Source organism: Bos taurus, chromosome 26, assembly GCF_002263795.3.
Source record: "Bos taurus isolate L1 Dominette 01449 registration number 42190680 breed Hereford chromosome 26, ARS-UCD2.0, whole genome shotgun sequence".
Taxonomy (NCBI): domain Eukaryota; kingdom Metazoa; phylum Chordata; class Mammalia; order Artiodactyla; family Bovidae; genus Bos; species Bos taurus.
The window spans coordinates 49,377,833-49,449,564 of record NC_037353.1 but is presented as its reverse complement, the minus strand read 5'-3'; the positions used below and the strand labels follow the sequence as shown (position 1 = coordinate 49,449,564).

Below are 71,732 nucleotides of genomic sequence, written 5' to 3'. Positions count from 1 at the left end.
TGTGCATTTTGAGTCTAAGTCAGCCTCCTGTAAGTTGGATCCATTAGCCTTAGCTCCATCCTCTGGAACCACAGAGGAAAGGTTTCCTTCTGTCCTTCCAGTAGGTGATCCCTGATTGGTGGTCCTGATGGCGGTCCCCATGCTTTTCAGGCTGAACATCCCTGCTGGTGAAAATACAGTTTCGAAATCTTTCACCAGCCTGGAAATCCTCCCCTGGATGCACTCCCATTTGTCAATTAATATTTAATTCTCTTAATATAATTCTCACCATTTTGTTGTACCATTGACAAGTCTATTTAGATGCCTAATTTCACTGCCAAAATTCTCCCAAGAGCAAAGAGCTTTGGACCCACAGCCCAGCAGTCCCCTCTAGGACCTCACCAACAGAGGGCCAGCCTGCCCCCTGGACCATCTCAGAGATGGAGCACCGCTCAGGGCGGATTCCTGGGCCACTGGGCAGACACTGAATGTGCTGGTATTTCTTTCACTGAATGCAGATCTTCCTCCAATTGAAAGATGGACATACAGGGACAACTGACGCAAAGTTCTTTCTAAATGAAATATGGGGGTAGGGAGAGTGCAGGCCAGACACCTCAATGTCCATCAGGTAAGAAAGTGATTTAAAAATTGAGGCAGACTTCCCTGGCGGTCCAGTGGTTAAGAATTCACCTGCCAACGTAAGAGACACACGTTCAATCCCTGGTCTGGGAAGATTCCACACGCTGCAGGACAACAAAGCCCAAGCACCAAACGACTGAGCCCAGCACCTCAGAGACTCTGCTCTGCAACAAGAGGAGCCACGGCAACGGGAAGCCCGCACGCTGCAAGTTCAGAGTAGCCCCTGCTCACCACAGCTAGAGAAAGCCCGTGCCCAGCAACAAAGACCCACTGCAGCCAAAGGTAAATTTTAAAAAATTGAGGTAACTTAAGCCACGGAAAAGGTAACATTTGTAAATGTCCACACTGCATGTCAAATGACACAAGCCAGTCCAGGATATGCTGCGATACATGCAGAATAATGAGTGCTGAGGGGTTCCAACGATGTAAATGCGCATGGTGGATCCACATTTGTAAACACCTAGAAAAAAGGTCTAGGAAGCTATCTGCCAACAGCTGACAATGGTCTTCCCCTCTGGAAGGGGCAGACCTTTATAATAAAATACATCTATAGTTGAAATCCCATGGACAGAGGAGCCTGGTGGGCTACAGTTCACGGCACGACTTAGCGACTAAATAAATGGTGTTGGAACTTATGAGCATGTGTTACTTTTGTAATTTAGAAAGGAAAGGGAAACAGTCTCCAAAACCATGTGCAGACGAAGAAGAGCTCCAGGTGCCCACGTGTGTGTGTGCCGCCTCCCGGCCTGTGCTAAGAGGCCAGGTGCCCACACTTACTGAGACTCAAAGTAGCCACTGTCACCACGTCCTGTAACGGGCGGGAAGGCAGAACCACAGACAGGCCAAGAACTTGTGCAGGCCACACGGCAAGAGCCGCGCTGGCCAGGGCATGCATCCAGGCCCAGCCCAGAGCCCACTCGCCCACCCCCTGCCCTGCAGAGGGCGTCTGCAGCCTGTTTGTGCCAATGACTTTGGGGTACACGGGGCTGTCCAGTGTCCAGAGTAGCTGCCCTCCCTCCCTCACGGGCTGTCCCCAACACCCCAGCGGACACACATCCACCCTGGTCCTATGGGGGCCTGAGGGCCAGGCGGCCAGGCCTCATTCACCTTTGCTCCTGAAAATCCCACAATAGTTGACATTAGAAAACACTCAATAAACACATTCTTGTATGTTCTCAAATGCATTCCACATATTCACTGATGTACATTATATGTTAAGCCCATTACTTAGAATATCTGTGGGTCCCGGATTTTTGGCTTATTAGTTACATGGCTTGGATCAAGATTCTTACATTCTTGGAGTGTCAGCTTTCTCATCTTATAGAACAATACCTCACAGGGACTTCCCTGGCTCCCAGTGGTTAAGAATCCACCTGCCAATGCAGGGGACAAGGGCTCCATCCCTGGCCCGAGAAGACCCCACAAGCCTCGGGGCAACTAGGAGCCACAGCTACTGAAGCCCGCACACCGAGAGCCGCGCTCTGCAACGAGACACGCCGCTGCAGCGAGGAGCCACGTACTGCAATGGAGAGAAGCCCCACTCGCCACAACCAGAGAAAACCCCGTGCAAGGCAGCAAAGGCCCAGCGCAGCCAGAAACAAGTACATATTTCTAAACAAAAAAGAAAATCTGGAAAAGGGAAAAAGAACAATACCTCACAGAATTTTTTGAGGATTAACTGTGGACAGTGGCTGCAGCCATGAAATTTAAAGACACTTGCTCCTTGGAAGAAAAGCTATGGCCAACCTAGACAGCATATTAAAAAGCAGAGACATCACCTCGTCTAGTCAAAGCTATGGGTTTTCCAACAGTCATGTACTAATGTGAGAGTTGGACCATAAAGAAGCCTGAACACTGAAGAACTGATGCTTTTGAATTGTAGTGCTAGAGAAGACTCTTGAGAGTCCCTTGAAGAGCAAGGATATAAAACCAGTCCATCCCAAAGGAAATCAGTCCTGAATACTCATTGGAAGGACTGATGCTGAAGATGAAGCTCCAATACTTTGGCCACCTGATGCGAAGAGCTGACTCATTGGAAAAGGCCCTGATGCTGAGAAAGATTGAAGGCAGGAGGAGAAGGGAGCAACAGAGGATGAGATGGTTGGATGGCATCACCGACTCAATGGACATGAGTTTGAGCAAGCTCCAGGAGATAGTGGAGCACAGGGAAGCCTGGGGTGCTGCAGTCCATGGGGTCGCAAAGAGTCATGTGACATGACTGAGCGACTGAACAGCAAGCACAGAACGCGTGAGGACACTGCACACGGTGCTGGCCACGCAGAAGCGTCTGAACATGCAGCCTAAGTACACGTGTGTTTGCTACAGTGGCCCCCTCTACTGCCTGAACCAGGTGGCAGGTGTCCGTCATTTGGTAACACATCAGGACTCAACCCACCCACCCAGTTCCCAAGCGGTCCAGCTGCACAAGGGCAGGCCGAGCACACGCCATCTATGCTGACCATTAAGTTCCTCCAGAACTTCCCAGGCCCAAGGATGCTCCTTCCAGAAGCCTGCTCTTGCTGGAAAACACATCACATCTGCACTGCCCACCCTGACGCAAGAGGAGGGGGCCCCTGCCTGGACACCCAGCTTCCGCCCACCAGGCTCAGGACCCCTGCCCTGTGGGGGCAAGCGCATGGCCCCTTCATGACACCTCTCCATGAAAATGCCACCCCCTGCTTACAGCAAAACGCCTTCACAGGTAGGCATGTCTTCTGCACAGAACATTCCCGATGCTTTTTATAAATGTCACATCTGGCTGGCTGAGTTAATTAACAGAATGAAAATAATGAGAAAGACAGAATGAGCTAAGCCATGAGCTAAGCCGCTCACCATGGCAGAGGCGGGAGGAAAATATAGCCCCTCAAAATTCCAAGTCAGACTTGAGCCTGTTTATCAGCCTCTGATTAAATAACTGCTCCTTAGGAAAATAAATTCCCATCATTCTTTCCCCGACTAGACCCATAAACTGTTACTTAAGTGTTTTTCCCTTAAAACTTCTCCTAATTCCTCACTCCCAGACCCTGAAACCAAATGTCTACATTTAGCAGCAAGTAGGTCTTCAGTTCAGAGGAAGGCGATGGCACCCCACTCCAGTACTCTTGCCTGGAAAATCCCATGGATGGAGGAGCCTGATGGGCTGTAGTCCATGGCGTCGCGAAGAGTCGGACACGACTGAGAGACTTCACTTTCACTTTTCACTTTCATGCATTGGAGAAGGAAATGGGCTGCCGTCTATGGGGTCGCACAGAGTCGGACGCAACTGAAGCGACTTAGCAGCAGCAGGTCTTCAGTTCTTGGTCCTGGTCTTTTTCCACACCCACTCAGGGGGCCGCCTCACCCTGCCTCTGTCCATGGTGCTGGACAGACCTGCCGGAAGAGGGCCTGGCGTGGAGCCAGCTCCTCCACTGACCAGCTGGGGGACCAGAGGCAGCCGTGGACCGTGAGTCCCCAGCAGGGAAAGCAGAACTAAGACACGACTCACAGACCCCCTGCTTCCTGACTGTTCTGGGGCACGTACCCGCCGGGCTCAGGGAGGCCTGTGGTTTGGGCTCAGATCCACACCTGCACTCTGCATCTTTCCTTACCTCTCTGAACCTGCTCCCCTGTCTGCAGAACAGTCAGGGTGAGCACTTAGTCATGCTGGGAGGCTATGTGCACATGAGTGCCCGGCTCCAAGCCCCTGGTCCACGCACCCCGAGAAGCGGATGCTCGTTTTGGCCGAGAGTGCGGAAGAGACTGCGTGCAGACTGGAGCTGTGTCCTGGGTGCAACCCTACCCTTGGCCCCCGACACAGAAAAATGTACTAACCCGTACTGATGAGGACGCTTCCTTAATTGCCAACTTTGATGCATCTTTTCAATATACTAAAACCCCTAATGAAGACGTGTACGAGATTAACAGATACAATTAGAAAGAGAGTCTTTCTGTTTCATTCGCTACAGAATCAGCTTTTTATTGCACAATTTATAACACCTTCACATTTCAAAGTCAGGGAACACAGAAAGGGGAACACAGCACACCCAAGTGTATCATACATAATTATCTTTAGAGGAAAATGAGAACAAAACTGTGAGATAAATCTCATTGCCTGTTGAATAGTGAAAATCCACAAGAAACAGAAAAGTGTCCAGGAAGTTTGTGTTCATCACAAGCACCTTTCCACACTGGCTTCATAAACCCTTATGACCTTCAAGACTCTGGTTAAGTCTCCTGGCCAGCATTCTCAACATAAAATAACAGTATTTAAGGAGTTTGTAACATAAGAGTTTCAATGGGTTTTGGAGCCAAGGTCAGAAAGACAGGCAGCCAGAAGCCCTGTACCACAGCATCTTCATCTGAGGGCAGATTGGGGCAGGACCCTGCGCGGGCCAGGCCAGGGGTCCGCAGGCACACCGGACATGGCTGGGAGCCCAAGGCTGCCAACAGGCTGTGCCCGTAACAGTAAGGATGCCTCTGGCCCTGGTCATCACCCACTGTGGCCGGAGGCCTGGAGGACCTGCTTTCATGAATGAGGCAATGGTCCAGAAAACCACCTGAACTCCAGGCCCCACCAAGGATGCTGGGCTTCTGGCCTCTGTGACTGGACAGACATCCTCTACCAGACGCCAACCCTGAGCCCGCCTGGCAGGCCCGAGCCAGGCACAGCGGCTGAGAGCTGCCACCAAAGCAGAGGTCTGCCCCTGGGCCTTGTAGTGGGCACCCACCAACCAGCGCTTGGACCACAGCCAGCATTTAATAACATCTGCTGCTCAGGGCATCGGGCACAAGACACAGGGCGGCACGTGAAGAGCCGTGTGTATTAGCCTCACATCTGCAATCCCTGACCCAGGGAGGCAAGGGAGAGGGGAGAAGGCGGGAGTGGAAGGGAGGGAGGGGGCGGTGGACAGGCCGGGCTCTCCAGGGCTGACACAGCCCCAGGGCTTGAAGAAGAAAAACTACATCCAACTGCTGACTATTCCTTGTGCGACTCCTATAACAAGAGAGTTAAAAACAACCAGTGGGAATTATTCTGACTTTCTGGGAGCTCTCTAAAAAGCTGAGCATTCCTCGGGGGAGGGTCACGGTAAGATTCTCTCATGTGTTAAAAACCGATTAAGGCCTACGAGCTAATGGTCACTGTGGGTCTCAACTGCAGGAGGTTACTGTGGAGACGTGGAGAAGCCAGGAGGAGGCTGTGGCTTTCTCCCCGACCATCAAGGACCCACAAAGCCGCCAGCAAAATGGGACAGTGAGTTATGAAAACCGAGGCCTTGGGGCTCCTGCAGGACCTTGGGACCTTGGAGATTTGGGGCAAAGAGTGCAAAACAGTATTACATACTTAACATCACTGCACTGTACACTCGAAACGGCAAGAGGATACAGCTCAGGTTGTGTGCATGTTACGACTTAAACGATAAATCAAAAGATTCGGGAGCAGGAAGTGGTCAAGCTGAACCCGTCAGTGCCTCACTGCCCTCCCTCCCCTCCTCAAGTCCCCTCCTACCCACCTCCCTAGGGTCCCCCCATTCACTTCCCTAGGGTCCTCCTCACCTCCTCAGGTTCCCCTCACCTCCCCCGGGTCCCCCTCACCTCCTCGGGTCCCCCTCACCTCCCCCAGGTCCCCCTCACCTCCCCCGGGTCCCCCTCACCTCCCCCGGGTCCCCCTCACCTCCTCAGGTCCCCCTCACCTCCCCCAGGTCCCCCTCACCTTCTCGGGTCCCCCTCACCTCCCCCGGGTCCCCCTCACCTCCTCAGGTCCCCCTCACCTCCCCCAGGTCCCCCTCACCCCCTCGGGTCCCCCTCTCACCTCGTCAGGTCCCCTCACTTCCTCGGGTCTGCCATCTCCCTCACCGGCCAGTGGTATCTCATCCTGGCTGACCCAGTGCCCTCCTGGGTCACAGCCTGAGTGCTTGTGTCCAAGCCCCCAGGGTGGACGCTGGTGGCTCTGGCATCTTCTACCCCTGCCCTGGAATGCAAGTCCCCAGCTCAGATGGGACTAACCCGTCCCCATCATGGGGACTGCCTGCTCCCCGGGACTCCGTGTGCCTTCAGAGGGACACTACCAACTCGCAGGGGGGCATCAGGTCTCTGCTGACTTCCAGGAGGTGGTTTCACAACCTCTCCAGCTCAGCTAGGAGGGTCCCCAGGTCACGTCGCCAGCAGCCCCTGTGACGGAGACCTGGGTCCCCTTGCTGTGACCACAGGCGGGCAGAGTGCGCTTCCGGGAGAGGGCTGAACTGGCTGCAGCCTCCCAGCAGCCAGGGCATAAACCTTCGCACCCCAAGAGGAGCCAGGGCACTCAGGCACCTCCTGTTAGGATGACCCTACGACGTCACCTGCACCAGGAGGACGGCCAGAGGCCCACCCAGCACTCTGCTGGTGTGGACTGGGATGGGCCAGCCAGGCTGGGACATGTGGTCACCCTGGTTACAGGGATGCCACCTGGGAATTTGGGGACTGAGAAGAAAAGGCGCATCTGATGCAGATTCCGAGTCTGCTAAGACACTGACGGGGCCGACCCCGTCCCAGGAGGAGGTCAGAGGCTCATGGGCCAGTGACGTGCCCAGGCTCACGGCCCAGGCAGCCTGGACGTCTGCAGCGGAAGCTCTCCGTGCCCACGCTGCAGCTTGGTCCAAGACCTAAGGCTGGCTTATCACATATGCTAATGCATTTCCAGGTTTAGTTGGGGCTCAAGTGGTCAAGGATGAAGAGAATGCATTATTTCCTATCCTTTAAATCATGGGGAAAAATCCAGAACATAAAATGGATCATTTTTAAGTGCACAGTTCAGTATGAAATATGTTCTCATGGCCGTGTAACTGTCACTAAAACAGGGAAGGGCCTTCATATCCTATTTCAAGTTCATCACTAGAGGGATAGTGCCTACAAGCTTAAATTACTCATAATGGCCCATCTCTGGGAGTCCTACATCCCAGGTAATGAGCATTAAGCTAAAATACCCTTGCTTAGCTCGTAGGAAACATTCTGACCAGACCCACCTGTGAAGGCTTCAGGAAGGAAGAAATTAATATTCCCTCCAGAGTCCAGCTAAAGCAGACCTTCATTCCCTCCCCTCTGACTATAAAAGAAGCCTGAATTCTGACTTGGGGAAGATGGTTCTTGGGACGCTAGTCCGCCACCTTCTCGGTCTGCCGGCCTCTGAATAAAGCCACTCTCTGCTGTCCCGACACCTCATCTTCCATCAACTGGCCTATCATACAGCGAGGACTACAAGCTTGGACTCGATGACATCACCACTGCCCATCTCCAGAACTTTCAGGGGAGGAAAGATCCCACATGCCTTGCAGCCAAAACATAAAAAACACACAAAACAGAAACGATATTGTAACAAATTCAATAAAGACTTTAGAAATGGTCCACACCCAAAAAAGAAAAAAAAAATCTTACCAAAAAAACCCACACTAACTTACCATTCCCCTCCCCCAGGCCCCAGCACCCACCATCTACTTCCTGTCTCTACGAATGTGATTATTTCCAATACTTCACAGAAACGGAATCACCTGCTGCTTATCCTTTTGTGTCCGGCTTACTTCACTCAGCCGGATGTCCTCAAGGTTCATCCACGTGGTAGCAGGTGTCAGAACTGCTTTCCGTTTAATGCTAAATAATATTCCATTGCACATAGGCAGGCAGGTTTTACAAAACAGAACGCGATCCTCAGCCTCCAAGGTGGCCTCAAGGTCAGAGGCATCCGACGGGCCGGGGCACAGGTCATGGCAGCCGTGACCTTGACACTGGGCTGGACTCTCCTTCTGTGCTGGGAGCCTCCCTGTCCCCCGGGCTATTCCGCAAGTTGGCCCTGAGAGCAGCTTTCAAACTAACAAAAGCAAATGGAGTTTTCCGATCGCTCCTAATGAAGTTATGGGACTTCTGACACTCACTGGGAGGAGAAGTTAATTCTGAAAGATGGCGCTCATCTCTGGGTGGCCTTTCAGGGGGAACAGCGCAGCTCTGGGGCCCCGACTGGCACAGTGGATGGGCGACGGGTACTGGCGCTGGGCTCTCGCCAGCTGGCCCTTCTGCCCATTGCCAGGGCCAGTGACCTCCTCTGCAGCTGAGTGGCCTGGCTGCGGAAGGCTGTAAGACCACCCACTCAGACAGAAGCGCATCTCACACAACACAGGCAGACACGCAATGGGCCACGAGGGGACCGGCCTGGAGGAAGCCTGGAGGATGGGGGCAGGACTGTTTGTTCTCGTGGCGTCCACATTTGAAAAAGCCCCATAAACTGGAATCCTGTGAGCCCTGTGGCACGTGAGGGTGAAACCCTTGAGTAAGACTATCCATGCACACAGACGGACCCTGAGCTGTACAGATAACTCAGAGTCCCACCCGGAATCCTGTGCATGTGGCTAGAGAAAGTGGCTGAGGGTTCAGAACGGACGTGGACGACACCTCTGCATCAAAACCCTGATGATCTTAGCTGCCTTTCTGATTCTTCTCCAATGTAGACAAAGCTCTTGCTTCAAGGAGACGGGAACGTTGCAAGGGCAGGCGTGCTCATCCTCACCCCGCCGATCCACGTGGACAGACTGCACCCAACCATCCCCTTCCCCCAACCTCCAGACTGGTTCCCACGCAGGGCGGGGTGGCCAGCCCACCCAGCTCCGCCATCAGCTCCCGGAAGCCCCGGGCCAGCCGCTCTCCCGGGCCTTGGTTTCCCCTTTGCCCCCATCACACCCAAGCCCCTCTCCTCTAAGTGGCTCCACACACACACACACACCCCGAGGCACCCCTTCCTTCTGGCCAGCTCAGGCCGCTCACTGGGCAACCCTGACCAGGAAGGGAGCCCCGTGCCCTGAGGCTGAGTTAAGACTGGCCACTGCCTTCATGGGACCCCTTCCCCAGGGCCAGAGGTGGACTCAGGGGCCACGTCTCCCATCTGGCTGAGGTCCAGGGAGCTGTCTGATGTCCTGCTGGGCACAGGAAAGGGGTCCCCTCATGAAGGGTCCCGGGGCCTTCTCCACCCCCTTCCTGCCCAGGCGATGATGATAACGGTGGCTCAGGGCATGGTCCCGAAGGACAAGAGAGCCCGTCCAGGGCAGAGTGTGTAGCCCTCATACTGGGCTGTGAGACTCACCCCCCTGGGACACTGCCCTCTGTGGTCAAGAGCATCCCGCCCCGTGGGCCACCTGCTCTGACCCCTGAACCACCTGGAGGAGCTCCTCCGCGTGGGCCGCACAAGTCACCCTGCAAGAGCCGGGCGACCACACTAAGAAGACTGCTCTCCCGTCAGGGGTGGTGGAGAAGCTGGGGGCAGGGTTACCCCTTTCCTGTTCTATGCCGAGGGTCTCAGCCACAGGCACTGAAAGAAATCGCTTCCGTTTTTATTTCCTCATAAAAGATCCTCTCTGTTCCCACGACTTCCCTGGGCTGGGAGAAGAAAGTTGCAGCAAACCCGACTGACTCCAGCCGACACAGAAGATGTGGGGCGGGTGGGCGGCGTGGGGGTCAGGGCACCATCCCCGCCCCCAACCCCCCGACTTCAGGGCCCACAGGCCCCGTCCACTGAGAAGAGGCAGCCCAGTCAGCGTTGCCCGGAGCCCAGGGAGGCGGGGCCCAGACGCCCCGAGCAGAGAGTGGGGAGGACAGGGCAACCGGACGCCGACCCAAGCAGAGTCAGACAAGCCAGGGCTCAGAGCACCTGCGGCCGCTGCGCCCACAAACCCTTGGAGGATCGGTCACGGAGCACGGTCACTCCAGCGCGCTCCCAGAAACACCACCGCTAGGGGGCGTGCACGAGCAGCCCCGGCTCCCTGGGCGACCAAGCTGGACCGCGCTCTGGGGGGCCGCTCGCCCAGGCCGGCAGCTCCTGCCCGGCTGGGTCTGGACGCAGATGCCGTCCCCACAAGACGGCCCAGGGCAGCGGCAGGCCCACTAGACGGGTCGGAAACGGGCTGCGTCTTCCCACACAGCTGCATGCGTAAGCGTGTGTGCACACGCCTGTGGGCACAACGCACTCCCACACACGCACACGTGCACCCACGCACGCACCGGCCTGTCTCCCTAGGTAGTGCCTGGGACCCTGGGCTGCCGTCCCCCCGGAAGCTCAGCTGCCCCGGTCAGCACGGTGGACCCTGCCCAGTGGCCCCACTGAAAAGACAGGTCCCCTCTGTCCACCCCCGGGCCGGCTCTGCAGCTGCGGAGGGGATAGGGCACAGCTCCAGCCCGGGTTCCGGAGGCACTAGACGCCTGCCCGCCGTCTCTGCCCTGTGACCACCGCGAGGACAAGCCTAGGCTGGCCAGGGGGGTGAGGAGGGGCCCCGTAGGGCAGCCCCCAGCCGACCCCACGTACTCCATGCATGTGAGACCCATCACCCCCAGCCGAGGCCAAGGCGGGACCAGAGACCCCGAGCGGGTGGCGGAGGGCAGGGTGCGCGCTGGCCCGGCGGTGACACCAACAACCGTGCAACTTACACGAAAGCGAAACCAAAATCCAGCGGCGCGCAGGAGGGAGGAGTCTCGTTAGACGCTGGGCTCCCTGCCCTTGAAACCAGAGTCCTGCCGCGATACCAGGAAAGGGCCGCCCGGCCCAGCGCGGCTTTGCAACAGCGGGGCCAGGAGACCACACTTACGCTGCGGAGAACCACACCGGAAGGGAGCTGCTCTCCTCCCGAGGAGGGAGCGGGCTCCTCCTCTGACCCGCCCGCCCAGCAAGGAGTGGGCCTGCACCATCCGACACTGATGCACAACCCGCCCCCCACCGGGGGCGCTGAGAGGACGGCCCCTGGGGTCTTGTCCAACCTGGGCTCACACCTGAGCATGGTCTTTACCACTTCCATCGCTTTGTCCACAGCCACGTCCAGCTGCCCACACCTGGATTCCCACCACAGCCTCCTTGAGGCCAGCCTCCCTGGCATGGCGCCCCCTGCCTCCCCTCCCAGGCCCATCTAGTTCAGCAGAGGTGAAGTTCCCAAGGCCACTGTCCAGTGGCCTCTGGGGCTCCCCGGCCCTCTGCGTGGTCGAGGTCCAGCCTCACACTTACCCAAGGGACCCACGCGGATGCTGGACACAGACAAGCAGGACGTGCCTCGTGCCTCAGTGGAGCCAGCGCTCGGGAGAAAGGGAGTGGGCACGCGGGCAAAGGCACCAAGGCGTAGGGGGCAGCTGACCCGGACCCGGGCTCATTCCTGTCCCCTCCTGCAGGCAGCAGGGGCGGGGAGGGGGGGCGGGGCAGGAAGGCAGGTAGGCAAGAGCCCAGCCCCCTGGTCAGCGCAGAGGCAAGGGCTGCAACTGTCACATCACCAAGTGCCATGGGCTGAGCTGAGGAGGATCAAGGGTCAGGAGAGGAAGGCGAGAGCTGGGGAGGGCAGTGATCTGCTTAGAAGGGGCCTCACTGGCCAGGTGAGGGGGGCGGGAGAGGTGGCCCTGGGCACGCAGGGGCAGCAGCAGGGAGCCCCGTGGGGAACAGGCTGTTCTGTGTCCTGCCAGTGGGCATGGGTGCATGAGTTCACACGTGTGGTAAAGGGCAGAGAACTAGACACGTGCACGTGCCCACACACACGCATGCATGCACGGGGGCCCCCAAGAGCACACACACACAGGCACACAGCAGGGCACACGGACAGGCGAGATCTGATGGAGGTCAGAGGGCGGAGTCGCGGCCGTCAGCCTGACCCTGCGTGGGCAGCGGGTAGGGACAGCCAGGACTCCTGTTACTTCTTACCCTTGCTCGTGAGCCTACCGTTATCTCCAGTTTTGTCAAAGCCCCGCCGGCCAGCACTCAGAGAAAAGGCTACAGGGAGGATGGATCCCTTAAGGGATGAGCAGGTGGGAGCCTGCTGGGGGCCGGGGGCCACAGGCCGGGAGCAGCAAGGATGGCATGGCTGCCTGGGCTTCGGGCGGAGGAGGCAGGGTCGGGCTCCCCCAGGTGCCCGCATCACCCCCAGGCTCTGTGCTGAGCTCCCCGCAAACAGCAGAGGCTCAGATGGAAATGAACCCAACTTATAACTTTGACGGGTCATTTGAGTTTGTGAATGAGGCTAGTTTGCCAAAATGATTCTTCCCTCTTTAATTAAAATCCTTTATTAACTGCCAAGCTAACACCATCCCGCAAGACAGACAAGATAATGAGTCCACATCCTTCAGCACAGGCGGGCAGCCATCCAAGTGAGGCGGGAGGTTCAGCAGAGGGGCCAGGCCCCTGCAGATGCGCCTCACTCAGGATGCCGTATGGCCCAAACCCCGGCAGAGGTTCCAGCTGGGGCACACAGACCTGACCGAAGATCATATGAGGAACAGGGTCCAGCCCAGGGCTTTGCCAGGCCACACGGCCCCCCACGGGCTCCATGCAGACCAGGCCGGGGCAGGGCGAGTGCCCAGTCAGGGCACCTGGAAGGGAGGCGGCCTGGACCGGCAGGGCCCAGACTCACTCTCAAGCTGTGTCAGCTGAGTGAGGACCCTGAAAACAGAAGGTTCTGGATGCCAAGGGGCAGCAGGCTTGCATCCCAGTCACCCCGGCCGTGACCACAGACAAGGGGCAGGGCCAGGGAGAAGGGGCGGGTACAGTCATCCTTGCCAAGGGGGCACATGGGGAAGTGACTGTCCACCAGCCTGGTTCAGCCCCAGGACATCAGCCCTACACTCATCTCCCATGCACTTCACTTGAAACATTTAAAACAGACAAGAACAGTGGCTCATACAATGAAAGCCATGTATAGGCCACCAGCCTTTCTCAATCTTAAATCACACTGCCCGCTACCCTTTTAAGTGTAAAATAAATACCCGAGTCCACACCGACATAAATATGTTATTGGAAAAATTAATGGAGAAAAGAGACAAATCTCCCAAAATCTCCTTGTAGAACTCCAATATTCTGCCTAACAACACCCCTTACACGTGGGCCGTACAGATGGCTTTCTCCCAGAGGACACTGACCAGGGAAAACCGTGGCTTGACTGTGGAGGCGTGACAGACCTCAGCCAGGCGACCAAAGTCACCATCAGCAGCGTTACATGCAGACCATACTCTAGGTAGGACATGATGAGAAGCACACTTGGCTCTGGTTTTCCTACCACAGCCCCATCTCAGGTCAGTTCAGTCGCTCAGTTGTGTCCAACTATTTGCAACCCCATGAACTACAGCACGCCAGGCCTCCCGGTCCATCACCAACTCCCGGAGTTTACTCAAACTCATGTCCATTGAGTCGGTGATGCCATCCAACCATCTCATCCTCTGTCACCCCCTTCCTTTAGCCTCATCTCAGCACAACAAAAACCTTAGACAAATCCCAACAGAGACATGTCTCACCTGCCTGGCACTCCTGGGCAGCACCTGCCCAGCACTCCTCAAGCTGCTAAGTTTATCAAAAACAGGGAGTGTCTGAGAAACTGCCCAGCCCAGAGGAGCCTCTGGAGACACAACCCTAAGAGTCAATGTGGGATTCTGGATGGGACCCTGGGACAGAGAAAGAACACTAGGTAAAAACTTTGTTGTTTAGTCACTCAGCTCTGTCTGACTCGTGACCCCATGGACCGCAGCACACCAGGCCTCCCTGTCCTTCACCATCTCCCAGAGCTTGCTCAAATTCATGTCAGTGATGCCATCCAACCGTCTCATCTTCTGTCACCCCCTTCTTCTTCTGTCTTCAATCTTTCCCAGCATCAGGTCTATTCCAATGAGTTAGTTCTTCCCATCAGGTGGCCAAAATGCTGGAGTTTCAGCTTCAGCATCAGTCCTTCCAATGAATAGTCAGAGCTGATTTCCTTTAGGAGTGACTGGTTTGCTCTCCTTGCAGTCCAAGGGACTCTCAAGAGTCTTCTCCAGCACCACAGTTCAAAAGTATCAATTCTTTGGTGCTCAGAGTTCTTTATGGTCCAACTCACATCCGTACATGACTATATGGACCTTTGTTGGCAAAGTAATGTCTCTGCTTTTTAATATGCTGTCTAGGTTAGTCATAGCTTTTCTTCCAAGGAGTAAGCCTCTTTTAATTTCATGGCTGCAGTCATCATGTGCAGTGATTTTGGAGCCCAAGAAAAGAAAGTCTGTCACTGTTTCCATTGTTTCCCCATCTATTTGCCATGAAGTGATGGGACGAGATGCCATAATCTTAGTTTTCTGAACGTTGAGTTTTAAGCCAGCTTTTTCACTCTCCTATCTTTATCAAGAGGCTCTTTAGTTCTGCTTCGCTTTCTGCCACAGGATAGTGTCAACTACCATATACGAGGTTATTGATATTTCTTCTGGCAATCTTGATTCCATCTTGTGCTTCATCCAGTCCAGCATTTCGCATGATGTACTCTGCATAGAAGTTAAATAAGCAGGGTGACAATATACAGCCTTAATATACTCCTTTCCCATTTTGGAACCAGTCTATTATTCTGTGTCCAGTTCTAACTGTTGTTTCTTGACCAGCCTACAGTTTTATCAGGAGGTGGGTCAGGTGGTCTGGTATTCCCATCTCCTGAAGACTTTTCCACAGTTTGTTGTGATCCACACAGTCAAAGGCTTCAGTGTAGTCAATGAAGCAAAAGTAGATGTTTTTCTGGAATTCTCTTGCTTTTTCGATGATCCAACAGAATTTGGCAATTTGATCTCTGGTTCCTCTGCCTTTTCTAAATTCAGCTTGAACATCCGGACATTCTTGGTTCACATACTGTTGAAGCCTAGCTTGGAGAATTTTGAGCATTCCTTTGCTAGTGTGTGAGATGAGTGCAATTGTGCGGTAGTTTGAGCATTCTTTGGCATTGCCTTTCTTTGGGATTGGAAGGAAAACTGACCTTTTCCAGTCCTGTGGCCACTGCAGAGTTTTCCAAAATTTGCTGGCATAGTGAGTGCAGCACTTTCACAGCATCACCTTTTAGGACTTGAAGTAGCTTAGCTGGAATTCCATCACCTCCACTAGCTTTGTTTGCAGTGATGGTTACTAAGGCCCACTTGACTTCACACTCCAGGATGTCTGGCTCTAGGTGAGTGATCACACCATCGTGGTTATCTGGGTCATTAGGATCTCTTTTGTACAGTTCTGTGTATTCTTGCCACCTCTTCTTATCTTCTGCTTCTGTTAAGTCCATATTGTTAGAAAATGTGAATGAGGTATGAACTTATATCTGATAATAATGTATCAATATTGGTTCATTAATTATAGCACATCTTCCATACTGGTGTAAAACGCTAATAACACAGAAAACAGGGTGTTGACGGGGATATGGAATCCTCTGGACTTTGTGCCCCAGTTTTCTGTAAACCTAAAACTAGTCTGAAAAAAATCAAGCCTATTAATTTAAAAAAAACAACTAACCCCTGATGGTCCCGACTGTCCCCCCAGGTCCCTCAGCTCCCCCTTTGTAGGACAGGGAAGGTCTTCTGAGGCTAAAACACAAGATTCAGGGCGGGGGAAGCTGACCCAAAACAGCCAGAGGTCTGTGTGCGGTGAGGCCAGCCAGGCCCGTCCTTGCGCGCTGCAGCACACCTGGGAGGGCCCTGCGGGTCACCAGCAGCGAGGCGCCCCACCCTCCAAGAGCCGTCTGGACAAACCAGGTGGGCTGTGAGGGTGCCGGCTGGGGCTCCCCGCGGCCACCCGGGCAAGGAGGGGTCGCAGGGTGCTCCCCCACAGAGGTGCAGACCCCGGGACGCCCAAGGACCCCCTAGGACGGAGGTCTCAGGTGCCCGCCCTGTCGGGGCGCCCTGCTCCCCAGACACTGGCGCCCCGACCAGAGGCCTCCGAGGGACCAGGTCCCTGGGACCCCCGAGGGCCGGGGGGGCAGCGGGGCTGAGTCGTCGTCGTCCCGACTCCCTGGGCACCGCGGCCTCCGTGCGCTCGCCTGGAAATGAGGCCCACGGTCGGGCCCAGGGCGGAAGCCTGAAGAGAGGTAAGGCCGACGAGCGACACCTGCACAAGCAAGTGCGCGAGGCGCCCTCGCGAGAGTCTCCGGCTTCCGGTGCCGCCCCCAACCCCCGCGCGCGCGTGCGCACACGGCCCGGCGCGCGCTCCCGGACCCGCTCCCACGCGCGCCTCGGTCCTCGCGCGCCCCCTGGCGCCCGGCGGCCGGCCCTGCGGGCGGCGCGCACCAACCCCGAGCGCGGAGAGCAGCGCCCCCGCGTGGACTCGCGCCGTCTCCGCCCGCGCGGAGGGCCGCCGCCCACGTGGACGTCACTCCCCCGGCCCAACCGCCCGCAGCTGAGCAGCGCGGAGCCCTGCGATCCAGGAGCGGCTAGAGAGCGAGCGCGCCGGCCTGGGCGATTCTGCAGGCGGCAGAACGGACGCGTGAGAGCCCCTGGAGGACATCCTGGCGCCTGTGACCATCAGTGCCGGCCTGGTCCCCCCGAGGCCGCCCGGGCGTCACGCGGGGCCCTGGGTGTCGCCTGCGGTCACCGGGCCCTGTGGCTGGAGCAGAGGGGCGTCCCTGTAGAGCTACGACCGCGGCACGCGGGGCGGGGGACGGGGATCCGGGGGCAGGGACCCGCCCCAGCCAGGCAGAGCCGGCCACGCTCTCCGACCTCTGGTTACAGGGCCGGTATCTGCGCGCGGCCTCCTGGGCAGTGCGGCCCCCCGGCCAGGCTCAGGGGCTGCGCGTCCCCAGGGGCGAGGAGACCCCTCACCCACCCACCAACCCCGCCAGCACGGACGCGCCCAGGCCGGCCCTTCCAGAAGGCAGGCGCACAGGGACCCACCCCCCAAGAAGAGGGGCTCACCGGGACTTACCTCTCCAGAGGCAGGGAGCGCCTGGGGCTGACCTCTCCAGGACGGGGTGCACTGCGGTCGAGCCCTCCAGAAAGTTGTCTGTGCGGCACCCCTCTACCCCCCCCCCCCGCACGTGCTCAGCGTGCCCCTTCCCCGTGCACCCCCAAGGGCGCACACCCGTCCCGGGTTGGGTGGTCAGGGCCTGCACAAGTCCGGGCACCGGCCCTCTGGGCCGGGGGCAGGGCCTGTACAAGTCCGGGCACCGGCCCTCTGGGATGGCCAGGGAAACAGGGTGGGAGAGACAGGGAAACAGGGTGGGCGGCCGGGCGGGGTGATCTGCCACGACCCCCGAGCAGCTCTCCAAGGGCTAATTCAAGGGTAGGCCTCCGGGTCACTGGCTGGGTATGTGTATCAGGTTAAGAGAACACACACAGTAACGCTGTGTTCCCTAGATATAGCGCTTGAGTGTTTGCAAAGAGGGCGGGAGCCTTGCTCCATCAGCACCTGCTGCTCCCCAGGCTGCCCCAGCCAGGGTGACCGCGCCCGGCCGGGACCCACTGGGCAGAGAGGGGCTCGCCCTGCACAGAGACGGTGTCTTGCCGACAGCCGCCTCTTGGAGAGCCAAGGGGCTACTGGCCCGGAGCCCAGTCTGAGCACAGCACTTGCTGGTGATGACCCTGTGCTGCAGTCCGGAGGCGCGGGGCCTAGGAGCTCAACCACCCGCTTAGAGGGGAGACTTTGGCAAATTTCTGCACCTGTTCCCCCCACGACAAAAACGACACCTGTGACACCCATTGTGCCGAGTCCTCAGCAGTTTCTACACGAGAAGCCCCAGGCTTCCCACAGACTAGCCTTCACGGAGGCAGCTCCTCTGATCCAGTCTTCTCCCCACCCCCCCACCCCCACCCCACACCAGCTCTCCACCCTGTTAGGGCAGCAGGACCGCTCAGCAGGCCAGCGCTCTGCCCTGTGCTCAGTCCCCTCTGGACGCCTGGAAACATGAATGGCTTCCCTCTGCGTCACCGGGGAAGGAGCTGACTCAGTGACTCCACTATGTGTAGGATGAGCTCTGGGGCCAGGTGACCCAGGGCCAAACGCCAGCTCCACCGGGTACTGTGTGACCTGGAGCAGGTGGCTTACCCTCTCCGTGCTGTTTCCCCAAGTATAAAATGCGGTTGATGATGCCCACCTCACAGGGTTATTGTGAGAAGTAGTGATTCATGGAATCAAATATATAGGACAGGACTCAACATGTGATCAGCACCAGGTGGGTGGGGGCTAGCTGTCATTACACCATGCCACTAACTCAGGGATGCACACTGAGCAAGGAGCCAGGACCCAGTGACCATGTTGAAGGTAAGCTGTGTTTCCCTGGCGAACAGTTCAAAGTTCAAAGAGAAGACTCGAGGCTGGTGGTTACCCTGTGGTTCTTTAACAGGATCCCTAGGGAAGAACACTGATCCCCCACAGACCACACGCCCAAGGCTTCTTTGGCCTGTGCAGGGACCCCTGGCAGGCCCGCCCTCAGGGAACCCAGACTGTTCAACACTCCCGTCACCTTGAAATTTTTCATCACTGTACCTTTGGACTTGGGTTTGCTAAGTGAAGTCCTGTGTGGATCTGAGAGTTGGACTATAGTCCTGTATGTATAGTCAGTAGTCAGGTGTGGATTTGAGAGTTGGACTATCAAGAGCTGAGCGCCGGAAAAATTGATGCTTTTGAACTGCGGTGTTGGAGAAGATTCTTGAGAGTCCCTTGGACTGCAAGGAGATCCAACCAGTCCATCCTGAAGGAGATCAGTCCTGGGTGTTCACTGGAAGGACTGATGCTGAAGCTGAAACTCCAATACTTTGGTCACCTGATGTGAAGAACTGACTCATTGGAAAAGACCCTGATGCTGGGAAAGATTGAAGGCGGGAGGAGAAGGGGACGACAGAGGATGAGATGGTTGGATAGTATCACCGACTCGATGGACATGGGTTTGAGTAAACTCCAGGAGTTGGTGATGGACAGGGAGGCCTGGCGTGCTGCAGTCCATGGGGTCGCAAAGAGTTGAACACGACTGAGCGACTGAAGTCCTACAGGACAAGCATATGTGTATGGACAGGAGGTGCCCACGACATGCATTCATACATGTCCCCTGCCCCCCGTTCATACACAGCATAGAATCCCAGTGCCCCATGCACGGGACGCCCTCAAGACTCAGAGCAAGCGCAGGGGTGCGTGTTACACCTGTGACCCCACAGCCCCGAGGCCATGCTTTCCAGTCAGACCACAACTTACTTCATACACAGAAAGAAGGTAATGGCGTTCTAAGAGCCACACGTGACCAGGAACCCTGTCTGCCCTTCTGACCTCCAGGGATTCATACGAGAAACTTGTAATTTACTCACACAAAATGTGTTGTCTTAGGAGATAATTAAAAATTATCTACAAATGGTAGTCATTTAGATGAAGGTGGGGGAGCACAGGAGAGGCCCTTTTGGTCCTAAGTGCTGAGTCCTGGCCCCTAATTTTAAAAACCCACAGTATTCTTGATGGATGTAAAAGTCCTGTCATTTTGGAAGCCCAAGACCTCCAGCTGAAGCTGTCATATCAAGATGCCCAAAGCACAGTTCCCAGGGCTGGAGTCAGCATCTTCCTGGTTCAGACCCCACTGCCAGCCCCCGACCCCTGCAGAGTGACTTAGACACCCTGTAGTCAACCTCAGAGGATGCTGAGTTCTCAGCTGAGCTGGTGCGTGGCGAGCCCGGCAATGCCCCACACACACCCTCCCTGTTGTGGCCAGCTGAACTCACATCTTCCGGATCTGAACATCGATAGATAACGGACAGACCTCTATGCAAAAGCCCCTGGAATTCTGAAACCAGTGTGGGGCTACGAACTATAAAACCCTGTCTTTGAAATTACCCATTTTGGTGCATGAGGCAACAACTTATATATCCATTACAACTCACCATCTGACATGTGGTATAAAAAATGAATTTATCTGCAAGGTGGCTCAGATGGTAAAGAATGTGCCTGCAATGCAGAAGACCCAGGTTCAGTCCCTGGGTAGGGAAGATCCCTTGGGGAAGGGAATGGCAACCCACTCCAGTATTCTTGTCTGGAGAATTCCATGGAGAGAGGAGCCTTGGTGGGCTGCATGGGGTCTCAAAGAGTCAACACTTTCACCTTCAGGGGAAAAAAATGTTTGAATTTTGGTAACATGTATCTTTTGTCAAGTTTAAGAAAACTGACTTTCATTAAAAATTAAGCCAGAAATCATGTTTCATATTTTGGTCTTAAGCTATGAACTTCTGATTTGGCCATGCAAGCATACATGCTAAGTTGTTTCAGTCGTGTCCGACTCTGTGTGACCCCATGGACAGCAGCTCACCAGGCTCCTGTGTCCAGGGGATTCTCTAGGCAAGAATAGTGGAGTGGGTTGTCATTTCCTTCTCCAGATTTGGCCACAGGATTGGTCTTATTTCTGTAATTCCTTCCAATGAGGCAGGTAATGATCACCTGTGTCAAGTGCTTTAAACACATTACAGGTATTTCTGAGGTCAACTAAACTTCTCTGCAGAAGTTTAACCTAACAGAAGCAGAAGATATTAAGAAGAGGTGGCAAGAATACACAGAACTGTACAAAAAAGATCTTAGTGATCCAGATAACCATGATGGTGTGATCACTCACCTAGAGCCAGACATCCTGGAGTGTGAAGTCAAGTGAGCCTTAGGAAGCATCACTACAAACAAAGCTAGTGGAGGTGATAGAATTCCAGCTAAGCTATTTCAAGTCCTAAAAGGTGATGCTGTGAAAGTGCTGCACTCAATATGCCAGCAAATTTGGAAAACTCTGCAGTGGCCATAGGACTGGAAAAGGTCAGTTTTCCTTCCAATCCCAGAGAAGGGCAATGCCAAAGAACATTCAAACTACTGCACAATTGCACTCATCTCACACAGTAGCAAAATAATGCTCAAAATTCTCCAAGCTAGGCTTCAACAGTACATGAACCAAGAACTTCCAGATATTCAAGCTGGATTTAGAAAAGGCAGAGGAAACAGAAATCAAATTGCCAACATCCATTGGATCATCGAAAAAGCAAGAGAATTCCAGAAAAACATCTGCTTCACTGACTACGCCAAAGCCTTTGACTGTGTAGATCACAACAAACTGTGGAAAAGTCTTCAAGAGATGGGGATACCAGACCACCTGACCTGCCTCTTGAGAAATCTCCATGCAGGTCAAGAAGCAACAGTTAGAACTGGACATGGAACAACAGACTGGTTCCAAATTGGGCAAAAAGTATATCAAGGCTGTATATTGTCACCCTGTTTATTTAACTTCTATGCAGAGTACATCATAAGACATGCTGGGCTGGATGAAGCACAAGCTGGAATCAAAATTGCCAGAAGAAATACCAATAACCTCAGATATGCAGATGACACCACCCTTATGGCAGAAAGTGAAGAAGAATTAAAGAGCCTCTTGATGAAAGTGAAAGAGGAGAGTGAAATAGTTGGCTTAAAACTCAACATTCAAAAAACTAAGATCATGGCATCCAGTCCCATCACTTCATGGCAAATAGATGAGAAAACAATGGAAGCAGTGACAGACTTTCTTTTTGGGGGGTACAAAGTCACTGCAGATGGTGACTGCAGCCATGAAATTAAAAGACACTTGGTCCTTGGAAGAAAAACTACGACCAACCTAGGCAGCATATTAAAAAGCAGACATTCACTTTGCCGACAAAGGTCCGTCTAGTCAAAGCTATGATTTTTCCAGTTGTGTATGGATGCGGGAGTTGGCCCATAAATAAAACTGAGTACTGAAGAATTGATGCTTTTGAACCGTGGTGCTGGAGAAGATTCTTGAGAGTCCTTTGGACTGCAAAGAGATCAAACCAGTCAATCCTAAAGGAAATCAGTCCTGAATATTCATTGGAAAGACTGATGCTGAAGCTGAAGCTCAATACTTTGGCCACCTGATGTCAAGAACTGACTCATTTGAAAAAACCCTGATGCTGAGAAAGATTGAAGGCAGAAGGGGACGACAGAGGATGAGATGGTTGGATGGCATCACTGACTCGATGGACGTGAGTTTGAGCAAACTCCAGGAGTTGGTGATGGTCAGGGAGGCCTGGCGTGCTGCAGTCCACAGGGTGACAAAGTGTTGGACACGACGGAGCGACTCAACTGACTGACTGTAACTGCTCTGCATGACTGGAAAGTTGTTTTCTTAAAAAACAAAAATTGAGATTTTCTAATTATAAAAATATGCTTTTTAAAAATTTAGTCTCTATTTCAAACTCATCAGTAGGTGTCTGAAAATGGAGAATATTCTTCCTTCTTGAGCAAGTTTTCCATCAGTCAAGATGGGCGGGACCTGAAGCTCCTGATAGAGGTCAAGAGCCCCGCTGACCCAGAATGACAGGAGGTCTCCGTCACCACAGGGCAAGGTCACCCCGTCCTTTAACCTGCCAAGGACCACTGACATTATTAGAGCAAGTCTCAACGCATTTGCCTACAGCCTTCTTCAGGTCAGTCCTTGGACTACAGGAGTGACAGCGATGAAGGAGGAGGTGGGATGAACTGCCTCCCTGAGGACGCACTGCCTCAGGAGAGGGACAGCCAGAGCGGAGCGTGCTGGCCAGTCACCCCGGACTTCTCATCACAGGCAGAAAGGCAGTCTGATTCCATCCACCTTGGTGGGGCGGCCTCATGGAAGGGGCGAGCCTCAGGTCTCAGGGGTCGTACAATACTGGAGTCATATGTAAAAGCCCAACCCTGCACTGGGTCCTGAAGCTAATAAGTCTCGTATTTCCCTGAGTTCCTCACCTGAATTCCTAACTCCTTTCAAAAATCAAGCAATCCTATTGGGATTTTTTAAGTCCATTCCTGCAAGCTGTTCCCCTAAGTGGATACCAATCCCCCAGGAACCCTCACCAGGAGGCTACCTCAGGGCGGGACACATGGTAGAGCGGAGCTGCCTGCCCTTCCCTAGTGAGCCCTCCTGGTTCCCGGAAGAGCAACCCGGACGACGGGAGGTTTGGCTCCCCAGGGTCCAGAGATGAAGTCCTAGCAGCAGTCACTGCCAGCGGCCTCAGCACCTGTGCACTGACCTGCCACTCCCAGCCCCTGGCCCGGCACGAGCCCTCAGCCCAGCATGCCTCCCCGAATTCCCAAGTGAATTCAAGCACAGGGAACTGTGCAGGCGAGGAGCTGGCGGAGCCGGCCTGTGGGGAGGCCCCTGCTCCCTGGCAGACAGCAATGGATAGACTTGCTCCATTCTATCCACATGCACACCAGCTCCCCAAGTATGTGAGCTCACTAGAGCCCTCACACAGCACCAGCCCGTGGTCTGCTCCCAACAGAGCTCGGCCTCAGGTAGCATCTGGATGACACCCTGTCGCCTTCTGACATCTCTCGGATGCTGGGAACTACTTTGTCTCCAGAGAGAAGACAACAACTCTGACAAAAGGTGATGACTAGGGCAGGCGCGACTGTTAGGCAGTCTGATCGGGGTCGACCTGTGAAAGGTGAAGTTCCACTGGGCACAGGAATCACCTGCCTTACTCCCAAAATACATCCAGGAAGTCAGCGAGGAATGGCTCAGTTTGCACAAAGGTCTCTTGGCCTTCCCGACGTCTAGCCAGAAACACCTGCAAGGTAGAAATCTGCCCCAGTGTCACTCCAACATACCTGGAGCCCACGGAGCCAACAGCTAACAGGGCTCAAGAGGTCAACCTCATGTTCAGCACGGGGACAACTCCCCAAAAACTCTCCCAACTCAAACCAGATGCTCAACCGAGGACGATGCCAGAGCTCTTCATCAGGCAAGAGTCCCCTGAAGGGAGTCTGTCCTAAAACGCATGCGGCATCTTACACTATCAGAGTAACACCTCTGAGCAGAAGGGTGGCTCCCTAATTGGAGGTCAGAGTTTTTGCCAAAAGTTACGCATTTTATTTGAATATACAAGAGGAGGAGGAAAAAAAATTCTTTTCACGTTGTTGTGACAGCAGATACTTTTGCTTGGGATAAGGTGAGGTTAAAATCTGACTTAGTAGAAAATACAACAGGGCAGGCAGCGCCCATGGAAAGCGCAGAAGTCACGAAAGCGGCATGGGGCTTAGACGGTTTGGGTTTGGGATAAAGGAAATCAGGGCCCCTCCATGAGTCACGCACATCCATGGAGCCAATGGCTTAATAAAATTTCAGTCAAAATGCATTTCCATCTGCATTTTAGAGGTTTTGCTTATACAGTTATTTTCAAAGTGGAAAAACATAGTTCATAGACTAAAAAAGAGCCCAAAAGAGCCCCATCTAATTATACACAGTGGCAATAAGACACTAAGCCATGAGGGGCGTTGGCAGGAAGCAAGGCCACGTGTGACACACGGGAGCACGTCTCTCCTCTCTGCACGATGCAACAGCAGGGAGACGGCCTGCCGCGTGAGAGACAGGAAATGCCAGCGCCCTGGTGAGCGAAGCCTTACCTGCGCCGGAACTACCTGCGCTTCCTCCCGTCTCTCCTACCCCAACTGCTGGCTGCTGCGCCCCTTTCCTTACAAACACCAATTTTCTGGAGCCTTAGCCACCCAGCTCAACAGGCAGGGAAAACTCCATGAGGATAACATGTGCCTCAGGTACCGGCAGAGTCTAAGAACATGGCAACGGACTCAGCCATCTGTTTAAGGCATGCACGGCAGAGACCTAAAGGAACAACTGTTTTTTCAGCATGTTAGATTCAGAATCAAAAATACTACTGAAATGTTCATGGACTTCTGGATGTTCTCAACTTATTTAAGGACTAAACCAGTATTTTTAGTGCAAAGATTAGAGTATGTTGTGATGCGTAACACAACCCAACACCACCGTCCTGCTCTCTGCCAGGCTACCTTATCCTTGGACAAGTTATGAAAGAAACCTGCTGACACCCCACTGAGAAGCCCCCTCTTCCGGGAGGCTCCCAGGTACCACGCTGCTGGAGCTGACACAGGTCCTGAGGCTACAGACGCCGACGTGGACCCAGCCATTTCACCAGGGCCCAGCTCAGTGATGCTCAGAAAAAGGCCTGCAGCAGGATTTTCTGAGCTGTAAAAAGATCTTTGGCCAGTGAGGGGAGCCATTGGTTTGCTCTATGAGTGGCTCTAAATGCTGATGTGGTTCAGATTCTCAAGTTCCCCACTCTCTGAAGACTATGTCTTAACTGCAAGATGCCCACAGATGATGAAAAAGAGATGAAAAGTGGGTGAGTTACAGTAACTACAAACCTAACATCACTATAAAGACACACTTTTTTACACAATTATTTTTAATTGAACTTGAAGATGTTTATTGCGTTCTATTTTTGGTGGAAAAAAGGTCACATACGTTATTTAGCACAGCCTTGTGAAACACACAAAGCGTAACCGGGGATGAGCATTTTCTCCTCCTAGTCCATTCCTGAGGACTAAATCATGAACTGCTCCGCTGGAGGAAGCCTTCCTGCGGTGGTGGGCACCAAGTCTACTGTTCATTAATTTTCTCCTTTCAGTATAGGCAGCAACTCCCCGTTTTCTTTCAGTTCCTAAAAATAAAGAATGAAACCATATCATGCATATGTATAGATAGAAAATGAAAACATCTAAACAATGGCAGACTGCATCTGTATCAGAGAACCCGAAGAAACACCTTACTGGATGCAAACTCCAGTCCACCAGCACATTCAGACTAAGGGCACCACCATAAAAACCTCAGGTACACTATCACCTTACAAAATTAGAGTTAAAAGATGTTCGAAAACCCACAGATTTTTCAGCATTAGCAAACACAGCAATTGGAGCAAAACAGTGAAGCTTCCTATGTAAACAATAGCAATTAACAGGGAAAATGAACTTTTAAGTGATTGAAGGAACATCAGGTCCACTCAGATACAATGCACAGGACGCCTGCTGCCCAACAGGCAGTAATGAGGCTTCTTGGTTTCAACCCAACCTGGAAAAGCCAGGCACTGGTATGTACATGTAAAGGCTAGAAACCATTAAAAAGCTAAGTATTCAGAAAGGGTTTGTGCCTATCTTTCAGATCTAAAATTGGAATACAGCCATCAAGTTTAAAATGTGATGGTGGAGGATAAATAAGATTTTCTAGTTTAATATAAACAATTTGACAGGACATTTCAGGTTATTCTTAAGCTTCATGAACATCAATCAATCAAACCACTAAAACCCACTGGCACTCTCTCTGGATTAAACCCAGACAGGCAGGTCTTGGGATCCTGTACCCATTTAACAAGCACACATCCGGTGACATCAAGAAACCATGCACGACTCCTCGGAGCACACGACTCGGAGGCAGCAGGCCGTGCAGCTCGATGGCTGGGTGGGTGGTGGTCCTGACATGAGACTGGGACTCAACGGCTCCCTGGCCAGGAGGGGGCACACCACTCCCCTAACTTCCGTCTGTTTCCTCACCTGCTGGGAGGGTGTCAGGCAGTGACCTATGGGAAGCACCTGACTCTCAACTGATTCTGCGTCCCAAACTCTGCAGTGGTGCACTGTCCACTCTTCAGAGCTAATGTTAGCTCTCTGCATCTATACTAACCAGTCGACGTTTTTCTCCAGACATCAGCATGGCAGTCACTCAGTCACCAGATAATCCATTCACTTATCACTCATTCAACCAAACCAGCACTCACGGCTCCTGCTGAGGAAGCCAGGGGTGAGCCGTCAGCAGCACAGCTAAGGCTTTAAGTGACATAAAGATGAAGAGCTGCCCTCTGCCAGAACAAACCAACATGGCAACATAACATCAAACCCGTTACCTTCTCACAGAAAACTGTTACCAATATCACAAATTTCCAGACGTGTAAGTTCTTAGCAGGTGAACACAAGAAGTCATGTAACACACACTGTTACACACCTGAAAAGAAGCTGCCCACGCAGCTCAGCTTCAGGGTGAAATGAGACATCTTGACTGCATCTCCCCCAGAGCTGCAGTGGCTGAGGGACAGGCTACAGACCTTCAGACAAGAACAGGCTCTGGAGCGTCTGGGCTCCGCACACTGCCTGTGTCTCACACAAACACAAATAGATATAGAACAACAAATGCAGACCGAGTTTTGCTGCCTCGGGGCTGTTCACAGCTACTATGTTGTATGTTTTCTTCCCTCCAGGAATGAGAGTTTACTGGGGACATGATTCACTGGCTTCCTCAAGAAGCGTGACATCAAACCTGGAACTCAGCAGGAGATAAAACCTGGGCAGTGAAACCGCAGGACCGCAGCTCTGTGACTCAGAAAAGCTGCCAGCACTCAGCACTGAAGGCCCCCAGGGCTGGGCCAGAGCTCCTTCATGGGACGACAGCGTTAAGTCAAAAACGTAGAGAGGCAACAGCAACCAGACAGCAGGTTATAAGACAACCAGAGGCAGCAGCACTTACTCCATGCTTTCCACTTACAACATCAAGAACCTGGCCTCAGATACGATCCTCCCCCCTCCATGAGGCCGCCCCGCAGCCTCGCCGCTGCCACCGCGCTCCCGCACTGCGGCTCCAGAGGGGGCTCCAGGGAGGCGTCCATGGTGCTGAAGCCGCAGCTGCCCTGCTGTCCTGGGCCGCCCTGGAGAGCTCCAGGACACATGCATGCTACCAGGTGGGGCGCCTACATTCTGGACTGGAAATCCTATAAGCAAAGTCATGTCTGTTTAAAATTCACTTAGAATTTACTTAAAGCCAGTATCTAACAGAAGCAGAAGATAGTAAGAAGAGGTGGCAAGAATACACAGAAGAACAGTACAAAAAAGATCTTAATGACCCAGATAACCACGATGGTATCATCAGTCACCTTGAGCCAGACATCCTGGAATGTGAAGTCAAATGGGCCTTAGGAAGCATCACTACAAACAAAGTTAATGGAGGTGATGGAATTCCAGTTAAGCTATTTCAAATCCTAAAGATGATGCTGTGAAAGTTCTGCCTCAGTATGCCAATAATTTTGGAAAACTCAGCAGTGGCCACAGGTCTGGAAACGGTCAGTTTTCATTCCAATCTCAAAGAAAGGCAATGCCAAAGAATGCTCAAACTACCGCACAATTGCACTCATCTCACACGCTAGCAGAGTAATGCTCAATATGCTCCAAGCCAGGCTTCAGCAATACATGAACCATGAACTTCCAGATGTTCAAGCTGGATGTAGAAAAGGCAGAGGAACCAGAGATCAAATTGCCAATATCCGTTGGGTCATAGAAAAAGCAATAGCGTTCCAAAAAAAAAACATCTACTTCTGCTTTATTGATTACGCCAAAGTCTTTGACTATGTAGATCACAACAAACTGTGGAAAATTCATCAAGAGATGGGAATACCAGACCACCTGACCTGACTCCTGAGAAATCTGTATTCAGGTCAAGAAGCAACAGTTAGAACCAGACATGGAACAACAGAGTGGTTCCAAATTGAGAGAGGAACACATCAAGGCTGTATGCTGTCATCCTGCTTATTTAACTTCTATGCAGAGCACATCATGAGAAATGCTGGGCTGGAGGAAGCACAAGCTGGAATCAAGATTGCAGGGAGAAATATCAATAATCTCAGATACGCAGATGACACCACCCTTATGGCAGACAGTGAAGAGGAACTAAAGAGCCTCTTGATGAAAGTGAAAGAGCTGGCTTAAGACTCAACATTCAGAAAACTAAGATGATGGCATCTGGTCCCATTGCTTCATGGCAAATAGATGGGGAAACAATGGAAACAGTGACAGATTTTCTTTTCTTGGGCTCCAAAATCACTGCAGATGGTGACTGCAGTCATGAAATTAAAAGATGCTTGCTCCTTGGAAGAAAAGCTATGACCAACACAGACAGCATACTAAAAAGCAGAGACATTACTTTGCCGACTAAGATCCATCTACTCAAAGCTATCGTTTTTCCAGTTTTCATGTATGGATATGAGAGTTGGACCACAAAGAAAGCTGAGTGCCAAAGTATTGATGCTTTTGAACTGTGTTGTTACAGAAGATCCTTTAGAGTCCCTTGGACTGCAAGGAGATCAAACCAGTCAATCTTATAGGAAATCAGCCCTGAATATTCATTGGAAAGACTGATGCTGAAGCTGAAACTCCAATACTTTGGCCACCTAATGCAAAGAACTAACTCCTTGGAAAAAAACCCTGATGCTGGGAAAAACTGAAGGCGGGAGGAGAAGGGGACGACAGAGGATGAGATGGTTGGATGGGATCACTGACTCAATGGACATGAGTTTGAGCAAGCTCTGGGAGTTGGTGATGGACAGGAAGCCTGCTGTGCTGCAGTCCATGGGGTCCCAAAGAGTCGGACACAACTGAGTGACTGAACTGAAAGCCAACCAAACAAGGAAATTCATCATCAAACACATAGAAGAAACAGAGTCCTTGAAATACACTGACAACCTGACACAGGTCTCGTTTCCCAGCATTTGAGAACCAGTGGGGGACCTGGAAATGGCCTCATGCAGTCCTGAGGTCAGTGACCTCAGGCCTCAGTGGCACAGCTGGCAGGGCCAGGCCAGCACTGTGTCCCAGGCCCCGGCCCTTGGCCTGGCACTCTCTACTCCGTCACCGAGTACATGTGAGTAAGGCGACTGAAATGACACCAGAAAGTAATAAAATTATAGTAACAGAAATGTAACGGGGCAGGAGAACTTCAGAAGCAGATGCAAAACAAACATTTCTGGCTGAAAAAATCTAAGATTCACAGACAAGACGAGCCTGAAGGATACAGAAAGCATACTTAAATATGGACTATGCAAGGAAATTCAAAGTAGAGACAGGGTGGAAAGAAGCTAAAACGTGGGAGAACGTAGTACAGTGTGAGTGAATCAGGGCTGGAGACTGGGCACACCCAGAGCTGCTCTGAGTGCTGAGTCTCTCTGGGGACCCTGGCTGGCAGCTGCTCAGAGCCAGAGCAAAGGGCCTAGTGGGTAGGAGAGGCCACACAGTGAGGGGCGGATTCTGACTGGCTCAGGTGAGAGGTAAGAGACAAGATGTTCTTGTCGGAGAGATGGTAGTTCTGGGCTGGAGTGATCAGACACGAGGCCCAGGACAAGTCCAGTGAAACGACAGTTTTCATACACGCTCAGGCTTTCATTCCTTCAGGCTCCCAGTGATTCCTGACCTCACCTTAACGATGTCCAGTCCTCCGACAAGCTCGCCCTTCACATACAGCTGAGGGTACGTTGGCCAATTGGAGTAAGCTTTTAATCCTTGCCGAACCTATGGAAACAACAGGAACTCTGAAATGGCCCTATCAGATTAGAATAAATGACAATCCTAATGGTTAAAACTAAGACAAAAGACAAAACCTAAAACACAGAACTTACTTCTTCATCCTCCAATATATCAAATGTCTCATATTCAATCCTACAAAAAGGAGAAAACATTTTAACAAGAAATACAGTTTTAGACAAAAATTATAAACTCTATTTGGTGTTTCAAAAACAGTCAAGAAAAGTAAAACTATTTTGTTGCTAACAAAATTTGGGGGAAAACAAATTATTTTACTTCTTTATCTGTCTTGTACTTGACAGAATAAGTCATCCCAAGATATAAATTTTTCTGGATTTTCTCTGCTTTGGGAGCAGGAGGGAGCAGCCCTGCGGCGCCCAGGGATGGAGGCTGGGAGTTCACCAGCTGGGGGACACACCCCCAGCCACCTCCCCTCTGGAAATGAGCCTTCCACAGAGCATGACCTACTTCAGAACACACGTGCTATTTCCATGATGCACACAACCAGTGCAAGTGCTGTGGCTTTATGCTGTGTGATGAACGCTACTTGTATAAATGAGTGAAAATTCAACCACATCTACTCAGGAGGATTTCATTACAAGGTGGTCAAGGAGTTAATAAGCATATATGACTGGATCCCTGCAGGAAGACTGAGTGTACGTGCAATTTCAAAACCTGGCCAAAGAAAATGCCACATATGAAAAAATGGATTTCACTGTCCATAAAACCAAAGCCATTTTCACAGGGAATCCTGTTCACTTAACACACAAGTCCCAAAGAGAACGGTCCGTAAGGCAGGAGAGAGTCGGAGAAAGAACTTGGCAGGATGAATCAGCAACAAGTACCAAGAATGCAATGTTTGAAAGAAGAGCAAAAGAGATTGAAAAAAGAAAACAGAACCGCAGTTTAAGTCTGCCTTCAAGTTGAACTAAAGAGGCAGATCTCCTAATTGACACAGTATCATAAAAATCCTGAGTTCTGGAACTGCCCACTGATATAAGGGATCTAAGAAGCGCTGGGCCTACATGTACACAGGTATACCGAGTCACAGCTGCCAGTGCGCCTCCTGAAGTTCCCTGTAAAGGGCGCCTCCCACACCCCAATGCACACTGGGTGCTCAGCCCCTCGGGGCACATGTCTTTTCTATGGAAGGAACAGACAAGAGCAAGGATGGAGGAAAGGAATAGAGCGCGAGAAGCGCCCCCTACATTCCAACAGCTCCAGCAGGATCACAGTCCTCCACGTTAGCAGACCCTAGGAGGTGTGCAGCCAGCCTGGAGTCGGGAGGGTACTCTGTCCCAAGAAGCTCCCTGCTCTGGGGGAACTGGCGCTTCCAACCCAATCCGCCTTACACAGACATGGGACAGAAAGTAAGTGATGGAGACTTTCCACCAAATACTTAGGCTGTAATGGGCCCAGAACTGTCCCATCCTGGTCTCAGAACCCCAGGGGACTAGCTGGCGCTAAGGACAGGTGGCCTGAGGGTGACTCACAGGACATGTGGCAAAGGGAAGAAAGTGACCAGAGCCGAGCCAGCCTCTCCTGCAGCCCAGGGCAGGGTGAGGACAGGGCAGCTGGAGGCTGGAGCACGACAGCGACCTGTCTCTCCTCTGTGAAGCATCAAAGTCACTTGAATAGAATGACTGTTCTTTTATCCCCAAAGTTGCATCTGGGGCTGTGTTACTCAGCCCAGCCCAAGAATGCCCACACACTTCAAAGCTGACTCTCCCTGTCATGTCATAGGGTTGGCGAGTCTATCTAAAGCTACAGTTAGAATCCTTACAATACTGAAAAGAGGCAGTTGAGAATAAGGAAGAAAAATAAGCAAAAACAGTGCGCAACACAGAACATGTGCGAAGTATCTCTAAAGTGGTCTGACCACAATTCCAGTTTTCCTACCTGGCAGATCACTGAGATCAAAAGCACGAGCACCACAGTCTAACCCACCACCTCTCAGATCCAGACAACAGACCTTCATGTGCTTCCTGTTTCACGAACTATTCGGAAACTAGAATGTTTTTTTTAAAGAAAATTAAAAACCTATAATACACTTTCGCTAAAATATCTTTATGCATGCTAAGAACTCAGTTATTAATTTTCCTCTGGGAAAGTAGACAAATAGCTATCTCAATGTCTGCCAAAATACCTCCTTTATGTTACCAATACGTTGACATTGGTCAAAAAATTCTACTGTGGTCTACGTTAAAGCATTCACAAAATGCTACAGCAAAAATAAATAGATAAAAATACATGAAAAGATATAGCAACTAAGAAGAATCAGTGTCAGAACTGAAAAGTTAGAATTTCTTAAATATACCCTCTGAAAATGAGATTTACTTACCCAGTACTATTTAGTATTTCCAAAATCTGTCTGCTGAAGCCACACTTAGCTTCCTAAATTTAGGAAAAAACACAAACTTTAGGATGCACTGCATGCCAACACAGCCCATGAGCACGGCCCTGTCTGAGGCTCTGTCCGGGGGACGGCACTGCAGAAGACGGCCGGCTCCCAGGGCCTCCTCGTACCAGAGCCGGTAGGTTGATGAGACCCGCCCCTTCAAGAAGGACCCATCCAGACGTCACCCCAGGCGCACGGCCCCCAGCCTGACTTGGGCTTGTCACGACTGGAGATGTGTTCTGACACTGTCACCTCGTGATCAAAAACCTCCAGAGTCAAACCCTGCCGCTGCTGCTGCCGCTGCTCCACTTCACACAGACCACAGCCACAACGCCTCCTTTCTTAAGTGGTTGGAATCATCCCTTTCCTAGTTTCACTTTTTAAACGTATGTTTACATTATGGAGTACCAAACTTTTCTGAGGTTATAGAAAAGTCTAACAGGTTTTTTCATGCCAGAGGATCCCAAATCCCAGTCCTATAGAAAAGACTGGGGACACTGTCTTTTCTATAGGAGACACTGCAGCTCTGGGGCGAGTGGCTTGCCCAACACACCCCACTCGACAGGTGAGGCAGATCGATCGGCAGTGTCCTGACCGCCTCCGCCCAGCCTTCCAGATCCACCTGTCCTCTGCCAACCCTGCCCGCCTCAGCGCCTGGTTAGAACAAAGGATGGTAACAGGGGCTGGCTTCTAGAGATCACCCATCTGATTCAGATACTCAGGATAGATGGTTCTGATCACCCTATCAGTAGGGGTGAGCTATCAAACTTGATATTCAGAATGATGCACAATCAACATAACTCTCATCCATCAGAGCAACAAGAACCACCCAATCACAAATCACACCTGTCAAACCGCCCCACACATCCACCAAGCAAGTTCTGAGCCCTGCTCCCTTCTGCATTGCCAGCACTTTAGACCACGGTCCAGGGCTGCAAACCAAGAAACCGTGAGGTTCCCAGCCCCGAAGTGCACGCTCTGGGAGTAGACAGCAGCTAACGGAACCGCCCAGTGCTAGCAGTGCTGACCACGTCCGCTGACAAAGTTTGGCAGCAGAAAGAAATGCACCCCGCTGAGATGTTGATGATAAAGTCAAGGAAAATGTAGATTACTTTGTTTGATCTCCATAAGCACCAATTAAGGCCTGGATAACTTCCTGCTACCACTACAGCTTCATTAGCTACAGCTAGGAAAAAAAGATTTAAGTGTCCCCTTGTTGCAGATGTTAACATCAAAAGAAATTACAAATAAAACCATTTTTGAGTTCTTTACCTGTTTGTTTCCTTTCATAAAGAGCATCACAGAAGCTTTATTTGTCAGTACTTTGAGCCTGAAGAGAGAAAATTGATATGAAAGGGCTCAGCTCAATTATTAAACACCACTTTCGCTCCGCTTCGCAGATAGCGTGCACATTTGAGGGACGGCAGGATGAGAGTTCACAGCACTGAGTGTATTAAACAAGCAAACGCACTGACATTCCCCTTATTTCACCGTCTCCCTAAGCCACTGTAAAGCACGATATGGCTTTTTAAGGCAACGAATGTGCCTTCAAATTGCAAATTTAAGCCCATCAACTCACAGAACTAAAAAAATAATAATAACCAACTCAGTAAGGAATTGCTCAATAAGGGACATACAGGCTGAGCCCGCCCGGAATTCCCAGAGCTAGACTCGTGTGTCCTTTCCCATCACGAGGCCAGCACAGCCCCACACTCTTCACACCCACAAGGTCCCACCCGCGGGGAGACACGCTCAGCATCAGTTGCTGAAGTCTAATGCTCTCCTCTCAACTTTATACCATCTTTCAAACCTCCTGATCCAGCTTGCTGTCCGGAACGCTGACCATCTGCACACACCCTGGAGTCCACAGTGGCTCTCAGGGCCCACCTCCATCAGGACCAGGGGCCCCACGGGAGTCACAGCACTGCGCTCTCCTCCTTCCACACACTCTGGAACACTCGCGGCTCCGAATCTCCTCAGAGGAAAATGGTCTCACAAATGAAGCACGCAAATCATGCACAAAGCTGCGTGACACACGCTCTCACATGGTGCAAGCAGCCACTTTTCAGGAAGCGCCCACTCCCTCACCTGGAGATCCAACTACTGGGATCCAGGGAACCGAAACAGGCCCCTCTGTGCCACAGAGACGTGGCGGAGGCCAGGGACTCGGGCCCGACACCGCGCTTTCCAGAAGCCCTTTAAATTATGACTCAAAATGTACTGCCTGCTACCTTCTATATAATTCCAGCCAGCCATCTTCCAGTGCCTGAACACAGCAAATTAGGAAAGAGCGGCCTAATGGAAGCAGGGACCCAAACAACAGCAAAGGTGCGCTCAACACACGGGAAGTAAACTAAGCAAACACAAGCGCATCTGGAGACGGGTTTCCGAGGCCACGGCCCTCGTCGAGCCACCCAGGCTTTTGAGCAAACCCTAGCCCAGGACACGAGAGTGCCACAGGGGCCTGGAGCCGCACCTGCCTGCCACGAAGGCACAAAGGGTGCACGCTGAGTGTGCACGCCACCTGAGGGTGCACGCCATCTGGGAGCACGTGGCACTTCCAGGTCAGCTCGACATACACGCCAACTATGAGGAGCACTGTACGACCCAAAACAGGTAAGTGAACATGTGCAGAAAATCCCAAAATGTTAAATGAGAAGAAAATTAATTACGAGAGAAAGTTTTACCTTATAAACTCAAGCCCCAACTATGAATGGTTGATACGCTGCTGTATTTCAAAATAAACTGCTTTTTAATCCTCTACATTAATATTTATTATAACTACTTACTACAATTAATATTTATTAAAATTAAAATCCTACAGACCCAAGTCCAAACTTTCTATAAGACAGAATCTCTAAAAGCAGCTTGAGACCCTTCATAAGACAAAGCAATTTCACAGCTCCAAACAAAACCTCCTTCAATTTTAAGTTACTACGGTCCTAAGAACGGCAATGAGAAATCCCAGAGTCTCCACATGACCTCCACGCACAGCCTCTGCCTTCCACATTCAACACGTCTCACAGAGCTCTACCAAGATGGAGACAGCAGCCAGCCCGAGGCCGTGAGCTTCAAGCCATGAGCAGCTTCAAGCCGTGAGCAGAACTGTCGCTAAAACCTACCACCAAGACTGGAGCCCAGCTCCAAAATGCAGAGGAGAACTGCAGTTTGGTCACTGCATGGTGACAGTGACGTTTCTACAAAACCAAGAATATCCTCCACATAATCATCAAACTGGTGCAACATTTTCTCTAGTCCAAATGAGACCTTTCCAAGTTTGCACGGTTAACTTTGTAACAATGTAACAATTATGACCTGGGCATACAATAGCAAACCTCTGATTTCCATATGGAAAGAGTAATACAAAAACTGAAAACTCAAAAATATTTTTAAAATAATAGCAAACTGAAACTTTAAACACACTTACCTTTCCTCTAACTTGGGGGCTTTGGGGCAAATTGTATCCAGTTCTTTAGATGCTTCTAGCTCCTAAAATAAACACATATGTTTATTTATACATTTATTGTAACAAATCTCCTCAGTCATACCATAATATCAGTGTATCACCTATTAGTAAATTCATTAGTGAATTTACAGGAGTGAATCAGAAATATTGTATTTATTCCAGATTCATAAATGTAGATTCTACAAAAATGTATACTTTTGATTTAATACAGCACTTATAAAAGTACGCTTAAATACGAAAATACCAAACTGGTGGCTCAGTGGTAAAGAACCTGCCTGACATTCCAAGAGACACAAGTTCGATCCCTGAGTTGGTAAGATCCCCTGAAGGAAGAATCGGCAGCCCACTCCAGTATTCTTGTCTAGGAAATCCCACAGGCAGAGGAGCCTGGTGGGCTGCAGTCCATGGGGCCCCAAAAGAGTCAGAGACAACTTAGCAACTAAACAACAATAAACATGAAAATTCTTTACAATGGTCTTCTCACTTCTAACCTTAATGATATCAAGTCCTCCTATGAGCTCTCCAGAAACATAGAGCTGGGGGTAGGTGGGCCAGCTGGAGTAGGTTTTGAGGCCCTGACGAACTTCTTCATCTGAGAAGATGTCGAAACTGCTAAACTGAATGTTATGTTTGTTAAGAATTTCCACCATCTGCTTGCTGAAACCTGCACACAGAAAAAGAAAATAAAGAACTTTATTTCTCTCTCTCACGTACACACAATTTTATGTTAATTCAGAGTGTACACTACCTACTGAACACAGACAATCTACCTCTGTTTTACCGATGATTAGCATGGCTGACTAGTGTGTAAGGAGGAAACCAATTCTAAGAACCCCTTCTCTGGCCTTGAACCAGAGTTTTTTTAGGTGTGTTTATTCGAGTTCCTCTTCAATGTTAGGTATGTTTTCATAGCAGAGGAAACGGTGCCGGCCCAACAACACAGACCTCAAGCCCAGGCGCCCAGCTGCGCTCACCGAGCGGAGGCCCTGTGCAGGCCTGGAGGCCACCTCGCCCTCCTGCACTCTGCTATCAATCGGGAGACTGGCCCGGGCACCCATCCAGTGCCCCCGCCCCCAAGCTCTGCTGTTCTGTGAATCTGTGAGAAGCAGCAGTAGGTGGAAGAGAAAACTCTACAACTGCTATTCTCCACTACGACTGGACCACACTGGGAAACCCAACTCTGTCTGGTCTCTGTTGTCCTTTTACGACTTCCTGTGCATCCATTTCAATAGTTCTCAATTTTCATCATCCCTAAATAGAATACATCAAAAATCAAGAAAGCAATATGTTCTCTTTTAGTCTAAAATGACATAGCACATTGAATTTCAAAGCCATCTCCTCTATGTTGTGTATGAACTGTCAGTAGACTGGCAGTATCCTTTCTCGTCCCGTGTCATTACTTGACAGTTTCTTTTCTAAAACTATTTCTATTCCCCAAAGCACGTAATGTGATTTCTTTTTAACCACACTGTAGTGACGATCTCATGTTCCCTGATTTTATTACACTTTTGTGACACATTTTTGTTCTGTGCTTTTTTGACACCATTTTCTTACTATGACCTTAGTACTGAAGAATAAGAGTGTGCATATCAGTCTTTTATAAACCTATTTAGTCTTGTCTGAAAAGAGGGTATTTTTCTTCCTATAAGCTAATTCTTCCTGATTGTTTTTCAACACTCTGTACTCCACTCATTCACATTCCATCATTCTTCTTCCCAAATACAGTCGTAATCCACTGGAAAATAAACTACTCTTCAGATTCAAAATTCCTAGAAGGTAATAGCATCTGCAATTATTTTTAAATAAAATCAAATCATGAATAGGCTTTACCTGATGTCATGCAAAAGCACTTTTACTATTAGAATGTGGATCTATAACTGAGCTCCAGACATCTGAGATCTGCCATTCACTGGGATGAAGCACCAGTGTTTATTTGTATAGCATGTAAGTTGCTTTTCCCACAACTGAAGTGTTAAGTTCATGTACAGCCTGAAGTAAAACACTGATTCTGAAATTTTTTCATTCATCTGGGAGTTCATTAGTAAACAGCTAACGGCTGATTGCTGATGGTTATTCTGTTGCCAATATATTAACTCATTTCTACTGTAACTGACTGAGAAAAAGCTTTATTTTTGCTTTAGGCAATTACATGCAGACTAGAGAGATTGACTGGTAGTGTTTCATTTTTAAGGGTTAAAGTGACAGACTGGAAATGTTATGCTTAAGGATAAAATAGAAGGTTTTAATAACAAAATATTTACACACATTTTTTTAAGAAAAATGCATGAATGCAGTAAAACTATTTAGAAATAGAAAAACCATGTTTAACGGTTATAGAACCACCATTTTTCTCCACAATCATTTCCACTCATGACAGATGACATGAATAAGGAGCCTAACTGCCACATTTCATCACTATCTACCAACAATAAAACCCTAAAGAATGCTTTGGAATCTGTAATGTTTCCATGTCTGATTTAAAAAGTAAAACCCAATTAGATGACTCACTGCAGGAAAATATCTGCACTGTGGTTCAAATACCTTTTGCTTCACTAAAAGCGCTGTCAGAGCAAACAGACATGAGAGCTCCCAGATAACTTAATTAACCTGCAAGATCAAGGATGTATCATTCTGTTTTAAAAGATGTGCATCTCAATGCTCCTCAAAAATCATCCTACAGCACGACAGCCTTCTTTCCTGTCCTCCTGGGCAGCACAGAAAAAGGACAGTCTAATCCTCTGACGACTGAGACCCTATCAGCATGCCAGGCTCCTGAGACACTAAGCATACTACAGGTAGAGCCCAAAAGTTAGGGTTGAGAAGACAGATGTGCAGTGTGCAGGGGCTGGGCTGAGTCCAAGGAGAATCCAGGGCAGACGCTGAAACGGCTTTCAAGGTTTCCTTGATAGGAAGTTTAAGTGTTATTCATTCACGGTTTTCTGTTTTACTGAATGCAAGGTGTGGACCCGCTAATCAAAAACCAAGTGTAGCTCTACTCCCAAAGGGAGTCCAAAGGGAGTAATGCGTGTTAATGACAGTAGTGCTTTCAAAGTGAATTCTGTGCCAAGTATGGAAATACCAGCCACCTGAGTTCATGGGAGCTGATGGCCATTCTTTGATAAAGAAGAGTTTTCCTAGGCCTCATCTCTAATGTACCATCAGAAAAGCAAAAGCAATTTTCCACCAAACGAGCTCAGAAAGGCAGAGGGTAAAAGTTGTGTATGTTCCTGTAAGAGAACAGTTTCCAGATAAAGACAGTGTATGGAGCCATGCACACAGACAAGGACAAGCAGTTAGAGAGCAGCCCCGGTGAAGGAAGCAGCAGGGCACAGTCACAGCAGAAGACTCCCGATTAAGCCTTAACTAGATGCTTTTGTAAAGAATACCAATACTCCAAAATAATCTGTTTACTATATGTGATAGAAAGACATGCTGTCACAGAAACCAAAATACTGGGAAACAGAAAAGCCTACTAAAATGTAGTTATAAACATTCTATATAACATATATATAAAAATAATGAAGAATGAAACTGTTTATCATATGTATCTAAAAATCTTTTTTATATCTCCCAAGTATTATCTAAATGTATATAATATAGTGTATATTATAGTGTATAATATAAAGCAATAATATATTGCTCTGCAATGTTTCCAAGCTTCTTTTTCATTCTAACTCATTATTTGTACAGCCTTCTAAATGCCACTCAGGCGGTTAATATAAAGACGGCTAGAAATACCTCATAAATTCAGCCTAATAAAGTAAATGGTAAGCAGAAAAATGATTACTTCTAAGTGTAATTCTATTTTATTTGAGTACTCATTCCGCATCTGGATGGCTCTCCGAGGCTGACTCCAACCTCTGACACTATGAAGAAAGAACTGCAGGCACGAGGAGGGTGGCCGACGTGAAGCTGGAAGCGTCAGGGCAGCACAGTCACAGGCGGCCCGCCAGCCGGCATCCGGTCTGCGAGGCATCCCAGGACACCCCTCCCCGCTGCCGCTTCAGACCACCTTCCCCGACTGCAGTTTCACCACTGCCAGTTTTACCTGCCGGGGAAGCTCTTCATTCAGAAGATTAATTAAGAGAGTATCAGTGTTCTGCTCCCAAAGAAGATACCATGCTACTGGTTTTACTGTGGGCCTACTGTGCATAACCTGTCATGCAGGCTGCTCCGCGCCGTACAGCCTGATAACGGTCCTGACTGGGACCCGAGGGACTGCTGTCATGAGGTCAGCACAGAGAGTGCCAGAAACAGCGCCCCTGCCTGACGGGGAGAGGCGAACCAGCATCCATCAAGAACAAACCACCAACACCCAGAGCCTCTCTGCGGCTCCCTCTGGTTAACTCTCACACGGACTAAGTTAGCTCTTCAGTATATACACAGCAGGCATCTGACACGTAACTGCTGGCAAGGAAAATTTTCAAGCAGAACTGAGAAAGAAAGGAACCATTTCTTTCTCTAAGACAGAATTCACCATGAAACTTAACATTTAAAACTAGACTTTTTCATAATTTAATAGGTAATTTGCTAACTATACAGGGAAGAATTTGTAACTAACTTTATAGTGGAAGTTTGGCTGTATTTATAAAGTCACACTGGACATGCAGTAATGACATCAATAACACATTTAATTTCCCTGCCAACTATCTTTAACAAATCCCTCCTGCGCAGTTAAAGCAACATTCTTAGATTCTCAACAGCATCATCGAAAGGCATTAAATGCTCGATTATGCAGCATAATAATGTTACACGAGGCACAGTAAAAAGAACACAATATGAATCCAACACCTGAGGGGCCAAATGACTCTGAAAGTTACTTAAGGACAACACTCCATGCACATCTGAGGCAAGACGGGAAGAGTGACTGTCAGCCACAGAATTAGCAATCTTTAAATCCTGAGAAGCAATGAACTGGAAATGACAGCAATGGGTGAACAGTGTCATCAGACACTGAGAGACAACAGGAGGCAAAAGCATACAGGGTGGACGCTGGAACACTACCGTAATTCTGTGCATTTCTGAACTGCTGAATCTGAACCATACGAATAAAAGGAGGCTGCCAAGAAAGAGAAGGTAAGTGTTAAGAGCAAGATTAACTGAACAGACCAAAAGCCTATTAATGGAGACAGCAATACAGTGGCCAGGACTCAATCCCAACTCTGCTACTCAGTGACGGCAAATCGCCTTCACTGGGAATTAGGCAGACAACAAAGGTTTTGAATTAGATGATTTCCAAGATGTCTTTTGATTTCAACATTCCCCAAGTCTACACTGCAAACAAGTTCTCGTCACCTAACTTGAGTCCACTGGAAATCACAACCTTTCTGCTCTTCTAAGGGTGTCTGATCGCAAGCATCGGTAGAAGGTGTCCAGCGCAGTCTGCACAGAGCACGTGGTCTCGAGCCCAAGCCACGTGTGGCGCAGCTTGGAGCAGGCCCTTACCGCAGCGCGGCTCCTGAGGCGTCCCCTTCATGAACAGCATGCAGGGGGCGGCGTGGGTTAACTTCTTCAGGCGCAGGCTGAGGTCCTCCTTCGGGTGCTCACTACCACTGGGCGAGAAGGAGCCGCTAGACGCATGTCGCTGAACTTTTTTGGTCAACTCTGGGGCATGGGCACCATCTAATCGGTCGATTTTCTGAGAATTCTAAAGTTAAAGAAGTCATTCAGAGTATGTGTACATTTCTTCATCATCTATTTTAGGCTCCAAAATTATAACAAACACAAGTCCATAGCTCTAGCCAGTATTTAAAGAGGTCAACACTATCACTGGAGAAATTTTTTGAAATTTGGATTACAAACTGCCTGCCACGCATGTCAATTTTAGAAATGAATAGTTGGTTTCTTTTTTCCTTTTTGGAAACACTGGGAAGGCAGCACTACTCCTGAAACCAGATCAGACAGGCTCTCCCCACCCCCGCTGCGGTCAAGCTGTTATGAAGTACAGATGAGGTACCTGGGGAACTCTGGTGACACCCAGGGGTGCCCAGAAACACAGATTTGCACCCACTTCCTAAGAGAGTCACTAATCAAACCAGAAGCAGCAAGATGTTTCATCATACCCAAGCACATGCCCCAACCAACCAACCTCTGACCCAACTCAGGGAACAGTTTGGGTTTACAGCCATGCCTTCTGGTGGGTGGACCTCCACAGTCCGTGTCACCTTCCCAGGACCCCAAGGGCAAGCAAGCAGTGAGACTACAAGACAGGTCAGGGCGAGGAGCAGGCAAACACCTGGTGCTCAGCATCAGGGGAAAGGGGAAAGGAACCGGCGAAGGCAGCCCCACGGTACTCCGCAATCTCTTCCACCGTCTTTAGCCTTACCTTGAAAAACAGAAAGGTGGGAACAGAACTAATTTCATATTTTTCAGATACTTCAGGAACAGCTTCCGCTTCCAACTTTAAAATAAAAGAATTTAAGCATGATTATAAAAAGGTCTTCTCTTTTTAACTACTTCACATGTAAATCAGTTTCACATGCATTATCCCTTCAGGTAGTTGACGTTTTTAAAAGAGCACAGTACAAAAGTTTATGACACATTTACATTTAAATGAGACTCACTGGGCTGGCATGTCATCCACTGAGTCTGCGGTGTCAAAACAGGTTCAGAGGTTTTTATTTTGTTGCACATTTCAAAAGATGCCTGGAGGCTGTGAATAAAATTTTTGGTGCACTAGTGACCTAGTAAATTTTCAATCATATGCAGCTACTACTATATTGAAATCCATAAATCACTGACCCCAGTTATGTCATGATTACAGTGCTTATTTTCTGCCCACAGCAATTCTTGCTGTTTGCTCTATTGACTAATTTCAAGAGGCAGTACATCATGACTGACAGTTGCAGCCTTCTGCAAATTATGAAGCAAAAAGGAGTATTTCTTCAATAAACTATTGATGTCTGATAAATTTTACTTTTAACTCCTGCAAGGCTGCTGAACCCTAAGCAGATAGATATCTTGCTAGGTTACTTGCTTCTGGGTCTGTTCATACATTTAAATGCATTTTAAATAAGATGACCACATTCTATTTGAAAATTTCCTTGAAGCCCTTCAACAAGATCTGATGTGATATCTGACACATAAACATATTTATTAGTAACACGTTCTCTAAATGAGAATAAAATTACTATAAGCTTTTTATGTGGACTTTAGATACTTTGAGAAAAACCAAGATATATTGTGTTTTTCCCTCACAGGACTGTCAATGCTAATACAAACTTTTAAAACCAATAAAAATCTGTATCCACATTATACCTATAGGAAATAAAGTTTATTGATAAATTATGTTATTAAAGAGTTTTTAAAATATATACACTGTGTTTTTCCAAGAGTAAAAGATTTCCACTGGGCTTAAAATACTATCTTTATCCAGAGCTTTAACCAATCCACTGTTTCTATCCATAAAAATGACCATGACACAGGGGGAGGCTATCCCATGTCTGTGGCTTGTATCGTCCATCTCGTATATTCTTGGGTGCTCTTTTACCGCCTTAATTCTATTTTCTTTAGAACACCCTTTTGAAACAATACTTTAAATTATTTTCATTTTTAATGTAAGAAACCACATATATTTTAAAATCAATGTCAACTGTCCAATAAAACTGAAAAAAAGAACAGAGAGAAGGTTAAGCATTTGGAGACAGCTGTTCAGAAGACACTCTTTCTAAAGTCTAAGGAACTTCTGTACCATATTCTTTCAGACAACTCCACACTAGACCAAAGGAGAGCAGAAAGGTGGTGACCGAGGCAGCACTAACGTCTGGTAAGTGCCCCCCACACTCTGGGCACTGGGCCAGGCTCAGTGAAGATCCCCATCGCTCGCACTCCGGGATTCTAACAGAAAAGTAATACGAATCAAAAAACAGGTGCTACTAAGTAGAAGCAAGATAACAGAGTCTTAAACAGAACAAAACAAGTCACATCCTGACTCATAAAATCAAATTCCTATATGCTTTTAAAAGCTGATCTCTTCTCATATGTCTGCTGGTTTCCAGTAGGGCCCCTTACTGACAACTCTTCTGGGAAGCAAATGATGCTCTCAAAATTCCTGCTGAAGCCAGGAGGATCACTACACGTGCCTCCCCTCAAATGAGCTCCCAGAAGACGGAGCTTAATAAGACAAAGGCAACAGTGACAGGCAAATCCTCCTGAGTCCAGACCAGGAGGGCCATTAAAGGCAAAGCCGCTCCCCAGAATAGCAAGGGCAGCTGAAGTCCGAAAACCTTCACAGCACTAAAACTCCTTGGAAATATTTCTGATGGATGTAAAGCAACATAACAGTTATAACAATGGAAGTAGAAGATAAATGCATACATATTCAAAACTTTTAATTTCAATTTTCTTCTACATTCTGAAGAGACCAAAGATGGCCAATAAGAGCTACCTTCCTTGGAGGCCTGCTCTGTGCTGTACACCAGACTTGTCACAACTGGAAAGCAGGGCCCGCGTTATCATCTCAGCTCCACAGGGGCCAGGAGAGAGGTCACTCCAGACACAGTTAATTAGCAGGAGAGCTGAGAAACCAACCCATGTCTGTTTGACGACAAACCCTGTGCTTTTCTCATTATGCTACGGTTACCTTTTCTACCACAACAAGTAAGAAACAGCAAATTTAAAAGACAGGATTATATATGACTTCAGGACCAGACAGACATGGACACTTCCAGAATGGATTCCCAGCCAGAATGCCTTGGGGGAACCACGTGCTTCCTACACCGTCAATCTCAAACTTGGACCCTTCCCACCCAGGGTGCTGTGTGTCTGTGGAGAGGGGAGGAGGGCAGGGGAGCTCTACTACAGCAGGATGAATCCAGACGGAAGGAATCTCCATCATCTCCTTTGATATATCAGGGGTCCCCAAAGACCACCATGATGGTAATGGCTAAGAGCTATGGTGTACTCTAAGCCAGACAACATTCTGAGTGCATTCACATACTGAGTTCATTTAATCCTCACGGTGAGTGAGCGAGTGAGCGTTAGTCGTTCAGTCATGTCTGACTCTTTGCAACCCCATGGAGTGTAGCCTGCCAGGCTCCTCTGTCCATGGAATTCTCCAGGCAAGAATACTAGAGTGGGTAGCCAATCTCTTCTCTGGGGAAAGCTTCCCAACCCAAGGACCAAACCCAGGTCTCCTGCACCGCGGGCAGGATCTTCACCGTCTGAGCCCCCGCAGGGGCCCTCACGGCGGGTGCTATCATCGTAGCCCGTTTCTAGGTCCCTCACTGCCGAGCGGGAGGTGAGGCAGTCTGGCTCTAGGCACAGTCCACTCTACACAGCCCTGTTACCAGCTCACCAGACCCAACGGTTCCTCCTCGTCTCCTCATTTTACTGACCTTGCAGTCTCACTCAGTAAGCGTGACCACAGCTGCCTTCTCAGATTCCCTTCCCTTGGCTTTCCGTGTCTTCTCTTCCTCTAACTCCTGGCCTGAGTATCTGGCTTCTTCCTTCACCTTTGCCAACCACGATGTTGCTGCACATCCCAGGACTTGGTTCTGCACCTGCTTCTCTTACCTATACTCACTTTCCTAGCAGAGTGGTCTCAGGCAACACCCTGGCTCTAAGGAACTCCAGTATGGCACCGCCACCCAACCTCTACCTAGGACAAACCTCTCCTCTCACCTCCAAGCCACACACTCGACATCTGCCCGCAGATCCCCACTAGACATTTCCCACTGCACCTGTTCCTCCCCAGGGCAGACCCGATCTCATTTAATCCACCAAGCTACTCAGATCAAAAAGGAGACAATCTTAACTGATCTATTTCCTCCACCCTGACATCCAATCCATCAAGAGGTCTCCTGGGTGCCCCCTCTAAAACATAAGCCGACGCAGACAATAACAGCATTTCAACAATCTCCCCACTAATGTCCAAGAAATCTCTTACCTGGCCTAGTGAAACAGCCTCCTAACTGGTAGACCTGCTTCTAGTCTGTACTCTTACCCACTTCAAACCATTCTCCATGTGGCAGCCACAGTAATCGACTTAGGAATCAGACTGCATCAGACTGCACTTGCAATAAAACCAAAACTCGACCATGGCTCACAAGGCCACGTGGCCCTCCCTGCCTCTGCAGCTTCCGGTCAGGGCTTCGACCCCTTCCCTCTTCTCCAGCCCCGCTGGCCGCCCACTGCTCTTCTGAGGTCTGCACCTGCTAAGCCTCTACCTAAAGGCTCTCTGCCAGCACTTCCAGTGACTGTCATCTTTGCGTTTTTTAACTCTCACTTGTTAGATACACCCTTTCAGCACAACCTACATAAAAGCACCCCGCCTACCCAAGACCCCTCTTCACAGCCTGCCTATTTATTTCTTCTGTTGAAATTCACACCACCTGAGATTACCCTGGCACTGTGTTACCCATTTACTGTCTACACCCTTACTGTCCTGCATTCCCAGTAACTAGCATCCGGTGTGGCATACAATTGAGTGTCCAAGAAACAGAATGCTGAACAGTAGTCACTATTCCTAAGCCAAAAACACAAGTGACTACTTGCCAGTGGCGGCAGAGGCTCCAAGGTAAAGGCAAGGATGAGAAAACTCAACCTTTCAACATAAATCAACTAGACTTCAAGGAAACAAGCAAGCAAACAAAAGCGCCTGACACTCTGGGACTCTGTCACGCCTCACACAGGACTTCTTTTCACTCTGTGACGTGCTACGAAAGGCGAGTTTTTCAAAGTCAAATTCTTTGTTTGCCAGAAAGTCAAACATAAATGTCAAAATAGTATTTAAATGAACATTTCTAATAACTTTTTATAATACTTTGCCAAACTTTACCCAGTAACAGCTAATAAACTATGTTAATTATGTTTTGTTTTTTTTACCAAGACAGCACAGATTAAAACTAGGTTATTTTTAAGATTTAACCATCCTACTAGAATTATCTGAGAGACATTTCTATAGTTCCTAAAAAATGGAATCCTACATATGCTCTGTAAGACACTAAATAAACTGATCAATATTCTGACACACAAAAAAAACAAGTTCAGATACTCAGCTGATACCTAGTTATACAACCAGTTAGCCGATGCCGATACCTAATTATACAGCCAGTTAGCCAATACCTAGTTTTACAGCTAGTTGGCACCCTTCTGGAGACTGCCCTACATTTTCTGCTTAAACACATTGTTCACAAAGATTATTTTGAATTTAAACAGTGTAAGCTACAGAAATTATCTATACTAACTGTACAGACCTTTAGAAATTACAGTGTAAGCTGTTCTTTAAGATGGTGGCACATTTAAGAATATATCAAACTATAAAGATTCCTTTTTAAGGAATCAAAAAAAAAAAAAGTAAGTATATAATTCCTTCTGTACTCTTGATTTCATATCTGAAGATACCATGCACATAAAATGCAAGAACAGCTACCATACAAACAAGATTAATACTAAATGAAATACAATAATACTAAATCTCACCAACCAGGTCGTTGCTAAGTCTGACTTCAAGAATAAATTTCTGTACCAAAGTGCAGTATATGGTACATTCAGTATCAGAGCCTAGTAGGCCTCAGCTAGAATTAGGGGGAGGGAATAAAGAGGAGAAAGGGCTGGCACGTGAGGTGGGAGCCACCTGCACAAAGAAAAGCAACTTAAACACAGCAAACCAGGTAAAGGCCCCGCCCTCAAGCGTCTCACCACCTAGTCAAGAAGGGGACAAAACAGGGACAAAACGCAAGGACAGAGCCGATGAAAACACAAGAGACTCCCTGACAGTCCAGCCAATGGAACAGACTAAGCTCAGAGAAGAAAGGGAAAAAAAAGTCACGGGGGTACACAGAAAAGACATCACACAAAATGGGTTTGATTTAAATCATCACGTTGTACACTTTAAATACACACAATCTTTACTTTAAAAGCAAAAGTAATAATAATACCAAATATAAGAATTTAATTTTTTTTTAAATGGCTTTGATTTGGACCATGAATTTGACCAGTGGCCCCAATTTCACCACCCAAAACTATTCTTCCTCTTTCCCACACCACCACCAGACATTGTATCCTGAAATAGTCTACTGACCAAACAATTTTGATTTAATGATAAATGTGTATCCCATTGTTGTTAAAGCGCTAACAAACTGACTTTACATAATTTGAAATGCAAAGACACTTGACATTTTAATTAGCTATTTAATCTTATTCTGAATAAATGTAAGGTTTCTGTGAGACTTAAAGCAACAGACACAACTAACCTATGTCCTCCAAGCCCTTGGAGGTGTGAAGTCAGGGAAGAACCCAGCCCCAGGACCCGACCGACGGGGCAGCCAATGCAGGCGAACACAACGGCAGGCAGCCTAAACGTGGCACCAGTAAGGAGCACACGTTCTTTATCGCCGTATCATCAGTCCAGGAAGTGAGGGGATTCAAACACAGTAAGTGAAAACCTTGCCTTTCAGCAACCTATTCCAATGGGCACAAACTACTAGGATTAAAAAACAAAAAAATGTATGCTAGGTTTTCTCAGATGGTATTTTACCATGTTCTACAAAATAAGGAATTGATGATCACAAAACTTTAGAATTAAAGTATTAAAAACACAGTGCTTAAGATCGTTCTATGCAATGGTTCTGTAAATCTAAGTCATAGAATGAACTAATCTCTATACTTCAAGTCAAAAATGCCAAACAACTGCAGTCGTTAAAAAAACAAAAAGACCAAGAAATCAAATTGTGAGAAACAGAGAGTACCAGGATGTCGCTTCTATAGACTGGAAGAGTCACAGAGCTCTCACCGAGTAAGCTGTGTTTAGTTGAACCACATGCCCCTCCTCTGGAAAATGCCACCGCCGCTCTCAAGTACTTCACCTCTCCCAGGCTGGCTACTGCTCAGCACTGTGCCCTTTAAATCACCTACCTTCCGAACTCCATGCAAATGATCTTTGCCTCTGAAGATGTCTAAGAAAACTATGCCACAGAGTGACTTCCCAGAAAGTAACACCTGCGCAAACGACCCATGGAAACCTGTCACCCTCTCTGAACGGCAGGTACAGTCGGGGTCAGGTATCCCCAGCAGATAAGGGCTCCCAACCCTTGGCTTGCCGAGACATTTAAGCACTTGAACAACTTAAAATCTCACTGCCGAGTCTGGTACTGATGTGAGAAGTAATCCTATAGTCACTTTAAATAAATCATTCAAATGGCAGCTAAGAACAATGCGTTACCTAAACCAGTAACGTGATACACATAAAAGCAGACTTACAACAATTACCACTGTCTTGATTAATCTTACGATTGAAATGTTTAATCATTTATTTCACTTGTAATCGTTATCTTTTATCACTGACCAAACATGCAGTTTTAATGTCCACTTCTATTATTTATATTGGACATTTTAAGGTTGTATTCTAAGGTTACATTACACATTTCACTGGAATTTTAAATAAGTCCTTAAACTTTAAAAAGCTAACTATTCATACATGCTCTATCTGCTTAAGGAAACACTGCAAGAATTCATACAAGATTAATACAAGAGCTACTTATGGGATGGGACGGCAAGGCTGGCGAGAAGGAGTGGGCTGGGCCTTCTCAATGGACTTCTTCCTGCAGTGTTTTGATTTTGAACCATCTAAACACAAGCAATACCTGTTCAAAGGACACATATTTAAACGGAAACTGTCTGAAAAGTATATCAGCTGCTATACAAATAAATTAATGTGTCAGAATTCTGGGTCTTCAGTCTACATAAAGAGGCACACATACAAATACAGTTCACATCATCTTTAACTCCATATACTTGCCAACATATCCTCTAGCTATTTTTTAAAATAGGGTTTTTGTCTGCTTTTTTAAAACCTTAAGATTCAGCTTCTGAATATAGGGTATGCCTCCCTTCCCAAAAGTTCATTTCTAAAACACTCAACTCACATGTTGGCCATGTTGCCTCAATTAAGTCCTGACTGATACATTAAATGTGCTAAAACCAAGTGAGCTCGTCCTTTGTAACTCTCATTATCCTAGCCCTGCCCACCCAAGAAAGACACCAGGAATGAGGAGGCTGGAGCACCAGAGCAAGGACAAAGAAGGCTACACGCAAAGTGAATGAAAACAAAGGCAGCCAGGCTGCTTCCTTCTCCCTCTGCTTCCCCAGCGCGACAGAGAGACTCTGGTTTCCCTGCAGGCCTGCATTTACCGGACCCCTGGCAGCGAGCTCCCCCTACCCCCCTGTTCCCTGCAGCCCTCACACACCTTTCTTGAATCACTTTCCATGTCCCACTTAGCTTTTCAATGAAGCAAGTCTTGTTAACATCTCTACTGTACAAAACCACAATTACCCACAATGAATGATCTCACCTGCGAGTGCCCACATAAACCCTCTCCTGACTGCCCATCCTGTCCTCCCACCCAAGCCTGTATTCAGGAAAGGGTAGTGAGTTTTACACCACTCCCTGCTTGAAAAATATAAAACCATTTTAAGGTTTTTAAGAATAATCTACTGTGAAAATAACAGATTCCAACACTACCTATGAATATGAGGAATCCCACACCACCACTCCTTTCTATGTCAATAAAATGTAGTCTAACCCATAAATCAGAATTAAATCCCTAAGACATGACACTGAAAACGCAGTACCTTCACAAATGAAACTTGTTGGTGCTCTTTAGCGAGCTCTGCCATCACGTCGTTCATCTGAGCGCACTGAGGAGCCCATGGTGCCCAGAAATGGACCACAAGAAGGGACCTGTAAATCCGTAAAACGCAGATTTTGAAAACACAGTAGCTTTAGAAATAAGCAAATGAGGATAAATTCTATTACCAAAGAAACCTTTCAAGGACCGCCTGAATTGTTTTTGTACTGCTAGAATCTTGTATTAAACACAGGCTGAAATATGATTTCAAGGACTTCTTTTGGATGAATTTTCAAGTTAATGACATTTTTTGAATTAATACTTAGCTCACATGAAGTGGTTCTGAATATTCATCCACCTCAACTACCAGCCATGTAAATTAACTCTATTTTGAGACCCTGTGGAAACTAGATTTCTGCAGTCAGGGCACAATGTTTGTGAAAAATGACTATATATGCGTTACTACTATTAATGTTAGTATTTTTAAACATGGTATTGTGATGAAGTGATCATAGGAATAGGAATAAAATGGGGCAAATGAAGTATATAAGCAGAAAACAAGGAAAAAAATAGAACTGCTTTTTATACAAACTTTCTTATGCTACAAAGTATTTTCTAAAAACTGACAGTATGAACAGACAGAATAGTGGACTAATAAACTGTTGATAAAATCCTTAGAAATCTCAGTATACATCTATTAACTATTTTCATATAAAACTACCTTGGCAAAGATACCTTTAAGTCTAACCTCATACTCAACTGAAAAACCCTTCACTTTTACAGAATTATAAATTCAAACAGTTGCTTCAGTCGTGTGCAACTCTGTGACCCCATGGACTGGAGCCCACCAGGCTCCTCTGTCCACGGGATTCTCCAGCCAAGAAGACTGGAGTGGATGCCATGATCTTCCCGACCCAGGGAGAGAACCTGAGTCTCTTATGGCTCCTGCATTGCCAGGCAGGTTCTTTAACATCAGCGCCACCTGGGAAACTCAAATTCAAATACAATCTCTCTCAACTACAAAAAGGCTTCCCTCATAGCTCAGTTGGTAAAGAATCCGCCTACAATGCAGGAGACCCCGGTTCGATTCCTGGGTCGGGAAGATCCCCTGGAGAAGGGCTGGGCTACCCACTCCAGTATTCTGGCCTCGAGAATTCCATGGACTATACGGTTCATGGGGTCGCAAAGAGTAGGACCCGACTTAGGACACGACTGAGCAAGCGACTTTCACTTTCAACTACAAAAAATCTGAACACTCAGGAAAACACATTGAAAAATATGTTACAAGGAGGAAAAAAACAAGGACAATTAAACTTGGGCAAGGAAAGAAGTAATCAACTGTTAAACCACTAAAACAATACAGCTGAGAAAAGAAGGGGCCCAGTACCGCCAAGCTTCTGGCTTAGTGACTTAGGTAGTGGTGGCACTCGCCACGATTCACAGTCCAGAAGCAGGCAACCTGGGAGGAAAGAAGTCTAGTGGGCTCTTAGTGACAGTCAAGCTCAGGAGAGAAGTCCACGCTTGATCCGCAGATCTCCGAATCAAGAGATGGCGGGCACCACCCTCATCCACGCCGGAGAATAAAGAAGGGGCCAAGGGCAGAGCCTCTGGGGCTCGTCACCACCAAGTCAAGAGCGACGGAGGGAAAGGAGTCCTGGCAGTAGACCAGAGAAGGTTCAGGGGTCTCACAGGAGTCAGGAAGGGAGGGGGACAACCATCAAACAGAGCAGGAAGAGTGACCAGCAGTGGGCAGTCATTTCAGCAGGTGAGAGAAGCAGTGTGTGGACCACTGAGCTGAGAATGAAGAAGGGAACTGCTAGGAACCTACTAGGTAAGAGACTGGGCTGTTAACAGAGAGCGAGCGAGGATCCAGACAGATCAAGGGATGGGCTTTTATCAATGCAAGAACATCTTCATAGTTTATTTTGTGAGGGGACAGTGCAAGTGAGAGGGAGAGGCTGAAGACATGAGATTCAAGCTCTCAGAGGTGGCAGGACAGGGAAATCTAGAGCAGAGAAGAATTCAACACGAGAAGACAGTCTCCTCTAGGTCAGCAACAAAGGAATCAAGAATGGGTAAAGTGAAAGAAAGTGTTAGTTGCTCAGTCGTGCCCAATTCTTTGCAACCCCATGGACTGTAGCCCATCAGGCTCCTCTGTCCACGTGATTCTCCAGGCAAGAATACTGGAGTGGGTTGCCATTTCCTTCTCCAGGGGATATTCCTGACCCAGGAATCGAACCTGGGTCTCCTGCATTGCAGGCAGATTCTTTACCGTCTGAGGCACCAGGAAGCCCCTACAGTGGGAAAAGCTACAAGCAAATCTGTTGTGTTGGGGGAGGGGCAAGTAGAAGCAGCAGCCTGATGAGGCTACTGAAGTCCTGTTTTCCCAGGCAGGAAGCAAGGTCTTGTGCTGAAACAAAGGAAAATAGAGGACAAGGGCCACAGCCAGGACAGAGGAAGAAGGGACAGCTGCCTGGGACACAGAAAGCAGGACGCTCCAAAGGAAGAGCCACCGAAGGCAGGAGAGAAACACATAGTCAGGCCCCCACTCCACGGGCCCCACTGTAGCTAGAACTCAGGAGCTTCGGCGCATGGGCAGAGACTATGGAGGAAGTACTGCTGATACTTCACCAGTTACTGATTCCTCTTCCTCTCACGCGTGAAGCTGGACTACATTAACACTTCTTATCAAACTGAAAAATGATTTTTAAAATCAAAATATTCAATGATAAAAAGAATAAAGTGAGACAACACTTTTATATCCCACTGGTAAAAGTTCAATTGGAAACTTTCAGAAATTTCTTGTACCACTTTCAAGGATCTATCCTACAGAAGTCATTAAAGAGACAAAGATGTATGTATATGACTACTTCCCCAGTATTTTACATAGCAAATAACTGTAAAAATCTATTATTCAACAACATAGTTTTCTTAATGGTCATAAAATATTATAAAGTCATTAAAAATTGTATCTCAAAGAACATTTAATAACATGGGAAAATACGAGTACATTTTTAAAAAATTAAATAGGTTACAAAACTTTTTAACAGTATGTGCCAACGTAAGTAAAAAGAAAAAGTACACATATACAACTTAAATTCCATCATTACTAACGCAGCTTTGAAGAGTAATTTAACTTCCACGTCTGTGAAACAGCAATAATACCCTGAGAGGTTGGGAAGATCAAACAAAAATATGTAAGCCCTTTAAAAATATTAAAGAATGATATTAATGTTCTTTTAAATTATCCACGTTATTCTCAAATTTAGATGCTTAACTTCTACTTTCCAATTAAGTGAACAACGCCTAATATCATGAGGACATAAACCTGAAACAAATAAATGCTGTCACCCTCTCCTGATGGCCCACTGCTCTCTCCATCTTCAGGGACAGCTCAATGTGCAGGGTGCACTGTTTAAGGAAAAACCTTTAAGAGAAGACGAGGTTCAAATCCTAACTGCTGCTGCTAAGTTGCTTCAGTCGTGTCCGACTCTGTGAGGCCCCACAGACGGCAACCCACCAGGCTCCCCCGTCCCTGGGATGCTCCAGGCAAGAGCACGGGAGTAGGTAGCCATTTCCTTCTCCAATGCATGAAAGTGAAAAGTGAAAGTGAGGTCGCTCAGTCGTGTGGACTCTTAGCGACCCCACGGACTGCAGCCCACCAGGCTCTCCGTCCATGGGATTTTCCAGGCAAGAGTACTGAAGTGGGGTGCCACTGCCTTCTCAAATCCTAACTACTGTGCTTTTAAACAATGTAATGAACCTCCGTTCTTTGTCAGTAAAATATTTAGTGGTCAATAAACTGCTGTCTCACTGTTATTTCAGATGTTCTGCTCCTGAAGTTATTCCTGTACAGATAACACTAACTACCATGTATTAAAATCATGTAGTATTAGACTATATTAAATATTTTACAAATGGGCAAAACCTTAATTATTCTGCAAACCTTAATTATTCCCAACTGTGTAGACTAACATATAAACCATATAAACATATAAACCTAAGTCATGTGATAACTTAGGCAAAATACATTTTCAATTCACATGAAATTTTTAAATTGAGAAGCAATGATCTGTCAAACAGACGTTAAATAGCATTAACAAGTACTACTTCATATTCTGAAATGCTGCCATTTCCACCAAAAGGAGCAGAGATCTGTTCCTTCCCCAGATGCCAAGCACCACTTCCCACGTGCCCATCTAAAGGCATCATTTCACTTAATACCATTTGGATGCGTTCTTGCCACTGCTCTGTACTTGGATCATGTCACCTACAGGCCAGTGGTAAGAACGCATCCAAACGGTATTAACACTGACATTTTAACCGACTGCGACGTCTTAAGGACTTTTACGTTAAAAAAAAAAATAACACAGGATCAATAATGCCAAACACACAAACAGCAAAATAGTCTCCATCCTCACCGGGAGAGGGTGACCGCGTTTATGTTTGCTTCGGGTTTCTGTCCTCATGACGTCAGGCGCTGTTCACTTAAGATGGGTAAAGTGAAGTGAAGTTGCTCAGTCCTGTCCGACTCTGCGATCCCACAGACTGTAGCCTACCAGGCTTCTCCGTCCACGGAATTTTCCAGACAAGAGTACTGGAGTGGGTTGCCATTTCCTTCTCCAGAGGATCTGGAGACCCAGGGATCGAACCCAGGTCTCACACACTGCAGGCAGGCAGTTTACGGTCTGAGCCACCAGGGAAGCCCGCTTATTAAGGACAGATCCACACAAGCCCGGCTCCTTCCAGAGGCCGCCTCCGGGCCGCATCCCGTTTCATCAATGAGTCAACGTCATTCCCCACGCACCCGCCTCCCCGGGCCCACCTCTTTCAACAATTTACCAAGTGAACCTGAAACGCCGAAGCAGCAGTTCTGATGAACACTTTTCGGCACCCGCCCCCTGCCACGCTCCCAGGGAGCTCCCCAGCGGCCTCCAGCTCAAACTCGGGGCCGCATCAGGTCCGCACGCCCCACCGCCCTGAGCTCCGCGCAGGCTCTCTGCCCCCGGAGCCTCCGAGGGCGCTCCCGCCCGCCGGCCACGCGCCGCCCGCGGCCCTGACCCCTCTCACCGCAGAGGACACCGCGGCCCGACCCGGGCGCGAGCGCAGGGGCGGCCCAGGGCTGGCAGGGGGCTGAGCGCCGGGCGGGTGCCCAGGCGAGGGCTCGACTCAGCCGAGGCGGAGAGACCGCCCCGAGGCCCCGCGCGCCCGCCGGCGCTGACCCGCAAGTCGGGGGCCGGGGAGCGGTGTTTCCGGGTACCGCCGAACGGGCCCACCGCACCCCGCGGCTCTCCTTCCGACGCCTCCCCCCAGGCGAGAGGCAGCCGGGCCAAACCAGAACCGAGGGCGGCGGAGTGCGCTCAGGAGGCGGGAGAGCCCGTCCAGCGCCCGGGCAGGCAGCGCGGCCCGACCACGAGCGCCCTCAGACGCCAACTGCCGCCCCGCTCGGCCTCCCTGCAGCGCCCGCCCGGGACGACGCGGCGAGGGGCCGGGGTCTCCGCGCCCACCCTCGGCAGGGAGCTGGGGCCCCGCGTCACCGCCCCCCGGGGCCGCCGGGCCTGGCGCCGCGGGGCGCCCGGAGCCTCGAAACCTGGGTCTGCGGTGGACCTGCTCCCTCACCGGGGCGGGGACCCGGACTCAGGGTCCGGGCCGCCCAGGCTGGGCCGCGCGTGAGGGAGCCGAGCAGTGCGCCCGTGAGGCCGGCCCCCGCCGCGTCCCCTCACCCCTGCCGCCCGCCGCCTCGCTTACTTGGCTCTGAGGCGCAGCAGCTCCTCAAACTGCCCAGCTGAGCCGACCTCCACCACCGCCGCCGCTGCCTCAGCCGCCCCCGCCGCCATGCTGCCGCCGCCAGACAAGAGCAATCGAGCGCGGGCGGCCGATGGGGGCGGAGCGCGGGCGGTGGCGCAGGAAGCCCCGCCCCCAGCCGTCCCGGCGGCCCCGCCCCCTGCCCCGCCCCGCCCCCCAGGGCCGCGTGCCAGCCCCGAGCTGGTGAACACCCTGGGGCTGCGGCGTCCGGCCGGCCAGTTAGGACCCGGACCCCCGGGGCTCTGGACTCTCAGGAAGCTCCCCTCCGGAGCTCCTGGAAGTCAGGGCTTCCTGCGATCCTAGAAGCTCCAAAGGCAGCTGGGAGAAGGATGTACGCGTGTGTGTGTGTGTGTGTGTGTGTGTGTGTGTGTGTGTGTGTGTGATGTTAGTGTATATTTGAGTGAGTGAAGGCGCTCAGTAGTGTCCGACTCTTTGCGACCCCACGGACTGCAGCCCACGAGGTTCCTCTCTCCACCAAGTTCCTCTGTCCATGGGATTCTCCATGGCAAGAATACTGGAGTGGGTTGCCATTTCCTTCTCCAATTTCCTTCTCCAGGGTATCTTCCCTACCCAGGGATCAAACCTAGGTCTCCCACACTGCAGGCAGACGCTCTACCATTTGAGCCACCAGGGAAACGTGTATTTAACAAGCTGAAATTTTAATCCAAAAGGTAGGGATGGAAGAATGGGAGATCGGGGGAAGGGAGGTTGAGCCCTCTCCGAACCTCAACGCTGACAAGGAGTTTCGAATTGGGCCCTGAAGAACCTGAAGCCACGTCAGCACGTGGCCCACCATCACCCACTGAGAGGTCAGGCCCGGCTCCAGGACCCGCTCGCCCATGCCCCGCGCCCCTCTAACCTCAGTCCTCCCCCGGATTCCCTCGGCACCTCCTGATGCTGGCGCTCCAGGCAGTGTCCCCTCCCACCTTTCCACCAGTGCTTCGCACTCCTCTCCTGGAGTGACCTTGTCCATGGTCCCGGTAGCCTCCATCTCCAGGGAAACCTCGCGCAGAGCGCCTTCCCTTGCCTCCGGTGCCCATGGCTGGGGGAGGGCCGGGGGTGGGAGGGTGGTCTCTTTAAGGTTCCCCCCAGACCAGCCCCGGCCTTGTCTCCAAAGCGCCCCTCCTCCTGGATCCCAGGTTCACTACCGCCGTTGCTTCCACCCAGACACGTGGGGCTCCTCCTGGGCTCTTCTGGCTCTGTACCGGGTTGGAGGACAGACCCCGTGGAGCCGCCCTCAGGTGTTCAGGGCTCCTGCACGCCTTGGGCTGCGGGCACACCTCACGGTGTTAGAAGCGTCTGTGGTCTCGCATCAAGGGCGGGAGCTGTGTCTCCATCCCAGAGCCTGAGTGAGAGCCCGGCACGTCCTAGGTGCTGTGAACCATGTTCTCTACTTGGGACCAGGGGGAGGTGGGGTGAAGTGGACTTATGGAGTTTCGGAGACTCATTGCCAAAAGAAGTTCATGCAGTGTATCCGGTGAATAGTCTTTACAGTGATTGCCTGTCGAAATATACTGGGTTGTGTGAAATGTATTATTAAAATTAGATTTACTTCTTTCTACCTTTTAAATGAGGTTTCCCTAGTAGCTCAGTTGGTAAAGAATCTGCCTGCAATGCAGGAGACCCAGGTTCGATCCCTGGGTTGGGAAGGTCCCCAGGAGAAGGAAATGGCAACCCACTCCAATACTCTGGGGAATTTCATGGACGGAGCACCCGGTGGGCTACAGTCCATAGGATCGCAAAGAGTCGGACATGACTATGTGACCAACTTTCACTTTTCACTTTCACCCTTTAAACGTGGTTGCTAGAGATTTTTAAAGTGTGCAGGTGACTCGTTTTAGGCTCACTTCGTGTTTTCTCTTGGGCAGCATTGTGCCAGTGACTGAAAGGGGCCTTTAGTTACACGTGTGCCTCCGCCTGAGAAGATGCAACTGAAGATGGTAAATTACCTGAATGTGATCAAAATAGCATAGAACAAAAAAACACACAAAAAGTAACGCTGAGGAAATGGAGGAAAGATGGACAGATTGTATGAATATCCACATCCTAATTACAATATTATACTACAGTGTTTCAAGATGCTGTCCTTGGGGAAGAACACACACAGAATCTTGTGTTATTTCTTATAACTGTCTTCATGCTGAGTCGCTTCAGTCATGTCCAGCTCTTTGCAACCCTGTGGACTGTAGCCTGTCAGGCTCCTCTGTCCATTGGATTCTCCAGGCAAGAATACCAGAATGGGTTGTAACTGCATGTGACCCTACAATTATTTTTAAATAAAAAGATTATTTTTATTAGAAAGTAAGTAAAATCTAGACATTACTATGAAAAATGCAACAAAAGGGGAGAAAACAGCATGTTGCAACACAAGATGTTTGCTCTGATGACCAACTTTAAACAGAATTAGATAAATACGACATATTACTATATAGGTGAATGTAGCAAAGAAAACGTCTTCAGAAGGATGTGCCCCCAAGGAGTCAGGAGAGCTTGCTCCCGGAGAGTGAGAGCAGGGGAGTTTTAGTTTTTATTGATCTGACCGTGCCAGTTCTCAGGGGTGGTGGCACAGCGGATCTTGGCTCTTCGTTGTGGCATACACATTTTTAGTTGCAGCATGTGGGATCTAGTTCCCTGACCAGGGATCGAACCCAGGCCCTCAGCATTGGGAGCACAGAATCTTAGCCTCTGACCACCGGGGATGTCCTCTCCTTGGAATAGTCTTCCTTTTTTGCAGTTACCACTGTTGACATCAACAGGTCTAATGTTCAGCAGGTGAATCTCTGAGCTTGGCAATAAAAACCACTCCACGAAGCCCTGAGCCCTAATCATGTACCAGGGCTTGTCACATGTGAGTTACAGGCAGACAAGGTTATACACAGCTACAGGATGCTTTTCAGACTTCCAAAGCCCTTGCTCTTTCCAGTCCATGATGCAAAAACATCACTGCCTGCGATACCTAACCAGACTTGGGTCCGCTTGCCTGCCCACGGTAAAGCCCATCTACCAGCCCCAGGTAGCCAATCTACACCCCCTCTTTGTGGGGGAAAGAAAAGTGCAGCATTTATTGAAGCAAAAGTGCGGCACCCTGCGTCTGTGAACTGAGCCCAGTTCAAAGAGAGACGTGGGTGTGGCTGAGGTGTAATTATGTTTGGTGACAGCTAACATTTCAGCGCTTCTGAGTAGGTGAGGACGCATTTTAGCCATCCCATTTTTGAGAGCACATTATTCCCTCTTGGGCCCAGGGGTTACTCCCCAGCAGGGCAGAGTGCTGAGTGCTAGGTGGGCACAAATGACCCAGGCGGAGTCTGGGTCAGACTACCTGGTCACGATAGATGAGGACTTGGAATTGGGTTCCCACCTGGCTAAATCTTTGCAGAGCCTGTGTCGAGGAGCTGAGAGACACACAGGTTTTTAATGGGCAAAGCATGGCACTGAAAAGTGTTGTTACTCTGGTAAAATGGCCAATACTTCCTTTGCTTTAAGAGGGAGTCTTAAATCCTAATTACTCCTCCCCCAAAGACCAGTTGAGGATAACCCAACTGGAGGAAACTAATTTCCTCAGGAATTTCACTGTTACAAGATTAATGGAGCCCCCCTGCAGAGAAACAGTAAAGCTGTAAGTACAGTAGATTTGCACCTGAAGGATACATGCTTTAATTTCTGTTCTCAAGCTGCGATAACATCTTCTCAAGCTACTGTAAAAGGCATAAATGAGCACCAGCACCTCTGCTCCCGGGAGGCGTCTTCCCGGACTGGGGCTGTCCCCTGGGGTGGCCCCGAGTTGGGGGGGTAGTGGTGGTGTGACCACAGACCACAGCTGGCCGCAGGCCTGGGAGGGCTGAGCAAACGCTCCTCCCTAGGAGCCCCAAAGGGTCACCCCCATTGGACGGCCCCAGCCCTGCCACCCACCAGGGCACAATCCTGCTGAGGGGCCTGGAATGAGAATGAGGTAACTAAGAGGTGGATGGTCTGTGTTCTGCCCCTTGGGAGCCCCCAGGGAATTGCACCCCACTATCCATCAGCTTTGAGGGCTCTGAGAATGGGCCTTGGGAAGGTTGCCTCACAAATGATGTTGAGATAAACTGGACACACGGGGGTCCCACCAAGTGACCACCCCTTGTTCTCTGTGGCCCAAGGGCCTCCTCAGCAACTGAGATGCTCCAACTGTCATCCTCATGGCCAAGAACTAGTCTGGGATAGGGAGGTGGAAACGGGTGTGAGGTTTCCTCTGTCAACCCTTGGGAGCCCTGCACGCGATCTTGGCAAAGTCTGGCCAATTTTCTGTCCCCTTCCTTACCAGGAACTGCTTTTATTGGAGGAACTCTATGTATATGCTGGCTATAAAGGTTGTTTATGCTGCCATAGCAAGATTTTTATTGGTTGTATTTTTGCTGCACTTGCTTGAAAAATAATTATTTTCAAAGAAAAGAAGAATTACATATCCAGTAAACTAAATAAGACTCATGTTTATTAGGGACCCTGTGACAGCTCCTCAAGTGTGAAAAAAGATTTCGAAGCAGTGAATGGACAATTTATGGGCAAGTTTATTTGTAAAACAGATTTCAAGACATACTTCATCTTGGCTCCGCCAATAAAAATACATTTCATTTCTTTTCAGAAGTGTGTGCTCTCTGATGGTTTCCTAGTAATCCCGTTTCCCCTAAGAAGGTAGGACAGTGTGGATACGTATGTGCCCACTAACCTAATCCAGGACTAGGCTGAATGATTTGGGAGTGCTATATGTCAAAAAAAAAAAAAAAAGATGTGACCACATCTCATAAGAAGCACTTTAGAAGAAATATATTTATAAGAAATGAAGTTCACAAACCTTGATCTAATTGCTACAATCTTCAGAATCTCTTTAGCCAAAATCATTTTTAAACACACTTCTAGTTGTTAGCAATTTATCAGAGGAAATTTGTCTTGAGAGCGGACAGCCCATTTTCCATCCCCTGCATCGGTTCCAATCTGTCTTCCTCGGGGACCAGCCAGGGCCGCAGGTGCGGGTTGCAGAGCCGGTTTCCAGGCTGTAGGTGGCACCAGCCGCTCCTTCAGCCTGGGGAAGGAGCATCCTTTGTTGAGTGGTTCCTTTATTCAACCTGGAGACGCCGCAATTCAGAACTAACCCAAACTGATGCCCTATCTTGATGCTCTATCTGTAGAGGTTCTGTCGATCCTCCGAAAACATGCTTCACCCCTGACCTGCCAATTTTTAATACCTTCTCCTGCCTTCTCAGTTCAACCAGCAGCGTATGTGAGGTGCTGTAAAATGTACTGAGTCTGTCCTGTACAGATGAAAAAGGCTGGTACGGGGGCCGGGGCTGGGATGTGCGGTGAGAGGGGAGAGAAACTCACGCACACGCTGCTACGCACACCTTTGTCTACCTGACGGTTTGGTTTTCTCCGTGACCACCCAGATACAGCTGTAATGGCACTTTGTTGATCATGAGTGTACAGAGTCACTGTACGTTTGTCCGCAGCTGTGTGTAATCTTGAGTCAAACATTTTACATATAAACAGTGGTGTGTGTGTGTGTGTGTGCGGGTGTGTCTGTGTATTTATTCTCCAGGTTATTTTGGAGTTAATTTTCTGTTGCTGTTTGTAATTCTTGTTTAAGGATATAAATGGCTTTGCTGTCACAAACAAGATCCCTCGTAAAATCCGAGGTAATTCTAAAGCGAGCTAAGAAGTCTTAAGCAGTAAGCCCCTTGGGGCTATGTGGCTCTGAGATGTCCTGTCTCAGAGGGGACCCTTCCACCCTGGAGTTCACAGGCCTTCCGTCCCACTGACCTTGGCTCTCTCGAGGGCCACTTCTGCCTTTAGCTCTCTCCTCACAGACCCGATGTCTGGAGTATCCAGCAAGCGCCGTGAGCAGAACTGGCCCTTCCTACCTGTGCAAGGAATTCAGGGTATGCTGAGAACACACACCCCTTAAAGAATACACCCTCCTGTACAGTGCTGGGGGCCAAGCCACGGCCAGTCGGTGATTCTCCCACACGAGGACAGAGCCGTCCCAACCGGGAGAGCTAGCTGGTTTAACCAGTGACACAACAATCCTATGTTCGACAAAATGCCTCACAAGTCTGCCACACCTACAAAGGCCTTCTTCCCAGCCTCTCTGTTACCTAAACAATAACGGTGGCACTTCCTCCAGGTGTAGGGCAAAGGAACACCAACTATCTTTTTTTAATCATCTGATATCTGTATTCTGTTATTTATTTCACATGGAGGATAATCACTTTACAATACTGTGATGGTTTTTGCCACCCATCAATACGACTCAGAAATCTGTATTCTTGAACCTCTCCAGTGCTGTCGGGCAGGCTGTGTGAGCCTTGGCCAGCCACAGCCCCCCTGGGGTCCAGCAGGCAGGACAGGCAGGGGCTGGTGGTCTCCCGCTGAGCAGCTGTGGGAGCCCCCCGCCCCACAGTGTGGCAGCCGCTGCTCCTGCTGCAGCTCAGGGGCAGCTCCAGGAAGGTGGTGTAATAGTACAATAACCGCGCGTGAAGGGAATAGACCTGGATTTGCATCAGATTCTGAAAGCGTTCCCAGTTCCCATGGTCTCTCGACTGGCTCACCCACCTCAGATTACAATGGCTAGGATGATTTTTCTGTTAAAAAAGAAAAAAGAAAAGAAAGAAAAATTTCTGACTTTAAATTTCTTCCTCTAGTACAAAACAAGAAAGGGAAAAGCAAATGATTTTTAAATGATGCTTTAGGCTCTATTGCCCTGTGAAAGTGAAAGTCACTCAGTCCTGTCCATCTCTTTGCAACCCCATGGACTGTAGCCTACCAGATTCCTCTGTCCATGGAGTTCTCCGGGCCAGAATACTGGAGTGGGCAGCCTTTCCTTTCTCCTTCCTCCTTTTCTTTTCCCGACCTAGCGATCGAACCCAGATCTCCCCCATTGCAGGCTGAGCCTGCAATGAGCCACCTAGGGAGTTGAGTTTACAGCTGAGCCAGCACGGAAGTCCCCTGTAGTGTGTATATAAAATAAATGGGTCGGTTCCTGCCCCGTTACTAGTGTCCACCCTCCCAAACACACACATTTTGGGGGTGGTGAGTGCTCTCTTGCAAGCATTTGTCACCTTGAACAGCAAGTAAGTTTAACTTATATTCAAAACACATTTTGCCCATTTGTTTCTTTATCCAGGGGATTCGAGTTCTATGCTCTTGCCATGTCTGTACCAATGCCACCATTCTCCTTTTCCTGCCCCTCGGTATCCTCATGTTCCTTCCCTATGACTTGGTGGACCTCTATTTTGTCTTATTTCAACCTTTGAAATAAAACACAAAAGTCTGAAAAGATAAAAGTAAACCTGGGTCAGGATTTCACGTTCTCATGATAAAGCAGCCAAACCTCCTTCAGAGCAAAGCAGAAACCTTATGAAATAAGCTTGACTATTTTAATCAGAATAAATATCTCATAGAAACATGTCGATGCCCACATGACCTTCAGACTTTCCAGCTATGACACACGTTCTTTTTTCAGTACGTGGTCTGTTGAGATACACGGCGGGGAAGGTCTCCTTCCTAAGATAAGAGGAGAAGTCGGGACCTCCCAGCAGGCAGCCCTTTACGGTGTGGACCTGAGGGAGGAAGCAAACACGGCCCCCAGCCCTGGCTCTGCCAGGCGCCGAGCCCCTCAGAGGTCAGGCCGCAGCGTCCCCAAGGCTGAGAAGGACGAAGCAAGGCTCCGGGGGCCTCAGGGAGGTCCTGCTACGCCACGCCCCCAGCCCCTCCCCCCAGGAAGCCCCTCCTCCTGCACCGCTGTGTCGGATGCCCACTGCCCCAAACTCTCAGGCCTTTCTCTCCGACGGGTGAGGACCCGCAGGGGGCTCCTGCCCACCTGGATGAGAGGCTGGTTTTCCAGTTTCCGCACATCCTCTGTCGCGGCTTCACAGCTAGAAATGACCAGATGCGCATCACAGGGATTCCTGGCCACCTTGCTTTTTTTCTCCCCTTGTATCAGGTCTTACCCCGCACCGAGTTATTGTTTGGCGTAACTGTATTTACCCTACAGAAACATGTCCTTTTACGACGGGACATAAATATTAAATAACAGTGTTCTGGAATTCCCGTCCACTGACGCAGCTAGGGGAGTTGAGTTTAGAAGAATCCCGAGGCCTACTCCGATCCCTAAATGAGATGTTTGTTTTAAGGACAGCGATTTAACACTATTTAGCAATCCCTATGGAGGGATTTGTCTCTTCTTTACCGAAAGATGTAGTATGTGAGTTTGTGTGCCTTTGCTTTTGTTTTATAATTTCAAACAGTCAGAAAAGATGGCATTCACTGGCAATCAATTTATTTTGATTGATAAAAAGGGGTTAATAAAAGCCCCTCAGAAATAAAAAGGTGACTAGTGATATATCTTTCAGGGAGCCTTCTTTCAGCTGCGCATAAACAGAGCAAGCTGTTTTACTTCTCCCCAATAAGTCTTCTCCCCTTGTTTTCTCTACCTACCGAGTCATTTATAATCCTTATTATTTCCAACCCACATGCTAACGCAGCCTCAGTCATATTTCCACAGCCTGGGGCTTTCTCCTTACTATGTTGTGAGAGCCGAGAGGCAAGAACACCCTATAATTTATATGAAAATACATGCCAAAAATGGATTGTCAAACATAGCCAATGTGGCTTCATACGCTTGCAAATAAAAAAATTTTAGGATGAAATATATAACATCGTGCTAAAGTTTCCACCTACTGCCGAAACATAGCACAGCACAGAAAGTACACTCGTGTCTGCATTTGACAATCATTATGCAGCAATTAGAAGCAGAGGTAAGTTAGAATGAGATAAAATGTTCAAATCTAAAGTTAATACTTTTTCAAGCACATATGTGGTTTACTAATATTTTAATTTTTCTACAGCACCTATGCAGAAAATGCAAAATGACAGACTATAAAATCCCTGCCCACTGTATGTAGCAAGTCTTTACAGTCCCGTTATGGGATGGATGGAGGCACATATGTTTTACAATATCGTACAAATCTCTAATTTGCACTAGTTGTAAAGCCTTTCAAATAATTTTCTATTTTTGATCATCCCTGAAGAGCACATGTACAATGTCAAGAAATAATATAGGGAAATGGCTTAGATCCCAAAGGGCTCCATGTAGGGGCATTATTTTGAAAGTTGAAAATGGTGGTTTATTATTAGTTATTATCATTATGATTTGCCTTAATGAAATAAACCTGGATCATTATAAGGATTGCATTTAGAAAAATCTTATACTGAGTCTTGCCATAAAAAAAATAATAATAACCTGAGAGAAAATAATGTGGAGACAAAACCATGACCCTTAGGAAGACGAACATGTGCTGACTTTCTAGAAAGACGGGCATCCTTCGGACTCTAATCGCCTTGGGATGGAGCAGCTGTCCATGATGAATGGGACCCTAGAGGTACCCATGTGCTGTCCACCTGAAGACCAAGGCAGGAGAGGCGGCTGACCGTGGGGCCCTGTAGGCAGTCCTGACCAGCCACTCTTTAGTAACACTTTGACTGGGGCATGGAAGCATAAGATAAAATCACAAAGACAAGAAGTGAGCTAGTGGATGGCTTGTGCATTCCCATTGTTTCATTGTCCCACCTAACATCCCAGAAACGTCGGCTGTCTTTAGCTGAAAACAGCCCAGAGTGGGCAGGTGACCCCACACAACTACCTCTGCTGAACGCATTCATTCATCGGCTCAGCCCTGAGCACCCTCGCTGGGTCTCCTCTGTGCTGGGCACTGGGGACACAGATTTTTAGAAAGAGAAGCCCTTGGCCGCACACTCCCACGCGCGAACCACCTTGAGCACAAAGGTGGGTCAGAATAAAGATTATTCACGTCCGTGCACAGCAGAGGCACCCCTTGAGGAAGCCCACGGGGGCTCTGTACCCACCAGCCGTGCCTGGAACCTCATGCGGGGACATCAAGGCCCCTGGGGCAACTAGCAGAGCTGTTTTGTTTGTTGAACTGTTGCTGTGGTTTGCTTGGCCAAACTCACTGGGCTTCAGGAAGACCTGCGACAAAAGGAGGAGGGTTTCCACGGGAACGAAAGGCCAGGGCAGGAGAAGACATCCAGACGGAGCTGTGTCTGAATTCAGGTCCGCCCTTCAACCTTGTGCAGCCGAGTCTCTGAGGCTGACGTCTCTTTCTTTATCCGAACCTGCAGACAGACCTGCAGCGTTGCTGCGAAAGTGAAGTTGCTCAGTCGTGTCCGACTCTTTGCGACCCCATGGGCTGTAGCCTACCACGCCCCTCCATCCTTGGGATTTTCCAGGCAAGAGTACTGGAATGGATTGCCATTTCCTTCTCCAGAGGATCTTCCCGACCCAGGGATGGAACCTGGGTCTCCCGCATTGTAGGCAGACGTTTTACCGTCTGAGCCACCAGGGAAATGGGGAGGCCAGCCCTCCGGGGGCACACAGAGACCATCACTGGACTGAAAAGAAAGAAGCTCGCTCCCCATGGCCGACTGCCCTGGGGGCTGGAGTCAGGCAGACGGCGTGGGGGTGGGGCTTAGCTTCTCTCAGCAGGGGATGGTTTCCTCAAGCAACGGAAAATAAGGAGAGCTATTGCCCTTTAGGGAGACGCCTTTCCAGGCAAAGATGATAAACAGCATTGTCACAGAATATCTAAAGAAATTGTGAATTTCAAAGGAATGAAATAGTCAATAATCTATACTAGTGCCCAAGGAAGTTCTGGGAAATTTTTTAAAATAAGAGGGCAAGAAGAAAGGAAAGGGCATTTATTAAATACTAGGAGCCAGGCTCTGTGCTTCTGGCCATCAGTATGTAAAACAGGGTTTCCCTGGTGGCTGAATGGTAAAGAATCCACCTGCCAGTGCAGGAGACGTGGGTTTGATCCCTGGGTTAGGAATATACCCTGGAGAAGGAGATGGCCACCCACTGAAGTATTATCTTTTACAAATGTCATTAAAGATTTAAAGGAGGAAGTTTAAGTCGGTGGAAAAGTAGAAGTAATGACTTTGCAACAGGTGAATCAAAAGTTTCTCACCCCCTTCTCACAAGACATATACAGACACACAAGACATGTATGTGTGCACACAACCTCCCACCCATTAGAAAGACTGTGAAGAGCATGCTATCAAAGGCAACCCACAGCTACTCCATGAAGCCCTGACATCCCTGAGAGGCTTTACTCCCATTTTATAGATGAGGAGACTGAGGCTGTGAACGCTCCTCTCAACATACCTCACTAGTTAAGCAGACAGAACCTTTCCAGAGTCTTCCTGGACTCTGAATGATCCAGTGCTTGGCTAGGAAAGACTAGAGGTTCCTCCCACCAGCCACGGTGAACTGCAAACGTGCCAAGTACCACACATCATGCTGGGCACTGTACAGGGTCTCACAGTAAACTCGGAGTGCCCCACTACAGAAGGGACAGTACACACACACACACACACACACACACACACGATTGTTCTTGTTCAGTCACTAAGTCGTGTCTGACTCTTTGTGACCGCATAGCTCCTCTGTCCTCCACTATCTCCCAGAGTTTGCTCAGATTCATGTCCATTGAGTCGGTGATGCCATCCAACCATCTTATCCTCTGTCACCCCTTCTCCTCCCACCTTCAATCTTTCCATCATCAGGGTCTTTTCCAGTGAGTTGGTTCTTCGCATCATGTGGCCTAAGTATTAGAGCTTCAGCTTGAGCATCAGTCCTTCCAATGAATATTTAGGGTTGATTTCCTTTAGGATTGACTGGTTTGATCTCCTTGGTGTTCAAGAAACTCTGAAGAGTCTTTTCCAGCACCACAATTCAAAAGCATCAATTCATTGGCACTCAGCCTTCTTTGCTTCCCTTGTGGTTCAGCTGGTAAAGAATCAGCCTGCAATGCAGGAGACCTGGGTTGCATCCCTGGGTTGGGAAGATCCCCTGCAGAAGGGAAAAGTTACCCACTCCAGTATTCTGGCCTGGAGAATTCCATGGACTATATAGTCCATGAGGTTGCAAAGAGTCAGACATAACTGAGTGACTTCCACTTCACTTCAGCCTTCTTTATGGTCCAACTCTCACATCCATATATGACTGCTGGAAAAACCATAGCTTTGACTATATGGACATTTTTCAGCAAAGTGATGTCTCTGCCTTTTAACCCACTGTCTAGGTTTGTCATAGCTTTCCTTCCAAGGAGCAAGCATCTTTTAATTTCATGGCTGCAATCGACATCCACAGTGATTTTGCAGCCCAAGAAAAGAATATCTGTCACTGCTTCCACTTTTTCCCCTTCTATTTGCCATGAACTGGCAAATACACACACACGCGTGCGCGCGTGCTTGCGCGCACACATGCATAAACTGAAGAGTTAATTCATTGGAAAAGATCCTGACACTGGGAAAGATTGAAGGCAGGAGGAGAAAGGGATGACAGAGGATGAGATGGTTGGATGGCATCACCGACTCAATGGACGTGAGTTTGAGCGAACTCCGGGAGATAGTGGAGGACAGGGAAGCCTGGGGTACGGCAGGCCATGGGGTTGCAAAGAGTCAGACACAACTGAGCGACTGAACTGCACTGAAACTCTGCCCCAGTTAAACTCTTCATCCCCCTCCCCTGGTCGCCAGAAGCCACCACGCTGCTGTCTGTCTCTGTGAGTCTGACTACTCTACTACTTCACAGAAGTAGAATTCTTTTGCACTTGACCTTTTGTGACCTGCTTATTTCATTTTGCATAATGTCCTTAGGGTTCATTCATGTTGTAAACCGGTGCTGGAATTTCCTTTCTTTGAAGACTGAATAATATTCCATTGTATGGCTGGATCACGTTTTGCTCCTTCACCCACCTGCGGACACCTGGGTTGCTTCCACCCCTTGGCCATTGTGAGTGGTGCTGCTCCTTGCTTTTCATTATTCAGTGTAGATACTCAGAAATGGAATTGCATGATATGGTAATTTTATCTTTAACTTTTTAAGGACATACCATACTATTTTTAATAGTGTCCGCATCATTTTACATTCTCATCTGTAACACACAACGGCCCCAATTTCTCCACATTCTAGCCAACACTTATTAGTTTTATAATAGCCCTTCTAATGGGTATGAAGAGGTATCTCATTGTGGTTTTGATGTGCATGTTCCCTAATCATTAGTGATGTTGAGCATCTTCTCATGACCGTTTGTATATTACCTTTGAAGAAACATCTATTCCAGTACTTTGTCCTTTTTTAAATCAAGTTGTCTGAGTTGTAGGAGTTCTTTATGTGTTTTGGATATTAACTCCTTATCAAATATATAATTTGCAAATATTTACTCCATTTTGGGGGTTGCCTTTCACTGTGCAATAGCATCTTTTCACAAAAATTTTACATTTTTATATAGTTCAATTTACCTAATTTTTCTTTTATTGACTGTTTCTGGCATCATATGCAAGAATCCAATGTCATGAAGCTTTCTCCTGTTTTATTCTGTTATTGTATATAATACATTAGAATAGTGAATACTTCAAACTATCACTTTTTAGATACTTTGTATTTTTAAAGTCTTAAGTTTTAAGATACAAGAATCTAAATATATGAGGTAAATAACAGGAGAGGTTTAGTGCACATCTTTTGGTTGGTACCCAGATGGCCCGTGTTTGGTAGTGTGCTACACGAAACTGTGTCGTTCCAAACATACCAATTGTATTAAAGGAAAAAAGAATCGTGACACTTGTTAAAGAATAAGGCGGCCTTAATGCAGGGGACCACTGGGACAGGTATAGGGACTACTGAAATGGAATTTTGTGAGCGCAGAGAGAGTGGGCTCAACGCTAAACACAAGGGAAAGGGGGAATTTATAGCCAAGGAGCATGGTAGGGAGAGTGGGGTTGTGGATGGAAACTTTCTAAGAGGAAACATCATGTATAAGGGGAGGTTCTGGCTAAGTTAACCTAGCAGCATTCTTGCTGAACGCAGAGCACCATGATCAGACATCCCCTGGGGGACGGTGGAGGATGAGGAGCCCCATCAGAGACCAAGGGTGATCAGAGACCAGGGGCGAGGGCTTCCGGCTAAGTTGACTCAGCAGAATTTGTGCCAAAATTGGAAAATGCAGGGGTGAACCTGGGAGCCTGAAGGTCACAGCCTAGTTGATAAGATGATTCAGAGAAGCCTGACTAGAATTTGGTCAAGGAGACCACCTGTTCCTTCCTCAGGGACTAAGCTTCTGTGCCCCTATTAGCCAACGTTTGGATCAAGCATCTGAAAAAGCAGCCCTAGGTGCAAAGAGCAGTGAAACTGAACGACCAAGCAGGTCATTTAATCTCAACTGCAAGACACATACAAAGCTTTTAAAGTAGAGGTAGTAATATAGGTCTACAATAATACTTTACTTTCAATTCTGAAATGCAAAACGTTCTAAGACTTAGAAGTTTTCCCCTAAGTGAAAGTAAAGTGAAAGTCGCCTAGTCGTGCCCAACTCCTTGCGATCCCATGGACTATACAGTCCATGGAATTCTGCATGCCAGAATACTGGAGTGGGTAGCCTTTTCCTTCTCCAGGGGATCTTCCCAACCCAGGGATCGAACCCAGGTTTCCATTGCAGGCAGATCCTTTACCAGCTGAGCCACAAGGGAGGCCCTAAGTTTGGAGCAAACTCATTTGAACTAACATGGAGACTGAGACTATTTACAGCCTTTATATATCCCATTTCCGGGTAATATTTGTGACTATTCACACATTTTTGCTACAGAAATACTGTCTTTGATTATATGTGGTTCCAGACCCCACTGAAAGTTTCTTGTTGTATATATACTGCCCTTTAAAACAGAATCCAAAAAACTTTGAATTCCAAAACCACATCTGGCCCCAAGGTCCCCCACACGCATATTTACTGAGCTCTAGCGGACATTTAGAGAAGGCAGTGGCACCCCACTCCAGTACTCTTGCCTGGAAAATCCCGTGGATGGCGGAACCTGGTGGGCTGCAGTCCATGGGGTCGCTAAGAGTAGGACATGACTGAGCGACTTCCCTTTCACTTTTCACTTGCATGCATTGGAGAAGGAAATGGCAACCCACTCCAGTGT

The 71,732-nt window shown here is 49.0% G+C and overlaps 1 protein-coding gene and 2 non-coding genes across 5 annotated transcripts; 1 reads left to right on the top strand and 2 right to left on the bottom strand.

Moving 5' to 3' along the window:
- Positions 1 to 25,539: 25,539 nt before the first annotated feature.
- Positions 25,540 to 56,744, bottom strand: GLRX3 (glutaredoxin 3). 3 transcript variants are annotated; one of them, XM_024985571.2, is made up of 11 exons: positions 55,325 to 55,608; positions 50,908 to 51,016; positions 42,662 to 42,736; positions 41,782 to 41,983; positions 36,828 to 37,000; positions 36,298 to 36,359; positions 34,143 to 34,200; positions 32,814 to 32,866; positions 30,568 to 30,607; positions 30,368 to 30,460; positions 25,540 to 25,800 (listed from the first exon to the last, which is right to left on the bottom strand). In XM_024985571.2, the coding sequence occupies exons 2-11, from the start codon at positions 50,962 to 50,964 to the stop codon at positions 25,750 to 25,752; spliced, it is 864 nt and encodes a 287-aa protein (XP_024841339.1). In that variant the 5' UTR covers positions 50,965 to 51,016; positions 55,325 to 55,608; the 3' UTR covers positions 25,540 to 25,749.
- On the bottom strand, positions 55,130 to 55,203 carry MIR2397 (microRNA mir-2397). The gene has a single exon (NR_031173.1). It is a non-coding gene; the product is annotated as a microRNA mir-2397 (primary transcript).
- A 1,541-nt stretch (positions 56,745 to 58,285) lies between the features above and the next one.
- Positions 58,286 to 58,357, top strand: TRNAC-GCA (transfer RNA cysteine (anticodon GCA)). Its single transcript has one exon. It is a non-coding gene; the product is annotated as a tRNA-Cys (tRNA).
- Positions 58,358 to 71,732: the final 13,375 nt, after the last annotated feature.

Excerpts from the sequence above, each read along its gene's own strand:
- GLRX3 (XM_024985571.2), bottom strand. The coding sequence starts at position 50,964 with ATGAACGACGTGATGGCAGAGCTCGCTAAAGAGCACCAACAAGTTTCA. Across the intron at positions 37,001-41,781 it reads GCCTCAGGAGCCGCGCTGCG|GTTTCAGCAAGCAGATGGTG; the intron begins GTAAGGGCCTGC and ends TTCTGTGTGCAG. Across the intron at positions 25,801-30,367 it reads GAGGACTGGACATCGTTAAG|GAACTGAAAGAAAACGGGGA; the intron begins GTGAGGTCAGGA and ends CTTTATTTTTAG.